The sequence below is a fragment of the Amblyomma maculatum genome, chromosome 4, assembly GCF_055883805.1.
Source record: "Amblyomma maculatum isolate TAMU_Amacu chromosome 4, ASM5588380v1, whole genome shotgun sequence".
In the NCBI taxonomy this organism is placed as follows: domain Eukaryota; kingdom Metazoa; phylum Arthropoda; class Arachnida; order Ixodida; family Ixodidae; genus Amblyomma; species Amblyomma maculatum.
In genome coordinates this window covers 146,360,055-146,432,143 of record NC_139347.1, presented here as the reverse complement: position 1 = coordinate 146,432,143, position 72,089 = coordinate 146,360,055, and positions in this window count along the sequence as shown.

Genomic DNA, 72,089 nt, shown 5'->3' with positions numbered 1-72,089 from the left:
GGAAAACTAGGAGGCACGGCCGATGGAGGTGAGGCCGCCGACGAGTCGATGACGTCCATACCTCTACCCGTGTTCATGCTAAAGAACAAATTGGAAGTGTTTATTGCTGGTGTGAGAACAATGGCTCTTGTGGGCACTGGAGCTACAGTATCTGTTATGAGTTTGAGTTTTAAGAACCGTTTAGGCAGGAAAGTAATGTTTAGTGGTGACCGGGCAGTGTTGTTCCGTGGTGTTGGCGGTGAATCATTGGTGCCTTTGGGTGTGTGCTATGCGAAAGTTGTGATTGGGGGCCAAGCGTTTCGAACCGAATTCACTGTGTTGCCTCGTTCCACGCAGGAAGTAATTCTAGGTATAGACTTTTTGCATCAATGTGGTGCAACGTTACACTGCAGTAGTGGACAGATCTAGCTGAATGCTGCGTTGATGACATTTCTTCGCTTGATTTAGGAGCGTTTTCTGTCTCTGAAGATACAGTTGTATCTGCAATTTCCAGAGAATTCATTCAAGTTATTTCATTCACAAATTTGTGCAAGGATTAGACGCCGTAGTGGAACCTACAACACTTGCCTGTGCAAAGAAGAGTGTTATGGTGCCCGTTGCATAGTTTCAGTTACCAGAGACTACACCTTGCTGTAGACTGTAAACTATTCAGACGAGCCAGCCGTGTTGCCTCATGGCATGAGGCATGCTCATTACAAGGAAGGTGTGTCGAAGTCCGTGGCGGCACTAAGTAACTATGCTTTTGAAGAGAAAATATCTCATTTGGCAGTCTCGAATCCAGGCAGTGATAAACACATCTTTGGGAGCACAGAAACGCCGAATTTTGACTGACCTGCTTTCCAAGCATGTTTCGGTTTTCGACTTCGCCAGAGATCATCAGCCACCGACTCCAAATTCTCGCATCCATAATTCGATTGGTACTGGAATCTCTCGCCCGATCAGATAGAAGCCCTATCGTGTGTCTCTGTCCAAACGTCAGCTTATTGACGAACAAGTTCATGACATGCTCCAAAGCGGCGTTATCCAGGAATCTTCGTCCTTGGGCGGCTCTAGTAATCCTCGGTAAAAAGACAAAACATTGCGTTTTCGTGTGAACTATCGTCGCCTTAACGCCATAACAAAAAAGATGTATATCCGCTTCCACGTATTGACGGTGCAATCGACTGTCTCATTCGACGTCATACTTCTCCTCGAATGACTTGAGATCGGGGTGCAGGCAGATATTGATGAACCCATGCGACAAAGAAAAGACGGCATTTGTGACACCCGGTGGCCTCTATGAGTTCAACGTAATTTCCTTGGATTGCGCATTCCACCTGCCACGTTCGAACGATTCATGGACACAATTCTGATCGGACTCAAGTGGAAAATGCATACCATTTGGACGCCCTTGTGATCTTCAGCAAGACCTTTCAGGAATACAATAGCCGCCTCGCCATCGTTCTTGACTGCATTGAGAGAGCAGGCCTTGTCCTCCTAGAAGTGCCACTTTGGCAACATCAAACAATTGTTCTTGGTCACTTGGTCGATAAGGATAGTGTTCGGCCGGATCCTCAGAAGATTGCGGCTGTAGCCAGCTTTACAGCACCGAAATCAGTGAAGTAGTTTTGAAGCTTTTTAGGACTGTGCTCATGTTCTCGTCGTTTTGTGACCAGATTCGCAGACATTGCATACCAGCTCACGTGCCGTTTGCACAAAGGGGCACAGTTCAATTGGACTGCTGACTGCGATTCTGCCTTCCGCCACCTTGAATTCCTTCTGACATCAGGACCTATCCTACGTCACTTCTGTCCTTCTGCCCCCATCGAAGTTCACACCGACGCTAGTGGCGTGGGAGTTGGCGCTGTGCTTATGCAGCGTCATGGCACCGACCAGCACGTGGTAGCTTATGCTAGTCGTTCGTTGAGCAAGGCGGAAGATAACTACACCGTGACTGAACAAGAGTGCCTGGCAGTTGTTTTTGCAGTGCTACAATTTTGTTCCTACATATATGGCAATGTTTTTACCATCGTCACCGACCACAATTCGCTCTGCTGGCTTGTAAATCTTCGTGACCCTTCTGGCCGGCTCGCTCGATGGGCATTGCGGTTGCAAGAGTTTAACTTCACTGTGGCATACAAAAGCGGCCGTCAACATGCCGATGCTGACTTTGTCACCCTTGCCGCTTTCTTCAACTGGTAGTGATGATGACAACTTGATGACTACCTGGCGCCTATCTCGGAAACTGTTCCTGACCCTCAACTGTTGCAAACAGAAAAACGCAACGATCAGACTTTGCCACGCTCTTCTCTGCCGCTCATGATTCAACAGATGCGCGTTTCTGCGTTCGTGCCGGCATGATTAACAAGAAGGATTTCAATTCAGGAGGTGCACGCTTTCTTCTTGTCGTGCCGGAAAACTTCCATATTCCCGTTCTTGAAATGATGCACGGCGATGCTTTGCCGGGCCACTTGGGTGTCGCACGAACCCTTTATCGCATACAGGAACGCTTTTACTGGCCGAAAATACGTCAAGCTGTTCAGCGCTCTGTGGCTAGTTGTGTCAAATGCCAGCAGCACAAGCTCTTTAATTCCCGTCCACCGGGGGGACCACTGCACCCTACTGCGCCACCGACCGCACCCTTTGAGCAGGTGGGCATCGACCTCTTGGGTCCTTTTCCGTGATCTTCGAACGGTAACCGGTGGATAGTGGTATATGTTCACCACCTCACTCGACATTCAGAAACAGCCACATTACGCTCAGCCACTGCTTATGAAGAATTCCAATTTCTTCTGCGATTTCTCGTCCAGCGCCATGGCCCTCCTCGAATTCTGGTCAGTGACCGTGGGCGCCAATTTTCAGCTGAAGTTATCGAAGAACTCCTTCGTCTATGCGCCCGCGATTACCGTCATTCAACACCGTATCACCCGCAATCAAATGCACTCGTTGAACGGACCAACCGCACTCTGACCAGAATGTTAGTCATGTACGTGGACTTTAATCACAAGAACTGGGATGGCATCCTCCCTTTCATTACATACGCGTATAACCCTGCACAGCATGAGACGACTGGCTACAGTCCGTATTACCTCCTTTATGCTCGAATCCCCCGCAATTGCTTTGATACCATCCTTACTTTCGCCTTCCACAACGAGCCTTCTATCGTGGCCACTTTATGTCGAAGAAGCTCGCCGCTTTACCCGCCTCCGCATCCTGGACTCACAGGAACGTTCGAAGGAGCGTTATGACAACCGACGGCCACATGTCTCTTATGTGCCCGGTGATTTACTGTTGCTGTGGACGCCGCTGTGCAAGCGTGGTGTAGCCCCGAAGCTGCTGTTTCGCTACAGCGGCCCTTTTGTCATTGTGGAGCGCCTGAGTGACGTGAACTGTGTAATTGCCCGCCGCACCGAAAGTGGCCGATGCTCACGCCGGACCCAGGTGGTGCAGGCTAAAAAGGTTCCATCCCCGCCAACTTTATTAAGCTGCTTGCCCTGGGGGCTTCGCTTGCGAGGGGGAAGTGTCACGTGCTTCGGAGCGTCAAGGGAAGGAAGAGGCCGGAGAAGAAGAATGAGGGTTAGAAGGACTTTGTAGTCTTGGTCCTGCTTCTATTGATTCCAGTGGAAACGCGCCCTCCCCCCCCCCCTGTGCGTACTAAGTACGTAACAATATTGTCACGTAGTGGCTAGAAGGCCGTACACGCCAAAAGAAGACACAGGCGTGATGATACTGAAATAACAGATTATTGGGGCTGACTTGCGCCCGCAAAAGGAACTAAGCAACTCGGCGGCGGCGGCGATTGCAACAAACGTGCTCGTCGGTCGTCGGAAAAAGAATGCGCGTCACACTCGTCAACGCTCAATTTAAAGGCTGCTCAGAACAACCTGTATGACGTCGCAAACAGCTACCAGCACAGGCTGGAACATTATGGAACAACACACGAGTGGCCGGAATCTTCGAGATAGATCTCGGTGCATCTTGTACTACAACAAAACTGATAAAGATACGCGATCCAGAATCAGAGTGATAAGCTTTTATGCAGGCGGCTGTTAAAAAACAAGAAATACAGTTTTGAAGGCTTCGCGGCATTACTCACCCCTTGAAAAAACATCCCCTCGATGTTTCAAAACAAAGCAACTTAAACATAAACAGTGCAAAGTTTAAACACCGCACATTCTTTAACGCGCGTAATACGGCTTCAGTCGTACAACATGTACAATTTCTGGGCGTGCGCGTCGCCGTTGTGATGCTGACAAATGTCTTCATAGTCCAGTGGCCCGACGCGGCGAATGATTTTTTACGGCCCAAAGTATCGACGCAACAACTTTTCACTTAATCCGCGACGGCGAACTGGTGTCAAAACCCACGCTTGCTCTGGGTTGTACTCTGCGTGAAGTAGTCGTAAATTGTATCGTCGGCTGTCGGTGCGCTGTTGGTCCTTAATACGCAGCCGTGCGAGTCGTCGAGCTTCCTCTGCACGCTGCAGGTAGCGGCGACGTCAAGGTTGTCCTCGTTGGTTACGTGCAGCAGCATTGCATCGAGAGTCGTCGTGGGCTCCCTGCAGTACACAAGTTTAAACGGGGTCGCTCTGGTCGTCTCCTGGACTGCCGTGTTATAAGCGAAGATCACGTACGGCAAGATGGCGTCCCAAGTCTTGTGTTCAGCGTCGACGTACATGGCGATCATGTCCGCGATTGTTTTGTTCAGGCGCCCCGTAAGGCCATTGGTCTGGGGATGGTACGCAGTTGTATGTCGATGGCTTGTATGACTTTATTCCAGGATGGCCTGCCTCAACTCTGCCAAAAACGCCGTTCCCCTGTCCGTGATGAGCACTTCTGGGGCGCCGTGTCGCAAGAGAATTTGTTCGACAAAAAATATGGCGGCTTCTGCTGCGGTACCATTTGGTAGGGCTTTTGCTTCGGCGTAACGGGTAAGGTAGTCAATGGCCACGATGATCCACTTGTTACGCATAGACGAAGCTGGGGAGGGGCCGAGGAGACACATCCCAATTTGTTGAAAGGGTAGGTCTGGGGGAGGAATCGGATTTAGTAGTCCTGCTGGTCTGATAGGTGGCGTCTTGCGTCTTTGGCACTCACGACATGTCTTTACGTAGTGGGCAACTTCGGCAGGCAGTGGCGGCCAGTAGTACTTCTCCTGGAATTCGACGCAACGTGCGTGCAAATCCGAGATTGCCTGCTGTGGACTATTCATGCAACGCCTGCAGAATTTACTGCCGGAGATTTTTAGACACTACAAGAAGTTGCGCAGTCCTGTTGGGTGCGAAGTTCTTCACGAGGAGGCCATTGCTTAACGAGAAGGATGATAAATGTCGCCTGAACACACCAGGAGGGGAAGGGGTCTTTCCTTCTAAGTAATCGGCTAGCGCTTTCAGCTCAGGGTCTGATCGCTGTTGTTCTGCGAAACTGCTGGCGCTTACCGGTCCCAATAAGGCGTCATCGTCATCGTCCTTCGGTGGAGCATCGACGGGAGCGCGGGATAAGCAGTCCGCGTCGGAATGCTTCCGGCCGACCTATAGACTACAGTCATGTCAAATTCTTGAAGTTGTAGGCTTCATCTGGCAAGGCGGCCGGAAGGATCTTTCAAATTAGCCAGCCAGCAGAGCGCGTGGTGGTTGTTTACCACTTTGAATGGTCGGCCGTATAGGTATGGACGAAAATTAGAAGTGGCCCAGATGATTGCAAGGCACTCCTCGGTCGTCGAGTAATTGACTTCGACTTTTGTGAGGGACCTGCTAGCGTAGGCGATTACTTTCTCCTGTCCGGCACTCTTCTGGCCCAGAGCAGCTCCTAGGCCCACAGTGCTCGCATCGGTGTGAACTTCGGTCTCGGCGTTTTCATCAAAGTGGCTAAGTACAGGGGGGCATTGCAGGCGGCGCTAAAGTTCGTCGAAGGCTTCTCCTTGCGGCGCTTATAATTTAAAAGTTACGTCAGCCTTTGTAAGCTGCGTCAACGGTTCGGCGATCCGCGAAAAGTTTCTGACAAATCGTCGATAATAAGCGCACAGCCCAAGGAATCGGCGCACAGCTTTCTTGTCGGCAGGCGGTGGGAATTGTGCGATTTCAGCTGTTTTCTTCGGGTCTGGGCGAATACCGTCCTTGCTAATGATGTGACCTAGGACCCGGAATTCTTCGTAGGTGAGGTGACACTTCTCTGCTTTTAGCGTTAGTCCCGATGACTTGATGGCTCCGAGCACTGTCGGTAATCGTTTTAGGTGGCCTTCAAAGTTTGACGAGAAGACAACAACGTTGTCCAAATATGCCAAACAAATTTGTCACTTAAAGCCTGCCAGGACTGTGTCCATTACTCGTTGAAATGTGGCTGGTGCGGAGCAAGGCCAAATGGCATAACCTTGAACTCAAAAAAAAACCGTCCGGTTGGAGGAATGCGGTCTTCTCGAGATCTCTTTTGTCGACCTCAATTTGCCAATATCCGCTCTTCAGGTCTATCGATGAGAAGTACCGGGCATTGCAGAGCCGACCGAAAGTGTCGTTGATGCGGGGAATCGGGTAGACATCCTTCTCCGTTATACTATTCAAGCGGCGGTAGTCGACGCAGAAACGAAGTGTGCAGTCTTTCTTCACCAAAACGACTGGTGCCGCCCGGGGGCTGTTCGATGGCTGGATTACGTCATCACGCAGCATTTCCTCAACTTGATCGCGAATGGCCTGGCGTTCTCGCGGCGATACACGATAAGGGCTTTGGCGCAGAGATTGGGCGTGTTCGTCCGTTATAATGCGGTGATTGGCCAGTTGTGTTTGACGTACCATGGATGATGATGAGAAGCACTCCCCGTAGCTTCGAAGAAGACTGAAAATCTGGTCTTTCCTGCTGTGGGTAAATACTGGGTTGATGTCAAATTTGGGCTGACGGAATTGGTCCGGTGCGTCTTCCAGCGTTTGGTCGGTTAGGGCGAATACATCTTTAAGGTCGGCTAATTCGTCGAGAAAAGCGATCGTCGTGCCCTTGTTGAGATGCCGGTATTCTTCTGTGAAGTTTGCTACCAGCACCTGAGCTTGACCTCCGGAATTTTGCGATGCCTCTAGCTATGCCGACGTCTCGTTCTAAGAGCAATTGGCTATTTCCTTCGACGATGCCTTCAGCGGTTTCGATGTTTGCGCTACCTACGCAGACTCTGATGCTTGATCGGGGCGGGACGGTCAATTCGTCATCGAGGACGTTTAGAGCGATGTGTTGCATCGACGTCGTCGTAGCAAGAATGGCTTTGTCTGCAGAAAGCTTGATGAGCTTGGATCGCAGATCGATGATAGCCCTATGTTCATTTAGGAAGTCCATGCCTAAAATCACGTCGCGGAAGCACTGCTGCAAGACCACAAAGCTGATGGGATAAGTACGTCCATTTACGGTTATTCTTGCAGTGCATCGTCCCGATGGAGTAATCAGGTTGCCACCTGCGGTGCGGATCAGCGGGCCATCCCAAGCGGTGGTAACTTTCCTGAGCTGAGAGGCCAACAGTCCACTAATGACTGAATAGTCAGCTCCGGTGTCTACTAAGGCAGTGACTCCACGACCGTCGATATCAACTTTAAGGTCATTTGTTCGCGTCCTCGCATTGCACGTATGCCTTGGTGTCCGATCTCGGCTCCGTCGTTTCTTCAGGTCTTGGCCGGGGCATACCGTTATTACTTCGCTGGGCGGCGGTGTCGGCTTGCACTGTGGTAGTGTTGTCATCGATGTTGTCGTGTGGAGCGGCGGTGAAATGGCTGCGTCGTCATTACTGGTCGTCGGCGGCTGAGGATGTTCGTCGTTTCGCCGTTGAGCAACCTCACCTCCAAAGGTTGCTCTATTTAGTTTCCCCTGCTCGGGCTTGGAGACCTTCCGCGCACACTTTCATCGTAGTTACGGTCTGGCGACGCAAAGCGGGCCCTGTACGGCAATGGAGACCTGAACAGACGGCCTGGTGGCGCAATCTCACCGCTACGCAGATAGTTGTCGATTTCTTGTGGTCGTTCACCTGGGCGTGGTCGTGGAACGTCGACTGCAAATCCGCGGAGACTGATTCGTCGGTACGGGAAGTGGCGCAGAATGTGGCCGGCCTCACCGCAGTGGAAGCATAATGGCCGGTTGTTTGTTGTCCTCCAGGCGTCGCACTTCCTGGGGCTTGGCGGTAGTTGGTAGGCTTGGTGGGCGGGGGCCAAGGGGCGCTTTTCAGGAACAGGACGGTAGACGCGAGGGCTCGGAAAGTCATCACGTCGGGGCGCAGGGCGACGTAATGCACCAGCGTAGTTCATCGCAGTTGCCTCTTGTGCTGGAACAATCTCAGCCGTCGCTTGAGGAACGCCGAGCGCCTGCTGGAGTTCTTCATGGACGACGTCCGCAAACGTCGTCATCTGCGGTTGTTGTGATTATGGCATCAATCGGCCGAGATCCTCTCGCACGATCTCCCGGATGAGGTCCTGAGGGTTCTCTCCGCTTGCAGTTGCGCAGGGGTAGTGGGTTGAGCAATCCAGCTGAAGTGGACGCTCGTAGTGGCGCATCCGGGTGGCCAACTTCTTTTCGATAGTAGACGCCTCCGTTTCAAATTCCGCCACGGTTTTTAGCGGATTTCGGGCAAGACTTGCAAAAAGCGATTCTTTAACGCCTCGCATTAAAAATTTGACCCTCTCACCTTCGGTCATGTTAGGGTCGGTGCGGCGAAAGAGGCGCTTCATTTTCTCAACGTACGCCAGGACAGGCTCGTTAGGAAGTTGAAGTCTTGACTGAAATAGGGCCTGGGCTCTTTCCTTTTGGACGACGCTTGAAAAGGCAGTCAGAAACGCTTCCTTGAAAATCTCGCAATCCTTTATAGCTGCCTCAGAGATTTTCGAACCAAACTCGGGCATGTCCTTGAAGAACAAAGTAGACCAGCCTGAGTTTTGCAGCTTCGTTCCAGCCGTTGAATTCTGCCACACGGTCAAAAAGGTCCATCCAGTCTCCAGCATCTTCGTCTGGTCGTCCATGGAAGCAGGGGAACTCACGGGGTTGGACGAAAACATCCGGTGCTGCATGCTGGGCCAGTGTCAGCATCGATGCCTTTCGAGATGGAATGTGGTCAGGCAGCAGACCGTGTTCGGGTTGTAGGCCTTGAAGTCAGCGGCTGGCTCGGTGACCTGTAGGCTGGTCTTCCAGGGCGGCAGGAACACGGCTTGGGTCTTCGCTTGAAGGATCAAAGGCAGCACCTCCACCAGATGTCACGTGGTGGTGACCAGGGTCGATGATACAAATGAAGACAGGCTTGATGGTACGGAAATTTACTAAGCAACTCGGCGGCGGCGATAGCAGCAAATGTGTTGGTCAATCGTCGAACAAAGAATGCTCGTCACACTCGTCAAAGCTCAATTTAAAGGCTGCACAGAACAATCTAGATAACGTCGCAAACAACCACCAGCACGGGCTGGAACATTGTGGAAAGACACACGAGTGGCCGGAATCTTCGAGATAGATCTCGGTGCATCTAGAACTACAACGAAACTGATAAAGATGTGACTAGGGACATCGAGCAGTAACAAACAAAGATTACGGAACTGATATGCGATCCAGAATCAGAGTGATAAGCCTTTATGCCGGCGGCTCATAAAAAACAACAAATATAGTTTTGAAGGTTTCGCGGCATTATATACAAGCAAGAAATGTAAAAATTTTCCGCAGCAGTTGTGAGTTATTGAGAAGTAGAGGTTAAGGAGGGGTGTCAATTGATAGAGGGTGATTTATTGTGTGCGAAAAATAATTAAGCCAATAGATGCAAAAACATGAAAAAGTAAAGGCGAAAATAGTCTCATTAGCAGATGGCTTTCTGCCAGATTTGAATATATCCAATACTGAAAAAGTTAATTAAATCAGTCAATTAAGGTGACGTCAAAATGTACCGTCAGGCAACCTGAAGTCGGGCCAAAAAAGGGGCATAAGAAGGGATTGGCGCGCAATTTGAAAGTACCAAAGACTAAAGTAGTCTGTTTTCACACAACGAGCAACTTCGGCAGATCACCGTGGTCAATACTACTATGTTTGGCTCATCGTAAAAAGCCTACAGAATCTATGTTCTGCGCTCGTTAGGCACAGAAAGGAGATATTTGGCCCTGTCTGATGCGATGTTGTTCCCCAGGACGTTGATGTGCTGCGCGATGGACAATGCTCAGAACACATCAGAAGGCAAGCGATACTGCCTTCTAGGTAATCATCTACGCCTTTCAACTAATGGTGCGGCCGATCCCGCTATGCAAAGGTGCTGGAACGTGCCAGCCCAGGAAGGCGTACACGTCAACTTCTTTCAGCTGCGCGTCCACGGGGCTTCATGATAACAGCCGGTTTCGAATTCCTCACGAAACACTTGTAGAAAACTGTGATGCCGAATTCTTCAAGATGTGGATTCTATGAGCAAGGTGACCTGAAGCGTCTGAAGTTGGAGAGTTTCCGTAGTGCACGATCGTCTCACACAAGTCTGAATGATCAGCCATACAATCAGTGGTGAAATTGCGATGCGGCTTAGATAAAGGCTGCGCTGTCCCCGCGCACAAAAAGTTTTCTTGAGCTTTCGTTGAGCGCAATAACGTTTTTCTGTCCATATATTTTCTGAATGAAAATGGCGTCTATACCAACGCTGCTTACATCGGTATGCATTTGTTTTCACAGTCTCGTCTCAGTGCCCTAGTAAAAAGGAGACTGCAAGCATCCCTTATATGTCTTGTAAGCAATCTCTTGCTACGCCTAAAATATTGAAGGTACGTTACAGCCTTTTTTTGTAAAAATGGTTCGGCGATGGACGAAACGTCCTGTAATGCAGCCAATAATAGTGCACTAATGCCGCCAAGATTGGTGCACAACCTAAAGAATGTGCGCACTGCTTTCTTTATGGCAGGCAATATAAATTTTGGGATCGCTGATCTTTTCTCCGATTCTTCCATCCTTTTGACAGATGTCATCTACGAACAGTAGTTTCTTCTACTCAAAGTGACCTTTCTAGTGAGTCGGCTGCTTCGAGCACTGCCCGAAGTCTTTTCACGCGGTCTTTAAAGTATCATTTAATTATACCAGTCCAACCTGCCACTTCAAACCCGCCACTAGTGTTCAGTACTTGTAGAAATTGCGGTTGACCGAAACCGAGTCCGGGTGGCCACGCCTAGAACTCAAATAGACCATCCGGAGCAATGAATGCGTTTTTTGCTAAATCTCTGCGTTGACCTCAATTTGCCTATAGCCGCTCTTCAGGTCAATCGATGTGCACTATATAGGATTGCATAACCAGCCCTGTGTGTTGTCGATGCTGGGAGGGGTATGTCTTTCTTCGGGACGCCATTCAAGCGCAGGTAATTGACGCAGAATCAAAGAGGGGTGCAGTTTTTCTTTTCACCGGAACGACTGGCGCCTTCCAGGAACTCTTTATGATGTAGACACGAAGTATTCCTTCTACTTGATCGCAAATGGCCAGTAGCCAGGCGACCTCTCGGCGATACAGGATGGACGCTCCGGAGCAAAGATGGTGCATTTGCGTCCTTGAAGATTCCGTGCTTTGCCAATGGTGTGTGGAAATTGATAATATGAAGAAAAGCACTCATTTTAGTTTTGCAGAACACCCCTATCTGGGCTTGCCCGCTTCGGGGCCGTACTGGTTTTATATGAAACATACGATCATTGCTTTGGTCAGGCTGGTCTTTTGGAGGTTTTTTTGAGGAGGAGGACATCTGTTAATTCATCATGAAGGATACCGTCGTTCTCTCATTGAACTGCTAGCATTCTTCAGTGAAGTTCTTTACTGGTGCCTCAGCTTGTCTTTTCTTGAAATGGGCAATACCTCCAGCGATGTCTAGCACTCTATTCAGTAAAAACTAGGTTTTGCCCTTGAAGATGCCTTCAGCGACTTCAATTTTTCTTGCGCCCACACCGATGACGAGGTTGGTGAAGAGCGGCAGGGTAAACTCTCCGTCCATGATGTTGAGAGCGACTGGATGCATGGAAGTTGTAGCAAGTATGAATTTTTCCGTCTAGAGCATTACGAGATCTGATCGGAGAACGATATAATTCATACATCATCATCATCATCATCATCATCATCATCAGCCTGACTATACCCACTGCAGGGCAAAGGCCTCTCCCATATTTCTCCACTTAACACGGTTCTGTGCTAGCTGCATCCACTTGCCCCTGCGAACTTCTTAATCTCATCCGCCCACCTAACTTTCTGCCACCCCCTGCTACGCTTTCCTTCCCTTGGAATCCAGTTTGTTACTCTAAGCGACCATCGGTTATCCTCTCTTCGCAGTACATGTCCTGCCCATGTCCATTTCTTTATCTCAATTTCCACTAGAATGTCGGTAACTTGAGTTATTTCTCTAACCCACTGTGCACGCTTCCTATCTCCTAATGTTACCTCCACCATTTTTCGTTCCATAGCCCTCTGGGTTGTCCTCAACGTAAGTAGAACTCTCTTGGGTAGCCTCCACGTTTCAGCGCCGTAGGTGAGTACAGGTAATATGCAACTGTTATATACTTTCCTCTTTAGCGATACCGGTAAGCTGCTAGACATAATCTGCGAGTGCTTGCCAAATGCGCTCCATCCCAATTTTATTCTTCTTGTTATTTCCTTTTCATGGCCCAGATATACGGTTACTACCTGTCCTAAGTAGACATATTCGCCTACTATTTCCAGTACTTCGCTACCTAATGTAAACTGCTCTTCCTTCCCGAGGCTGTTGAACATTACCTTAGTCTTCTGCATATTGATTTTCAAGCCTACCTTTCTACGTTTCCTGTCTAGGTCATCAATCATTATTTGTAGTTCATCTCCCGAGTTGCTTAGCAAGGCAATGTATCAGCAAAATGCAGATTACTGAGGTATTCTCCATCTACCCTTATCCCTAACTGCTCCCATTCCAAGTCTCTGAATACTTCCTCTATCAATCTGTGAATAGTACTGGGGAGATTGTGTCTCCTTGCCTAAAACCTGTCTTTATGGGAATTTTGTTACTTTCTTTATGCAGAACTATGGTTGCTGTGCAGCTACTATATATATATCTTCCAGAGGTGAGGTTGCTGCATTCTAAACCAATGAAGATCCTCAACCGGCGACCACCAGTGACGAAGCTGCAAAATTTACACCGCCGCAGCACAGGACACCGTTGACCAAGGGACTATTGACAAAGGGAAATAATACTCCTCGTCCTCGAAACCCTGCAAAACACCGACCTGACCAAACAAATAATCGCATGTTGATATCAATCCAGCAGCATCAGGAAGACGTCTACCCCTCCCCCACATCGCCGAAGCATGGACTGGTTTTGCGGCGCTATAAACATCCCATCGATGGACCTTAAGAGTGGATATAGGCAAACTGATGTAAAGAAAAAGATGGTAGGGGTAACATTAAGCGATAGAAAGCGTGCAGAGTGGGTCAGAGAATTAACTCAAGTCACCGGCATTGTAGTAGAAATTAAGAAGAAGAAATGGACATGGGCAGGACATGTAGTGCGAAGAGAGGATAACCGATGGTCGCTAAGGGTAACAAACTGGATTCCAAGAGAAGGAAAGCGTAGCAGGGGGCGGCCGAAAGTTAGGTGGGCGGATGAGATTAAGGAGTTCGCAGGGGTCAAGTGGATGCAGCTAGCACAGAACCGTGTTAAGTGGAGAAATATGGGAGAGGCCTTCGCCCTGCAGTGAGTATAGTCAGGCTGATAATGAGGAGGATGATGAACCTCACCTCTAAACGTTGGGCTCGTTAGGTTCGTCTGCGAGGGTAGGGGACTATTCTCACACGTAGCTTCGGTCTTGCGCCAAAAGTCAGTCAGTTAGTCAGTTCAGTCGTTCAGTCGTGTCCGACTCTTCGTGACCCTATTGACCATGTCACGCCACGCTTTCCGGTCTCTCACTATCTTCCTAACATCACATAACTTCATCTGCAGTGCCTCGAGGATGCCATCTAACCATCGCGTTCGCTGCCTACCCCTTCTCCGGCGACCCTCAACCTTTCCTAACATCAAATCTTTCTCCAGCGACTCCTCTCTTCTCATCAGATGAGCAAAGTAGCTGAGCTTTAACTTTAGAATTTGACCCTCCAATGAGCAGTCAGGGTTTATGGTCGACAATATTGACTGATTTGATCTTCTGGCAGTCCAAGGAACTCTCAAGAGTCTTCGCCAGCACCACAATTCAAACGCGTCAATTCTTCGGCGGTCAGCCTTTTTCACAGTCCAACTCTCGCATCCATACATCACAACTGGAAAGACCAGAGCACGAGTTATACGGATCTTGGTTGGCAGACTAATGTCTCTGCTCTTTACTAGGCGGTCAAGGCTAACCATTGCTCTCTTTCCCAGAAGCAGGCGTCTTCTAATTTCATGGCTGCAGTCTTCTTCCGAGGTAATCCTGGAGCCCAAGAAGAGAAAATCTGTCACAGCTTCCACTTCTTGTCCCTTGATGCTCCTGGACTTGATAGGGCAAGACGCCATGATCTTTGTCTTTTTAATGTTCAGTTTAAGCCCAAACTTCTCACTCTCTTCTTGTACGCGCGTCAGAAGTCTCTTGAGTTCCGCTTCACTTTCTGCCATTAAAGTTGTATCATCCGCATATCTAAGGTTTTTGATACATTTTCCAGCAATCTTCACTCCAGCTGAAGACTCGTCCAGACCGGCTTTCCTCATGACGCCCTCTGCATATAGGTTAAATAGGCAGTGCGACAGTATGCAGCCTTGCCTCACTCCTTTCTCAATCGGAAACCAATCAGTAAGACCATGCCCAGTTCTGACTGTGGCCTCTTGCCCTTCATACAGGTTCCTGAGGAGACAGATGAGGTGAATTGGAACTCCCATCTCTTGGAGATCTTGCCACAATCTGCTGTGATCTGCGCAGTCAAACGCTCTCGCATAATCAATAAAGCAGAAGTAGATGGGTTTCTGGAACTCTCTTGCTTTTTCCATGATCCAGCGAAGGTTGGCAACTTGGTATCTAGTTCCTCTGCCCTTGCGAAACCCAGCTTGCACGTCCGGAAGCTCCCGATCCACATACTGCTGCAGCCTACCTTGGAGGCTTTTCAACATCGCCTTGCTAGCATGCGAAATAAGCGCGATCGTGCGGTAGTTGGAACAATCTTTGGCACTGCCTTTCTTTGGATTGGGGATGTAAACTGACCTCCTCCAATCCTGTGGCCACTGCAGGGTTGTCCAAATCCTCTTTCATAATGTATGCAGAATGTTAACAGCGTCATGGTTGAGGTTTTGAAGCAACTCAGTTGGAATGCCATCAATTCCGCTAGCTTTGTTCTTACAAAGGCTGGATAAGGCCCATTCAACTTCACTCTTCATGATGCCCGGCTCGAGATCAGGAACCACAACCGTCTTATGTTGGGTTTGCACATTTGGGTCCTTCTTGTACAGTTCCTCTGTGTATTCCTGCCACCTCTTCTTTATCTCTCCGGTTTCAGTGAGGTCCTTGCCTCGTTTGTCCTTTATCATGCCCAGCTTAGCACAGAAGCTTCCTTTGATATCTTTGACTGTCTTATACAGAGCTCTTGTGTTCCTTAATTGGCTGTTGTCCTCAACTGCTTGGCACTGTATGTTCAGGAAGGCATTCTTATCTCTCCTTGCTATTTCCTGAAAATCCGTATTGAGAACCTTGTATCTTTCTCTTTCCCCCATAACTTTTGCCATCCTCCTTTCCTCAGCTATTTGCAAAGCCTCTTCCGATAACCAGATTGCTTTCTTGCACTTCTTTTGCTTTGGAACTACCTTAGTAGCAACTTCTTATATTATATCACGAACATCAGTCCACATCTCTTCGGGCTCTTTGTCTTCTAGATCTAATTCTTGAAATCGATTCCTCACTTCCACAGCATATTCTAATGGAACTTGATCCAGATTATTCCTGAAAGGCCTTCTAGTTTTCTGCGTTTTCCTCAATCGAAGCTTAATCTTGGCAACAAGAAGCTGATGATCGGTGCCACAATCGGCCCCAGGCCTTGTTTTTACCGCTTGTATAGCGCTTCTCCATCTCTGCCGGCAAATAATATAATCAATCTGATTCCTGTACAGACCGTCCGGTGAAGTCAATGTCTACATGCGCCTCTTGTGCTGTTGAAAATGAGTATTCGCTATGGTCAGGTTGTTTTCTTGACAAAACTCTACTAACCTCTGCCCAGCTTCATTTGGCTCGCCCAGACCGAACTTGCCTATAATTCCTGATATTTCTTCACTCCCTACCTTAGCATTCCAGTCTCCTATGAGAAAAACGACGTCTGATGATGGGGTGCGGTCTAAAAGGCATTGTAGGTACGCATAAAATCTCTCAACGTCAGCTTCTTCAGCAGTAGTGGTCGGTGCATAGACTTGGATAACGGTTATGTTGAAAGGGTGACCTTCGATCCGAAGTGAAATCATTCGGTCGTTTTTGGGGTTGTATCCTAGCACTGCTTCGCCCATTCTTCTGTTTACTATGAGAGCGACCCCATTCCTTCTCTTGGATTCGTGCCCACAATAAAAGACATAATGGTCGCCGGAGTTAAATTCTCCCATTCCGGTCCACTTGAGCTCGCTGATACCCTAGATATCAATGTTCAATCTGTCCAATCTCTCTTGACGATATCCAGTTTACCTTGCGTCATAGGTCTTACATTCCATGTTCCTATGTGATACATCTCCTTGCAACATCGGACTTTCCGGTCGCTTCCCGACACATCCACAACTGAGCGTCCTTTTGGCTTTATCCCAGCCGCTTCATTCGTCCTGGAGCTACTAGGAATCGCCCTTTGTTCATCCCCAGTAACATGTGGGACGCCTTCCAACCTGGGGGGCTCATCTTCCGGCGCCATATCATTAATGGTATTGTGACTGGCCATAGGGTTTTCTTGGCAGGAAATACTGGAGTGGGTTGCCATTACCTTCTCCATTGAATCACATTTTGTCAGAACTCTCTGCCGTGACCTGTCTATCTTGGGTGGCCCTACACAGCAGAGCTCACGACTTCATCGAGTTTCGCAAGCCCCTCCGCCACGACAGGGCAGACAAAAACCGGGACCCAAATGGCGATCGGAATAGGGACAACCGGTATGACGATTCGTGCTGTTTCCTGCAAAGTCATGTTTATAGTGAGGGGGGGCATCTCCAGAACATGGCCGTGCAGCATCGATGGCGGAAACCCGCTGACCAATCCGTCTCTTTAGGCGGTAAAAAAACAATGTGATCAGGCTCACCACAGTGGAAGAAGCAAGGTATGTTCGAACTCAAAGCGTCTCGTTTCTGGAGCCTGAATCGCGCCTAAGCCAGGCAGGCGCGGACAATGATGGAGGCTTGGGAAGCGATGTGGGCATGGCAGCTCACATCGCGGAGGCGACCTACGTATTGCGGCGCATAGCTCAGGCCTCGTGGTTCTTGGAAAGCAGCAATAAAAGTCTGGATACCAACTAGCAGCTTCCGGCGTAGTTCTTTACCGAACACCTCTGGAAGAAGCTCCCACAAACTGTCTTCTCTGAAAAATGAATCATTGTTGGGTTTGCATACACTGGTTTGAAGAGCTTTAGTGTTCTTGCCCATGGGGGCTTCCATAGACCTCTCGAGGGTGGACGCTTTCCTTTCAAATTCGGCCACTGTTCTCGTTGGACTTCTGATTATGCCAGCAAAAAGCGACTCTTTCATTCCTCGAATTAATGCTACTTTCTTCACCGAGGTGATTTGGTTGGCATGGGGGATGAAGCGCTTAAATTCTAAAATTATGTAGGTGGGGACGAAATTGTTGGAGAGGTGGGCTTTTGACCAAATAAACACTTCAAAGCTATATTTTCTATTTCGAGGGCTCATTCCTGAATTCCCTAAACATCTTTATCAATGACTCGTGGTTTTCATACCCCGTTCTAACTGTTCATCAAGAGCAAATAACTTGTAGAACTTCATGCCATAGTTCCAATTGTTAAATGCGACAACGCGTTCAAACTGGTCTGCCCAGTCCTGGGGATGTTGTCCTCGGGTTCTGTTGAAAATGGAGGCTTCGGGGTTGCTGGATGCCAACCGGAACTCTAGATTAAGCCAATCACAATGTTCAGGTATGCTTCTCAGGTGGAAGAAGTCTGCCAGTAGACCGTGCTCGGTTTGAAGCCATTGACGTTGACGGCTAGTTCGGTAGCTTGCAGGTCGGTCTCCCAAAGCGACAGGAATAGGCCTATTGTTTTCGCTTGAAGGAGCAGACCGAAACACGACGGACAGCACCTCCATCAGATGTTACGTGGCAGTGACAAGGACATCGGCGTTAGTTGAGTATTTCATTAGCAATCTCTTTATTGGGCTGATTTGCGCTCGCAAAACAACTGAGATATTCGCCATCGGCAATGACAGGAAGCATGATCGTATTTTGTGTAAGTACGATTGCGTGTTGCTCTCCACAACGCTGAACTTGAAATATGCTAAAAATTATAGACAATGACTCAAACTATGACAGGGCAACCTGGAACATTGCGGTAACAGACGCGAGTACCTAGAAACATTTTAGAACATATCCGCGCATCTTGCATGGCACAGAAAATGATAAAGCCTTATGTCGCCATAACGAGCATTAACAAACGAAGCACTAAATCGGTCCTTGAGCTACGATCGCAATGATGAGACCACATGCTGAGAGCTGTTAAAAAACAAACGTTTTGAATGGTTCGCGTCAATCTATTATAGCGACACTTTTACATTCTTACTAGAAACCGTAGCGTATAGTATGCCAAATGAGCACGATATCCTAAATTCTCAACATCAAATGCCGCTCCCGGCTGATGCCTATAGCATATCAGTGCGATCTCCCCAATACACCTCAATCCTCGTCTTTGAATGTATAGTTTATGAAGGTTTGTTTATGTGCTGTTATTTCTTGCTTTCTTTGAAGTCGAATATGAACATGTTAACCCTCCGACTAGAAATGTCTTCTGAAGAATTGAAATTGTTACCCAAGAAAGTTCAGTAGCTCTCGAAAGGGCTCACTGTTTCTGCTGCCCTAATAAAGCGAGGGATGATTTCAGTGTCGTTTTCTTACGTTCCATGCACTATTAGTGTTTTGCGAGGTAATTTGAGAATCCTCGCTGACTGTTACCACATTATGCATTACGCCCAGAGTACTTCTACCAGTCTCTGCTTCTACATCTCTGCTTTGTTTTACAAACAAATGGATGACTGGACCAAGGTAAAGGGCACAACTGTCATTACGATACCTACAAGACAACGTGGCAGACGCATTTTCCTTATGCGTATTTTACACAAGGCTATTTGTTGCTAGTCGTGCCTTTCTAATGACCAAATACGAAAACTTCTTTGCTATTTTCAAGCCCTCGTAGCAGACCATGCGAGTTACGTGAAAACACTTTGCCCAAGAACGCCATTTTAAAAGAGTGCGTTGCGGGTAGCAAAGTTTGGCAGCTAGATAAGATGTGAAATATATCGAAATGCATTCTCGAAAAAGAGCTTTAGAAACTTTGCCCACTATTATTTGACCGTCTTCGTGACTGGGAGATTTGTCTGCATTTGTCACCTTTGCATATAACTCTTCGCGTCATGACACAGCTGGGTACTCTCCATTCTATCTTCTCTTTGGAAGAGACCCCTTACTGCCCTTTGACATGACACTTTGCTTCCCGCCGATGGCCCCATCACAACCCATGTCTGCGATACCGTTGCCCGAGCTGACGCTGCTCGTCGAATTGCTCTTCACAATCTCACCATCTCTCAAGACGCTCAAAAACGCCGCTACGACGCTCACCACCGCAATATTCACTGACCTCCCGGATCTCTGGTGTTGCTCTGGCTTCCGTGCCGTCATGTGGGGTTGCGTGAAAAACTTCTGTCCCACTACACAGATCCTTACGTACCATGCACTACGCACAGTTACCGATGTGACCTATGAGATTGCACCGCTCCGCCCAAAGTCACCGACTGCTACGCCCACTTTCGAAATCGTACATGTCGCCCGCCTCAAGCCATATTACTCCCCCTCCACACCGCATGCCTAATACGCACCGGGACGTTGCCTTTTGCCGAGGGGGATAGTGTTACCAGGAAACGCGTGACCAAAGTTATGTGCTCACAGGCAACAGCAAAGACGACGAACAGGGAACGCGTGCTCGACGGAGCGTTTAGTGAGACGGCGACGCCGGCAGAGTGAATGCTGCACGACTACTAGTCTTTTCGGCGAGTTCAGCCCATCGTATTCAGCCCAGTTCCCAGTTCAGCCCTGTTACATTACGTGCACCCCGTAACAATATTTTTAGGTAGTGCTGGCCGCTAAAAACAACCGTAAAAAGGTAATTAGTCAAAATTATTTACTATTTCGCCATTGAGCTCTACTATGTACCTACTGCGCGCTAGGCTGCAAAATCCACTTACACAGGCCGCACTTACCTACATCTAGAGGGGTTTAAAATAACGATAAATAAACAGTTAAAAACACCCTGTGTATTGAAACCGGTCACTTGGTTTACGATATTATTTGGTATCACTAGGAAAAAAACCTTGAGAGGCAACAGGACGCGTCAACAGAGCCTATTTTCCGGCCCGTCTTGTTGATCATGAATACGGTTCTCAGACTGCGCGCATATGTTTTGCACAGGTCTTCTCTTATATCCTTCTATTACAGGGCGCAGCCAGGACGGCGTCGAAGGGACCGGCATAATCAGTGTGGCAACCTGGTGAGCGCATATATATTGCCTCAAGATGTTTTCTGTCTGCCTCAATTCGAAAAGCAAATTATAGAGGTTTATCTGAATTTGTTTTCATGCATTTGTAACGCAGTCAAATGATATCGATGCAAAGTTTGGTTTTCGGCATCTGTTTTACAACAGTTTTCTTACGATTTGCTTTTTTTGTCTGCTTTAAACTTGCTTTGATAACTGATATGTTATAACAGCGAAACAGAGAAGATCGAGAGTGATTGCCTAATATTGTAAAAGTCTTGAAAGGAATCGGGCAATCACATGGTACATGAAAATGGGCCGCGATGAACGGGGCTGTTACTCATTGTGCAATATTTATCATTCTTTTTGCACCTAATCCTACTGTGCGCGTGAAAGAAACCCGTCTAATTTAAACTCGGTAAAAATTTCTTCTCCCTCGCACTCATTGTTTTTCGTCTAATTCCTTATCTAAAATCATAGTGATTGCAATAATATTTCACATTGACCAGAACCTGAAAAAGTAAATTCAATATGCTTTCCTTGGCGGAAGAGGCTGCTGTCTTTTTATATTTCTCAGAATGAGCGACTCCATTTCCATACATTTATTTGCAGATTAGCTCAACGCAAACTCGAAGCGGCCACCTCGGTGTCATAAGCGGCCTAACAGGGTTGTCCCACATCTATCCTTACTGACGCCGTCGGAAACAAGAAATTGTCGCTATCACATGTCTGCCACTATGGAACTAGTGGCGTTGGCGAACACTCAATGACAGGTTTCAGGCAAATAATTGCATACGAAAAAGTTGTGTGAGCAGCCGTCACCGCATTTTAGCTTGTTGAGCGCAGGACGCTAAACTGGGCGGTCGTGAATTCGCACTGGTGGTCGTCCAAATTTGAATCGATTCCCTATATGAGTACAACAAATGTAAATCTCATACGATTCCGCTCTCGTCAGTGGCTGTTGCCTGCTCTTGAATCCTACTATTTGTAGGTTTGCGATGCCTAGACGCACATTGTGTTTTCTTCCCAGACTGTCGAACGTCATTGATTTTGATAATAATGCTTAGCACGAGCACACTGTGATGCTTCTTCACATATTGAAATATACTTACTAATTTCCATCCACCTTATTAACAAAGTTCGAAATGGTATGGCTCGCGCGCTTTTAGGGGAAACTCTATGTTCTTACAGTGCCGAAGTGAATGGCAATGCCACTTTCAACTCCTACACTTCCCTTGCGAAACTGGCGATTAGTGTAAAGGAGAATTGTATATTTTGTTTTGTTTCTTTCTATTCAGCACCATATTATATTGTAGATGCCGGCAACATTGCTGTCGTAATTCTGAGCAGTGCCCCCTTGGAACGAGGCGAACAAATATTTACCATCACTCGTTTTTAGGCATTTAATGTGCTCGTGGGTAGTAAAGTCAGCTTTAGAATTCCAGTCAACAGCGAAAAATCGGCTTCCTGACGAAACAAAATCTATACATTTGCGGTCTTCATATGGCGCAGCGAGGCAACAGGGTCGCAAACGTATTACAGGCCCCTGATGTTTTCCTTTTATATGGCCGTTGAGAAACGGTCATATAAAAGAAAAACCTAAATAGGGGGAAGAAATTTCACTCACTATAAAAAACAGACAATTTAGAATGTTTAGGACTGCTTAGAAGGGATAATTCGAAAGCATAAACACGACCGCAAAGACGACAAGTGCCTCTTCACATTGAAGCGTGGAGCACCTGTAGTGTAGCCACTCCCATGAATATGCATGCACTCACCTTGTGGAATCCACTTCCAAAGCTCGATCGCCGGCGCGTAACGCTCGGGTCACGTAATAAGAGGCGCATTGAGAAAGACTTTATCTATTGGCTTAGGTTTGCCACCGGAATTAGAATTTAGAATAAAAGCACACGTTTTTTTTTCAACCCAGCAAGCACATGTAGATCGCTGCAACAATCCGGCTCTAGAGGAAAAGCCAAGGCTTGTTGAGAACCTCCGAAAGGTGCCCGCCAGCTGGCCAGTTCGATGTGGATGGTTCGCTCGAAATGTGTGCACTGATGCCAATTTGACGGGGGCACAAGCACGCGCGAAAATGGTGTACTAGGCACGTGATTCGGTCGATAACCTTACACTCTCTCCACAATTACATCTCTCCCTGTTCGAATGCGCCCGCTTTCTTCGGGCTGCTGTCGACAAACAGCTGCATATTGGTGCCATGAAACTGGCAACCTCGCCGACGGTTCTTTCGAACCATGGGGCTTGTAGACGTTTCGCTATATATGTTCGCAAAGCATTTAAAAATGCATACCCTAACATATGGCTTTCAAACTGAGAATAAAACTCGCCGTGGCTTATGCTGTTGAGATAGAGTCATTCCGGGAAGATGACATGTCGCTGGACTATTCGTTTATCTCAAAATAAATTGATACATCACAAGAAGGAAATGTTTAGTTGCTGCATGCCATGCATTCTTCATTATAACACGAATGAAGCAGAGCGTATATAATAAAGGATTGAAACAACTTTCAAAGCAGTTTTACACTGCTGCTCCCGTAAAAGCCCCAATCCTGTGCTCTAGGTTTGCAGCCCGTGTGAAAGACGAGCAATTGATGTCATTTCTTCAGTTATATTCACATCGTCCATTCGTCGTCGTCGTTGTCCTGGGTACACAAGAGCGCCGCATGCTCGTGGTCGCGCCAGAAAAGGCTGAAGTGTCTGGCAAGCGCTCCGCTTTTGGCCTGCTACCGACCTCCAATGTGGGACGTAGCCAACTGTACGGTACGTAGTGAGCAAGGCGGTACAATATAACGCACAAATAACCGAGGCTGCTATGCGCGAAAGGCATCAAGTGCTTTTGCATTCGTACCGCCCGAAGTACTTCGAGGGCAAAGGAGACGCGTTTTCTTCTCACAACTATGAGCCCAGAATTCTTAATGAGTATTTAGCTTTTCGAATGCAACCGCGCACCGGCATGAGGCCGGAGTGCAAGAAGGTACTAGACACAGCGTTGACTAAAAATAAATGTTTATTCAGTAATTCCTTATAAAGGTGCCAGTAACACTAAAAAAAACTAAAAATGCAAAGAATCGTGGCAGATAGCTCTACTACCAAGCACATTTTTAATACCATAAGATTACCTAGGCATGAAATTATTCATGTTCTTTCTGTAAGATAGCTACAGATCGGATGCTTACGTATACCTGACCCAACTTCATGACCTCAGATGCTTCGATAAGTTCTCTAGTCAGGCGACCTTTGTGTTTATCTAAAGTTCTTGTTTAGTTTTGTAACAATGGTTGGCAACAAGAATCACGGCAAGGAACTTCGATTGTGTATGTGGCATTTTTGACATCGTTTTTGAGCTCCCTCAGCCTGTTTCTGAGGGAGTACAAAAAGTTGTCTTTTTTTCAATTTTTGCTGGCGCCTTTATAAACAAAGGCTTCCTGAATTAACCTTTCTTGTTAGTCAGCACTGTATCTAGTACCTTCTTGTCCTCTGGCTTCGTGCTTTTGCGCTGTTGTACTCGAAAACTCTATATATATACTGCTCACCAACGTGCCCATCAGTTATGTTTCTGTACAGTCTTTAGCACCAACTCGCCCAATTTAGCATTCTTGTTTAGCACTGCCACCTTTCATTGTATCCTCACATGCACAAACATTCCTCTACATGTATTCCCTGAATTCAGCTTGCGGGCTGTTATGATTCAACCAGTACGTGGCAAGGTTTCCGAATAATATTACGCCGTACAAATCTAATCCAATTAACCAGAAACCTGAAAGAAACGATGACATATAGGTGGAGCTGCGTTTCGGTTGCCGTTTAGCAACAGCCATAGTTGTTATGTCAACCGAGTGCAGCCAAGACCTGGCCGGACCCTCTACTTCGGCTGAACCGCCGCCTCCGACTGTGCCCACATGACAATGCGACCCGCCGCTGTTCGCTGGTCGTCGCGACGAAGACGTCGATGACTGGCTTGACACCTATGAACGCTGCAGTACTAACAACCGGTGAGATAATGCTTAAATTCCATCAACTTTTCTTTCTATCTTACTGAGGTCGCCAGGAACTGGTTCATTAACCACGAGCCCCACCCGACTAGCTGGCCCATCTTCAAAGAGCGGTTCCGACAGTACTTCGCCGACCCGGCTGTTCGAACTGAGATCACCAATGACAAGCTCGCTTCCCGCCTTCAAGGTCCAGATAAGTTATATGCGTCTTACAAAGAGGCCGTATTTGCACTTTGCTAGCGTATCAGCCCTGCCATGTCGTCAAAGGAATCAATTCTGTGGCTTCCCAGTCGAAAAAAACTACAGAACTGTGTCAGAAATACGACAAAATATCCTGTAGTTCTGTCGTAAACGTCAGATTTTTCTGTAGTTCTGTAGTACTTTTCTGTAGTTCTGTAGTTTTTCTGTAGTATATTTCTGTTGTCTGTAGTTCTGTAGTACTTTTCTGTTGAAACTACAGAAATTTCTGATGTTACTACAGAATGTTCTGTTGTCACAACAGGTTTCCTGTCAAAAACCGCACAGAAATTCTGTCGTAACATCAGAAAAGTTTCTGTAGTTTTTTCCGACTGGGTTTTAACACCCTAGCTGCCCAGAATCCTTCAAGTGTTGATTTCATTATTAAGAACTGTCAACGCCTCGATCAGTTGCAGTCCTCCCGATGGCAGCCTGGTTTCGCTACTGGCCCTACCTCTGCTGAGCTCGATCTGCGAGAACTGATTCGAGCGATAATCCGCCAGGAATTGCAAGCCCCCAAGCCTTTCTGTTGACACGGGTGCCATCATTTTTCACCGCCTTCTAGTGACGCCGGCTTCCGTAACATCATCAAAGAAGGGTTGGCAACTATAAGCCACTCTCGCACCTTACCCTCCTGAACCTCACCCAGCACCGACTTATGCTCACGTCGCTGCGTTCCCTCCTCGTTTCATTCCCTCACCCGACAAGCACTGCCCTACAACCACATCGACGCCATGGCAACGGCTCAACCAACTCCACTCTATTACGCACCTTACTGCCCCTCCCGACCAATGTGCTACTGTTGTGGAGTTTGAGTTCATATAGCCCGCTTTTGTCGTCGACGCCTTTAGAACGAGCGGCGTGGTTATGACGCCTTCAAAAGTGCATTCCTTCATATTAAAAGCGACGACTTATTTCAAGCCCACCTCGCCGATCCTCTCCACAACCGGTATCCTCGTCTGAACCAATGGAGCCCATGTATCGTGACGCCGGTCCCCATCCCCATACCGCAGCTCTGTTTCATAACTTCTGCAAGCAACAACTCTCCCTGTCCGTCATTCGGAAAACTAAGCGATGGATTTTCCGCAGGGTGAAACTGCACTTTGTGGATTTACCAAAAGTCCTCCTCATCGCCCGTATAATATGATTTCTGTTTTAGCTGAAGGGTTACCGGTCGAGTCTTTGATTGACACAGGGGCTGCAATTTCTGTTATTCACGCTGATGTAGGCCATCGTTTGCGGAAAGTAATGAAACCATATGATGTGCCTGATCTTCGTGGAGCAAATGACGTCCCTCAGCACCCTTCAGCAAAGTGTACAGTTTAAGTTGTTAGAGACGGCGTCCGCCATCATGTGCAGTTTCCTGTGCATTTACCTTGTCCGCATTTGATGATTTTTGAATGGAATTTTTTGTCGATCGCTTCAGCGTCAATTTCTTGTGGCGACTGTGACATCATATGACAGAGGGTGATTTTATGCGAAGCATACTAGCCTAGGTACCGAGCTCTTCCTTGCTGCGCCGCGCGTGTTCGCGTTGCTACCACTTGACCTACATCGGCGCACCACGTGATATGACGTCACAACAGCTGTGAAAGCTGGGGCTCAGCTCGTGCGCTCGCTTGCGGACGCGCAGCCTTCGCCGGCGGCCTAACTCCCGCTCCTACAGCTAGGAGATACTGACGTCATGCGATTGTATAAAAGGCGACGCACTCGCTGAGTCAGTTGAGCAGCGAGATGTTGGCCAGGGAGAGGGCGGCTCACCAGACCGCTAAGCGCAAGTTACATCCTCGGAAACAGAAAAAAAACGAGAAGTACGGCTTGCCAAGCGACGTGCACAGTATGCAGCTAGACGGCAGCGTTCGACAGCCAACGCCGAGGTGAAGGATGAAGCTTCGAGTACTTCTACTAGGTTCGAGCGGCGAAATGCTACCAAACGGAAAATGCGTGCTGAAGACTGATCATCATAGTGTATTTATTGGTTTGAGAAAAATAAAGGAAGAAGCAGAGTAACACATGAGTTGTTCTTGTCTATGAAATGGCTAACCAAGTATAGCCAGGTAATGTCTTGTCTATGAATGGCTAACCCGGTATAGCTAGGTAATGTTTAACTTTTTTAGGCTAGTGTGCTTCGCATCCTAGGCTTAACCATAAGCTAAACCAGACCAATTTTTCAGCTGGCTTTCATGGACATCATTCCCTCATGACCGCAGCTAACACTGTATTGCCGGGGAAGTACTCATCGCCCCATTTCATCGTCATCTTGTGCGATTCCGCAGTGGCTCAGCGATAGTAGCTGCCATGAACGCTTCCCGTGAATCCCTCGTGCTGACTAAACAACTTCCCTGTCATGCATTGTGGATGCTTACCCTATGTCCATGATGGTGCTCACCGCACCGCTGCCTCAGCAACGTGATTCATGGCACGTCTCTCTTTCCATGCTGTCGAAGACAATCAATCCGAAGCTCATGCCGCACCAACGTCAAGAATTGCTGGAATTGGGTAAAAACCAAGCAAGCCATTTTTGATGCCACTTCCACACTCGGACGAACTTGTGTTGCACACCATCGCATCATTACTGAAGGTAACTCAGTCGTACGCCGACGGTCTTATCAGGTTTCTCTCTCGGAACGAAAAGTAATTGAAGAAAATGTCAATGACATGCTCTGTCGCGATAATATTCATGCATCAACAAGCCCGTTGTCCGCCGAGTAGCATTATATAAAAAAAGGACGGATTGGTACGATTTTGTGTGGATTATCGCGCACTCACCAAAATTACCCGCAAAGATGTCTACCCGATGCCGCGAATAGATGACGTCCTTGACTTGCTCCAAGGCACCGAATATTTCTCGACTTTTGACTTAGGGTCAAGTGATTGGCAAAAGCCCTTTGTACGAGTATGACAAAGAAAAAACCGCTTTCGCACTCCCGATGGACTTTACGAGTTAAATGGTATGCCCTTTGGCCTTTGTAATACACCAGCGACATTTGAAAGAATGATTTATACTGTACTTCGTGGCCTAAAATGGAGAACCTGCTTATGTTACTTGCACAATATTGTTACCTTTTCGTCAACTTTTAACGACCATCTCACGCGCCTGAATGAAGTCCTCACGTGTCTTGCTTCGGCGGGTTGTTAGCTTAACACAAATAAGTGCCACTTTGCACAGAAGGAAATTAAAATATTGGGACGTCTGGTTGGCTATGACGGCATTCGTTCAGACCTGGAAAAGATTATCGTGGTTTTGAACATATCTCGCTCGCAACAGACAGCAGATTTGCGCATTTTTCTCATCCTGGCGTCCTGTTTACGGCGTTTTATAAGGAATTTTGAAACTATTGCTGCTTCATTTCATGAAGTATTTAAAACACGCAGTCCTTTCGTGCGGGCTGAACAGGGCGACACTGTTTTTAGCGAACTCACATCAGGTCCCGTGCTTGACCCCTTCAGCGACAGCGCTCCTACTATCCTGCACACTGATGCCAGTGGCCATGGTCTTGGCGCAGTCCTTTTGCAGCGCAGCGCGATGCAACTTCTCGTGAAAAAGTGATTGCTTTCGCCAATCGGACCATGACTCCAGCTGCGAAAAACTATACCATTACCGAGCAGGAATATCTTGCCGTCGTCTGGGCTGCTCAAACATGTCGCCCTTACCTTTGTGGTCGGCACTTCACAAATGTGACCGAGTACCATGCTATTTGCTGGTTGTCGCTGAAACATTTGGTAGGCGTACTTGGCCGTTGGATTCTACGCCTGCAGGTATACCATTTTGATGTCATTTATAAATCGGGGCGCCAGCATCAAGATGATGACGCTCTTTCTAGCCGCTGATTTTCGGAATCAGCCTGTTGTTTTACATCGAAATGAATTTCAACCTCTGACCACGGCCGACCATCTCTACCCCCAACTCATATCGCAACAGTTTCTTTTGACGGCTCTGAGAACAAAACGCTCTCCGCTCGCAGTAATTAGTGGATGCCTAATGCCGTCCCATCATTGACCGCCTTGTCGGTGCTTCGCCGACAGCTTCAATTTCAAGCTCGAAGATGGCATACTATGTTGCTACGTATATCGCCCTGATGGACTCGCTGGCTTTCTGTCGTGCCGCGTGTGCTACGCGCACGTGTACTGGTGGCTTTCTACGCTGGCACTACGGCCGGTCACCTTGGTTTTCACAAAACGTACGACCGTGGGAAGGGACGATTCATTTGGCCTAGCACATCTTCCAGCGTAGCTAAATACGTCGCTTCTTAGCACCTTTACCGACAGGTTCCGCTCAAGAGGTAGCTAATTCCTTTTTGCGATCAATTATCCTACGTCATGGTGCTCCTCGGGTGCTTCTAAGTGACCACGGAACGGCTTTCTTATCGACAGTCACTGCCGAAGTTCTTCATGCGTCATCCATCACCCATAAGACAACCTCAAACTACCACCCCTTACTAACGGTCTGACTGAGCAATTCGATCGCATCCTATCGGATATGATATCCATGTACATCACACCGGATCATTGAAATTGGGTCACTATTCTACCATTCATCACATTCACCTATAATACAGCAATACAGCGGGCTACCGGTTACTCTCTATTTTTTCTCGTTTTGGCCGTCCTTCCACTACAATCATCGACACTTCCTTCCTCCCTACGCCCGAATACTCCTAATCAGTACCTGCCCAGTTCTTGTCCCGTGTGGCCATGTGCCGTCATCTTGCCCGCCTCAACACAGAATCGTGCCAGGAAGACCGCAAGAATCGCTACGATTCTACGCATCGCGTGGTTTCTTTTCGTCCTGGTGACGAAGTACTGCATGATACACCACTGCACACCCCTGGTCTTAGTGACAAATTTCATCGCCGCTATCTTGGTTCCTCTAAGGTTATCAACCAAACTTCCCCAGTGAACTACCTAGTCACACCTGCTGATCCCCCAACCGATCGAAGCCACCGTGGAACTGAAATTGATCATGTCTCTCGCTTGATGCTGTCTGTGCTCCGCGGTGCATCAGTTGGTTAGGAGTTGCCAGGCTAGCTGCTTCCGACCGCCAGGGCAGATTGTGTGAGCCCTCCATGGATCTTCTTTCATTTGTACATACCAATATCTTCTTCTTTCATTTGTACAAATCATCGTCATCGTCCCGTGGCGCCAGCTCCGGCACGCGCCTGGGTTAACCATGAGATTAAACCCTTGACACGGCATGCCTTGCCTTGCCGTCACGACCTTGCCGTCTCGACCTGGCCTTCTTTCAAAATAATAATTCATCTTTCGAATCATTCCTGATAGTCTACCTTCTAGCCTTAATCTACAGCATTTTCTCAAAACCGCAATATCGGTTTACGGTAGCTTTCCTTGGAAAGCTAACAGAAAGCAAATTAGTTAGGAAAATATTAAAGCCTGTTCGGGGCACGAGCGGATGCTTAGACATCCATGTTTATTTATGCGCTTCTTTCAGAGGTTTCCTAGACTTAAAACGACAACAGAAAATAGCATCTGTTGATGTCATCACTAGCTGAAGCCCCAGTGTCTCTTATTACCTTTGTACGAATCATTATCCCAATTAGCACACGCATTACGTGGCCCACCTGGGGCCCGTATGGGCAAGTGGGGCTTGGGTAACCACAATTATACCCCTGGGGGCTTTTTTAATTAGCCCCGGTTTTTTACATCTGAGCATCATATAGGCGTGGAAAGGGCTTACTGATTACATATTCCCACATCTGGCTCTCAAGGGTCCCACTCGGGAAATTTAAGGGCCGATACAAATAAAATTTGGGCTTTGTGTAGGAAAAGCCTGGGCTAATCTAATTGGGACTGCCCACTCAAAAGCCGAATAGCTCCCTCATGGGCAGCGGCGGGGTTAATACGGGTATGCCCGCACATTGCCTACATGGGACCTTTGAGGGGTACTTGAGGGAATGTCAGACGAAAATGTGGAATTTGTGCAGAAAATTCCTGGGTTACCCCAAATAGGGCTGCCCACCAAAAACCTAGATAATTCCCGCATGGTCGATAGCGGGGCAGGCAAGTACTCCTTCCCGTTTCTGCCCGCATCGGTCTCTTGCGGGGTAATTTAGGGCAGACGCGATTCAAATGTGGGCCTAAAGCAAATAGAAGACGGGCTAGTCCGATTGGGGCTGCCCACGCAAAAGCCGAATAGATCCCGCATGGCTTGCGGCCGGGCTGAAAAGCGAGCACACCCCCACACTGGCCACACGGGTATTTCTTGGGGTACTTGCGGGAAAATGCAACATATATCCGTAGTTCATGCGGTAAAAATAAGGTCAGCCTAATTGGGGGGGCCCATGAAAGGCCGCAGTGGGCCCCAAATTGGCCGTAGGCGGGCTTACCGCTCTGAAACGTCTCCACTCTGTCTTTAAGGTACCCTTTTATTTATGTAAATCATGTTAGACCGGCCACTAAATGCCTCTTTTGGAGATTTTACGTAACTGTCCGAAGCATATCTATGCCATGAATAAAGGCTATCTATGTTTACTCTAAAAACTACGTTAATTATGCAGTATCGACAGAAAATATGCACCAGTAACTGTTCCGCTTTACGAGTATGTACTGAACGACCTCCAAATGTTGCCTGTGGCATTACTATCCTGCACGTAGCACCGAAATAAATATTCAGACCAACATGTTGGGGGTGCTGTGGGCAAGCCCACATTATTGTAATGTTGAGAATAAAGTTCTTTCATGTTACTGAGTGTCGCATACAAGCAAACAAATAGTGCTTAATGTTTCACACTTGATTATTGGAACTTGGGCAGCCCCGAAAATGCCAGATTCAACCCACGAGAGCAGCACGTGGGTCAGCCCGAAACGGACTGGCTTTCGCAAACCCCGCGCCTGTACAATTCAGGTATTGGAGGGATTAATCAATTTAAAAATTAAAACCTTGATCAATGGGATGGCACTGCCTGCATAAACGTGGGGCCCATTAATGATTCTTGTGTGCTGCCCACATTCGTCTACCTGGGCTGAATGCGGGCAGCCCTATTTGGGCTGCCCACACGGATACGGATTGGGGCTGATCGCGGCAAAATTGGGCAGCCCACGCGGGGCTCCTCTGGGTGCGTGTTGCAAATCCCGCATGGGGCCCGTATGGGCTGCCCTGACGGGCCCAACGCGGGCCCCCAAGTTATAGCCCACTTAGTGCTACTTGGGATCTTTTATCTCCTTATCACTGTTTTTATTGTTTATTTTTATAATGCGATCTCAGAATTCGTGCATGATATCCGCACAGTTTATTTTTTTGAATTGCAACCTTTAATCCAGATATTCTTGAATATACACAAAATGCTGTCATAATCATTTCACTTCAAATCACAGTTCCGTTTAGAACTGCGTTTTGTCTCTGCTATCTTTCTCCCATCAAAACTTCACGTAATTCTTTAGAAATCACAAATATCCTCAATGCGACTACATTCTCTAGTTTATAGAAAGTGGTAATAACCGAAATAGTTACTATAAACTGCTGTGTTATATAAAATCTAAAACAAAGTTAGTGTGAACATCACGACTACAGTTTTAACGAATGGCTTCTGAAAATTTTACATCTTAAGAAACGAACAAATCGATAGATTTAAATTAACCTGTAGCGCCTAAATATTTCAACAATAAATTTTGTGTTCCTCTGGGAAAGCTATTTTGAAAACTATTTCTCTCTTCTAGGAGGTGCCTTTGAAATACAGCGATATATAAAGGCTGGGAAGAATCAGCGTTTTTTTTTCTTCGGGTTGGCTTTATTATAAAACGCATGCCTGATTTCACTGCCATAGGATCAGTTCAGTTCAGGCGTTCAGTCGTGTCCGACTCTTCGTGACCCTATGGACCATGTCACGCCACGCTTTCCGGTCTCTCACTATCTTCTTAACATTACATAGCTTCATCTGCAATGCCTCGAGAATGCCATCTAACCATCGCGTTCGCTGCCTACCCCTTCCCCGGCGACCCTCAACCTTTCCCAACATCAAATCTTTCTCCAGCGACTCCTCTCTTCTCATCAGATGACCAAAGTAGCTGAGCTTTAACTTTAGAATTTGACCCTCCAATGAGCAGTCAGGGTTTATGGTCGACAATATCGACTGATTTGATCTTCTGGCAGTCCAAGGAACTCTTAAGAGTCTTCGCCAGCACCACAATTCAAACGCGTCAATTCTTCGGCGGTCAGCCTTTTTCACAGTCCACAGCCGTGGCCTAGTGGTTAGAGCGCCCGTCTCGGCTGCGGGAGGTGGTCAGTTCGAAACCCACCGCCGGACACCCACCGGTAAAAATGGGTGCAAGCGTCCCCCGGCCTGGTGCTCGGCTTTTACAGGGGTGTGCGTTTGGGAGAAGCTCCGTAAACCCCGCTGCGCCCCCCTCCTCCGCAGTGGGCCCAAACCCAGTTTCGAACCTCGCAGCCTGCAAAGGTGGTTTTGTTTGTCTTGCAAAGGTACTTCCTTTGACCCTCACCTGAAGTGCTCCCTTAGAGCCTCAGCTGCAGGTACGGGGTTCGATCCCCAGTGCCGCCGGGTACCCACCGGTTTCCAATGGGTACAAGATTTCCCCCGGCCTGGTGCTCGGCTCTTTGGGGGTGAAATGCTTGGGAAAAGGGGCCATGAACCAAAATGTTGGTTCAAGAACAAGAAAAAAGGGCCACATAATGGGCTGTTGCCGCGCAAGACGGACTTATTGTTGTCCGATGGCGGAACGAATCACTGCCACATCGGCGCAACTATTTGGGCCGTGACCCCTTTTCCCAAGCATTTCACCCCAGAAGAGCCGAGCACCAGGCCGGGGGAAAGCTTGTACCCATTTAAAAACCGGTGGGTAACCGGCGGCACCAGGGATCGAACCCAGTGCCTCCCGAATGCGAGGCGGATGCTCTACCACAAGGAAAAAAAGGGCCACATAATGGGCTGTTGCCGCGCAAGGCGGACTTATTGTTGTCCGATGGCGGAACGAATCACTGCCACATCGGCGCAACTATTTGGGCCGTGACCCCTTTTCCCAAGCATTTCACCCCAGAAGAGCCGAGCACCAGGCCGGGGGATAGCTTGTACCCATTTTAAAACCGGTGGGTACCCGGCGGCACTGGGGATCGAACCCGGTACCTCCCGAATGCGAGGCGGATGCTCTACCACAAGGCCACCGCTTCGGTTTATATGCCATAGGATATGGCAAATTTAATGAGAACGGTATCTGATTGCACTGCCAAGAGCTGAATGAGGTGGCCGCTGGAGAATGGTTATTACGTGCACGGTGTAAAAATGACCCGCATAGATAAATAAGTTAAATATAGAGAGTAAGAAGCCGTGGAAATATTTCCTGAGAATAGTGGCTCAGATCCCGCTCTCGGTGCGATTTTGCCCTGGTTAGCCAGGTGTTCTAGGTAAGATTGTAAAACAGAGTGTGCATGGCTACTAATCAATGAGTAGACAGTGCCCTCACTAAAGATAGAGGCCCAGAAAGAATCCATGATTAAACTCGTAACTAAATTATATTCACTATGACTTTAACAATTCTAAGTTAATCGTATGCGTGGAAATGCATTTGTGTACCCAGGTCCTTAGAACTTTAACATTGTTAAGGAAGCATACGTCCATTCGGGGACTGATCACTCTTAAAAATTTATTTTTGAAAATGATGACATGGTCTTGACATCAAAGCAGCGTAGGGAATACTGTCGTCTTAGATAAACTGTAGGCAAATTTACACACTACATGTAAAGATTATTTTTGAGTTTTTGAGTGGCTGGCAGCATAGGCAAAGGAATACCCATTCGCCATGCATAATTATTTTAAGTATTTGAAACTATTAGGATTTCTTATTTCATATTTATAGAGATATAAAGTATTTCAGTTGCAAGGTAAAAGCTTCTGCTGACCGGTTAGAATCTGCAACACCGAAAACAAGAGCAACATATTTTTTAAATATCGAGTTAGTAAACACCTAAATACCCGGACAGCACATATCAATGGGGCTTTAACAAAGTGTAGCAGAGATCTTTGTAATATATGGATTTGTAGTGCAGTGTGTTGTGAGGCCAGGGATAAGGATGCCCTTGTAAGGAACACGTAAATTCGCGACAGTGTAACACCATAACACGCACAACTGCGTACAGTTGTCGTTCTTGCGCTGAAAAAGCAAGAGAACACGAGCAAAAGTAAATAACAAGTAATCGAAATGTTATGTTCACCTACTTTTATTGTTTTCTTGTGCTTTTCACGCACCATTGCGTATTTCGACTGTGAAGTTTGGAGAAAAATTATTTGGAGCTTCGCGTTGCAGTATCTTCGTGCATGCTCATCACTATCATCTCATCCCAAGAGAAACATGAAAAAGCAAGCTGTCCTCTACATTATAACAACCCTGAACGACAAGACATACCGAAATTGACATGTTCTATAGAAGAAATGTATGCGCGACTATAAACCAAAGGGAATAGAACATGCGCAGAACGTCTGCCAACTTACAATCATCTCATATAAGTCTAAGATTGCAGTGGAGTTTTGCAGGTTTGAAAGGCAGAAAATATGAGGCCAGAACTATAGATGACAGCATCTAAATGTTGCCTAATTCAATAGCAATATTATGTATTCCATCTCTACCACAATACTGTAATCATATTCCAAAAGAATAGCTAAATTGTAAATAATGCGTTGTGTCCGACTATTTTAACGGCCAGAGATAAAAGAAAAAGGGTGATTGAACTCACAGCATTCGTTGATGGTTACATATACAGCAGAAAATTTCGAATTTCGTGTAAAGATATACAAACTCCAATCCTGCAGATGAAATTGCAACAAGGTATTTTATTGAACCAACTACTACTGCTGAAGAAGCTGACGTTGAGAGATTTTATGCTGACCTGCAATGCATTTTAGACCGCACTCCCTCATCAGATGTCCTTTTTCTCATTGGAGACTGGAATGCTAAGGTGGGGAGTGAAGAAATATCCGGAATTACCGGCAAGTTCAGTCTCGGTTAGGCAAATGAAGCTGGGCAGAAGCTAGTAGAGTTTTGTCAAGAAAATAGCCTGACCATAGCGAATACTCATTTTCAACAGCACAAGAGGCGCCTGTACACATGGACTTCACCGGGCGGTCTGTACAGGAATCAGATTGATTATATTATTTGCCGGCAGAGATGGAGAAGCGCTATACAAGCAGCAAAAACAAGGCCTGAGGCCGATTGTGGCACCGATCATGAGCTTCTTGTTGCCAAATTTAAGCTTCGATTGAGGAAAACGCAGTAAACTAGACTGCCTTTCAGGTATGATCTAGATCAAATTCCATCAGAATATGTTGTAGAAGTGAGGAATCGATTTCAAGAATTAGATCTAGAAGACAGAAAACCTGAAGAGCTGTGAACTGATGTGCGTGATAAAATACAAGAAGTTGCTACTAAGTTAGTTGCAAAGCAAAAGAAATGCAAGAAAGCAGACTGGCTATCTGAAGAGGCTTTGCAAATAGCTGAGGAAAGGAAAATCGCAAAATGTATGGGGGAAAGAGAAAGATACAAGGCTCTCAATGCGGATTTTAAGAAAATAGCAAGAAGAGATAAGAATGCCTTCCTGAACATACAGTGCCAAGCAGTTGAGGACAACAGCCAATTGAGGAACACAAGAGCTCTGTATAAGACAATCAAAGATATCAAAAGAAGCTTCTGTGCTAAGCTGCGCGTGATAAAGGACAAACGAGGCAGGGACCTCACGGAAGCCTCAGAGGTAAAGAAGAGGTGGCAGGAATACACAGAAGAACTGTACAAGAAGGACCCGGATGTGCAAACCTAACATAAGACGGTTGTGATTACTGATCTCGAGCCGGGCATCCTGACGAGAGAAGTTGAATGGGCCTTAGCCAGCCTTGCTAACAACAAATCTAGCGGAATTGATGGAATTCCAGCTGAATTGCTTCAAAACATCAATCATGACGATGCGGTTAACGTTCTGTATACATTATGTCAGCAAATTGGGACAACCCTGCAGTGGCCACAGGATTGGAGGAGGTCAGTTTACATCCCTATTCCAAAGAAAGGCAGTGCCAAAGATTGTTTCGACTACCGCAGGATCGCGCTTATTTCGCATGGTAGCAAGGTGATTTTGAAAATCCTCCTAGGTAGGCTGCAGCAGTATGTGGATCGGGAGCTTACGGACGTGCAAGCTGGGTTTCGCAAGGGCAGAGGAACTAGAGACCAGATTGCCAACCTTCGCTGGATCATGGAAAAAGCAGAGTTCCAGAAACCCATCTACTTCTGCTTTATTGATTATGCGAAAGCGTTTGACTGCGTAGATCACAGCAGATTGTGGCAAGCTCCCCAAGAGATAGGAGTTCCAAATCACCTCATCTGTCTCCTCAGGAACCTGTATGAAGGGCAAGAGGCCACAGTCACAACTCGGCATGGTCGTACTGATTCGTTCCCGATTGAGAGAGGTGTGAGGCAAGGCTGCATACTGTCAGCCTGCCTATTTAACCTATTTGCTGAGTGCATCATGAGGAACGCCGTTCTGGACGAGTCTTCAGCTGGAGTGAGGATATCTGGGAAACGTATCAACAACCTTAGATACGCGGATGATACCACTTTAATGGCAGAAAGTGAAGTGGAACTCAAGATTCTTCTGATGCGCGTACAAGAAGAGAGTGAGAAGTTTGGGCTTAAACTGAACATTAAAAAACAAAGATCATGTCGTCTTGCCCCATCAAGTCCTGGAGCGTCAAGGGACAAGAAGTGGAAGCTGTGACAGATTTTCTCTTCTTGGGCTCCAAGATAACCCCGGAAGAAGACTGCAGCCATGAAATTACGAGACGTTTACTTCTGGGAAAGAGAGCCATGGCTAGCCTAGACCGCCTAGTAAAGAGCAGAGACAATAGTCTGCCAGCCAAGATCCGTATAACTCGTGCTATGGTCTTTAGAAAGGTAGGCTTGAAAATCAATTTGCAGAAGACTAAGGTAATGTTCAACAGCCTCGGGAAGGAACAGGAGTTTACATTAGGTAGCGAAATACTGGAAGTAGTAGGCGAATATATCTACTTAGGACAGGTAGTAACCGCAGATCCGGATCATGAAAAAGAAATAACAAGAAGAATAAGATTGGGATGGAGCGCGTTTGGCAAGCACTCGCAGATTATGACTAGCAGCTTACCGGTATCGCTCAAGAGGAAAGTATACAACAGTTGCATCTTGCCTGTACTCACCTATGGGGCTGAAACGTGGAGGCTAACCAAGAGACTTCTACTTAAGTTGAGGACAACCCAGAGGGCTATGGAACGGAAATGGTAGGGGTAACATTAAGAGATAGAAAGCGTGCAGAGTGGGTCAGAGAAATAACTCAAGTTAACGACATTCTAGTGGAAATTAAGAAGAAGAAATGGACATGGGCAGGACATGTAGTGCGAAGAGAGGATAACCGATGGTCGCTGAGGGTAACAAACTGGATTCCAAGGGAAGGAAAGCGTAGCAGGGGCGGCAGAAAGTTAGGGGGGCGGATGAGATTAAGAAGTTCGCAGGGGTCAAGTGGATGCAGCTAGCACAGAACCGGGTTAAGTGGAGAGATATGGGAGAGGCCTTCGCCCTGCAGTGGGTATAATCAGGCTGATGGTGATGATGATGATGATGATGGTCTTTCCAGTTGTGATGTATGGATGCAAGAGTTGGACTGTGAAGAAGGCTGACCGGCGAAGAATAGACGCGTTTGAATTGTGGTGCTGGCGGAGACTCTTGAGAGTTCCTTGGACTGCCTGAAGATCAAATCAGTCGATACTGTCGACCATAAACCCTGACTGCTCATTGGAGGTTCAAATTCTAATGTTAAAGCTCAGCTACTTTGGTCATCTGATGAGAAGAGAGGAGTCGCTGGAGAAAGATGTGATGTTGGGAAAGAATGAGGGTCACCGGAGAAGGGGTTGGCAGCGAACGCGATGGTTAGATGGCATCCTCGAGGCGCTGCAAATAACATTATGTGATGTTAGGAAGATAGAGACCGAGAAGCGTGGCGTGATATGGTCCATAGGGTCACGAAGAGTCGGACACGACTGAACGACTGAACTGAACTAATTTTATTGTTAGAATAAAGAGTGGCCTGCAGTTTTGCAATATGAAATACAGTCTAAAAACGTCAGTATTGCAGCTAAAAGATCAGCTACCAGAGTCACAACATGCTGTTCCAGTTCGGAATCTTGAAGCAGTTAGAAACGCACTAACCAGCATTTTATGTCAATGATATGCATTGGCCCTTGTCTTTCTGGAATTTTGCTCCGGTGCTTTTTTGCTCAACCCCTGTACACTAACTATTTCGCTTAGAAAGAGCAACAAATTACTTTATTCTGCCTGTGAGATCTGAACTTTAACTTAGTTTTCTTTCCCTTTCTTTAATTAGTGCAACACTAACGGAAATGGACATTGCCACACTGCGTGTGAGTGCTACCCAATGGCTGACAGACCGCTAGTTGGAGTATGCTATCTTCGTGGCTCATTACCTCTACAAGGGTTCCTTACACCGCCTTCTACGTCCAGATATTCTAAAAGAAGACCAGGTTCCCCATTGTGAGCCTAAATGACAAGTTTGGTACAAAATATATCGGCCGTCCAGTGAATGTTCGACGTTTATATAAGCACATCACACTGGCTTCCTTAACACTTAATTTCTGTACCTCAGAATCCAAGTCTGAACACTGAGCAAGACGTTTAAAAATTGTATGCCATTCAAGATATTCTATTCAAGATGCATAATGGGATTTAATTGGGATTCTGCATTAGCAAAGTTTTTTATGTAAAATCAACGAGATCTCAGCTGCCTTCAATAAGTAATCTCGAATTGCGTATTCGACTATGATATGTAAATCGCAAAACGTTCACCTCGGTTATCGATAGGTAAATGTAAAGACCGGAGTATAGTACACTCCGACGTGATATTTTTAACTAATGAGCATGTAACGAAGCCTTTATTTAGTCCGTGGAACTGGCAGCCATTTTTGTGTTCTCAAGGCCCACCAGAGCCTACTTCTTCCATTCTTCGCCGTCTTCATCCACAACCCCCCCTACCCCGCAAAACATTCCCTTTCGCAGTGTACCCGTGACGAGTTCAACAGACTGTCGAGGATGAAATATTTTGACCCCAGTGACATGCACCTCTAGCAGTCACTTAAGTTGCCTACGCATGCCGTTAAAGTGGTCTCAGAAAACAAAAGGGTCGCTATACTGGAACAACAGCTTTTAGCATACACCCCGCTTGCGCAGCGCAATCAAAGGGAACACTAAATCAAAAGGTGCATATACAAGACACATGGGCATCGGTTATTGTAAATTTTTAGCTCGCACCTTTGAGTCCAGAATGCGTAGGCAGGCAGGGTGACTGGGCCTTCAGCGTGATTGAGTAGCGGATAGAGAAAGCTTGTCGCTGAGCGTGATAGAATGGCATCAAAACAGCGACGAGACACGTGAACGTAAAGGAGGCAGAATCGCTGCAGCTGGTGATGTTTTGTCGCTGTATTGTATGCATACGAAACGGAGTAAAGGCTGCAACACATCTCACTTGCATTCGCTGGCAGATATTTATTTGTGAACGATAATTTTTTTCCTGTATTACTGTGAGTTTTTTAATCTCCTCCTTCTCAGTGTATTTAGGCAGGTCTTGGAAACTGTTTGTGCGCTATGAAACGTCTATGCTGTCGAAGAGAGTGAAGCGGCATTTTACCTACTATACCGCTCTAAATAAATTCCAGAAAGTTGAACTTACACCGAACTTTTTTATGTACACATGTTCAGAGGTAACAGTTGTTATTAAATATTTTTGTGCTGTTTCTCTTGGATCTTGTTTGATTTAGTTTCTTTTCATGCTTTTGCGAACATCTATGCAATGCAGTAGTGCAGCGATTTGTGGGAGACAAAACTGTAGCGCACATTTGCTTCATCGGTCGACAAGTAAGCACAAGCTGCACTTGCTTTCGGACCTATTTCAATTTTTGGAACACTTTTGCCGCACTTCTCAGCTTTGTCTTCACATCTAAAGGAGCGTCAGTGTCGAGTATATTGATAGTCTAGTCAAGGAAACTGTGTGTTGGTTTTTATACCTAATTAGCGGTTATTCACGGATGTGAGTGGTGCATGGCGCAGAGGGACTGCCAGCCTGGTTTAATTCAGGAGCACTATCCTAACACTATCATTAAATTCAATAATGTTGAAATCTACATGCACAGTCAGCAAATTGTGACACTACAGTTGGTATGTTTAAAGAGCCCATTAGTTTGTGGAAGCTAGGAGGTTTGTTAACGGAAATTGCAGCCAGAATAGCAGCTTTGGCTTGTTGGTTATGCATCTTGGGGTAACATCGCAAGACGTGGACGACGGGAGCACAAGATTAGAAGACGACACAACAAGCGCCAACTTTCAACGTTTATTTTGAAAAAGCAGACAACTTCTTATACCCTTACGCCACACATACCACGTAAAAGCGACATGCACATCTTAGGACAGTCATAATCGAAATACCCGTGCCGCATTAATGTCTCTTGCACACAGCGTGGTACACTCACTTCTGATGACTGACGGAAATAATTGCAGATTTAACAGCTCAACTTCCTTTTGTGTTAACAGTAGGGATGGTTTGCTTACACATTGTTCGCACAGTTTGGCTATCTCAGCGGCTTCAAATATTTCATGAACCAGGTGCTCATTATGTTTTGCTAACATTTTACATTGTGTGAATTGCACGGAGCATGTTTTCTACGCGCAGTCTGAGACATGGATCCCCAAATCCCTGCTTGCTTGTTCGACGTTGTTTTTGTGCATCTTCAAGTCTGTCCTACGTATTTCTTTCCACACTACAAGAATATGGAATAAACAATGGCTTCCGCGCACTCCACAAATCGACTGTAGTTGTTTTTCGCGCCCCCTTCTCCATTTGCGACCCATCTGCGTTTACACGTCTGAAGAGGCTTTTCAGTTTTGCAGGACCAGTAAGTACGACATTAACGCCTGCTCTGCGCCCGATCTTTTCTAAGTGATGGGAAATGCAATGCACATATATTATGGGTACAATTCGGCACTTGTATGTTGTCTCTCTATTCTCATGACCTAGTTAGGCACCAACACACTCGAGTCAGCTTATTCAAATGTTCCGCAACAAAAACAAGCAAATGTCATTGGTACCTAGCTCCCATAAGGTGGTCACCGTGGCGACGTAAACTGGCCTCCGTGGTGCATATACATTAATTCCCGCCTTACGGGAGCTGGGTACCCATCACATTTGCTTGTTTCTGTTGCGGAACGTTTGAATAAGAAGGTATCAAGCGTGTCGATGCCAGACTAGGTCACGAGATTAGGGAGACAACATAAAAGCGCAGGATTGCGGGTTGCACAAAAGGGTTGCACAAAAAACCACTACAGTCGATTTGAGGAGTGCGCTGAAGGCGTTGTTTATTCCATACTCTTGAAGTGCGGGAAGGAATACGTAGGACAGACTGGCAGATGCACAAATGACAGGCTGAAAGAACACAAAAAGAACGTCGAACAGGCAAGCAGGCATTTGGGGATCGATGTGAGAGACTGCGCGTGTGCAACAGACATATATTCAGCACGTGCACTTCGATTATGACTACGCTGAGATGTGCAAGTCGCTTGTACGTGATATGCGTGGCGTAAAGGTATAAGAACTTGTCTGCTTTTTCAAAATAAACGATGCTGAAAGGCAGCGCTCGCTGTGTCGTCTTCTATTACTGTGCGCCCATCCCGGTTTTGCTCTGTTACCTCAAGCGGAAATTGCTGGTAAAGAGACGAATAAGCTCTCAACAACATTAGCAATAAACTGTCGTACATGATCACTCATCAGAACTAAAGGAGTATGATGTCACACAACATGAAAACATAGAAGAAATTGGAACAAGTTGGAAGCTATGGCTACTTGTAATGCAGCTGTCTCAGGAGATGGGGTTAGGTGGTCAACAAACACGAATATCTGTCGATTGCTATCAGAATACCATGGGAAAGGTCCCATGAGGTCGATGCCACTTGCCCCAAGCGTGTGGTAGCAATTGCGATAAGTTGCAGAGACCCCGTCGAACGTAGCGTCGGAAACTTGTAAAGATGCCCAAACGAAAAAAGGGTGTATGATGGTTTTACAATCTCACGCAAACACGTTCGTACGAGGCATTTACATCATACACGTATCACCATCAACTGCATGAAATTAGGTAACCGTGATCTGTATTATCGATATGATCTTTAAAAATCTACATGCTCCATGTGATGCCACGATTTTTGTGAGAAATTATTGCTATCACACTCTTATACAGAAGGTCCCAAAAATTACATTATTCCTTATGATAAATCATGTAGATATGTGACTTTGTCACGCACAGCTGGCCCTAGCTACGCTTCATAAGACACTACAATATGTACCACTGTGACTGCCCTGACCAAATATGCAAGACGGATGGACAATATGTGTGCTGATCTATCACTCGTGCTTCCAGTAAAATTATGCCAAAATATTTATTTTAACTCTAACCACAGGGGGCAAAGAGTAGAATATACTTGTATATAGTAGCACTTAAGGCAGTCGATGTCCGGCAAATCTGGGTCTTATTTAAGACGCAATTACTACTCTATGAAACTACAAGAAATTATATAAATAAAGCCACGTGAGAAATATTACATTTTCAAAATCTATACATTTTCTGAGAACCGAGGAAAACTGGCTCTTATGATTCTTGCATGAACTTTAGTAGCACGTACATGACCTAGTCAAAAAAAATCCTCGCCAAAAAATTTCAGAGCAGCAATTACTTCCAACCGTTATTTTATATAAGAGACAAATGCAACGAAAATCATGCACACTAGACTGCTAATTCCTCAGCTACAGCTATACGATATTCGTGTTGCAAGATATAAGTTTGAAGTAATTATTCTTTAATCCAAGCCGCGTATTGCAACAACTGCAAATAAGACCTGATTGTTTTGTTTGGTTTGTGCGGTTTAACGTCCCAAAGCGACTCAGGCTATGAGAGACGCCGCAGTGGAGGACTCCGGAAATTTCGACCACCTCGGGACCTTCGTGCACTGACATCGCACATTACATGGGCGCCTTGCTTTTCGCCTCAACAGAAAAGCGGCCGCCGAGGCCGGGATGCGATCCCGCATTCTTGGGAACAGTAGTCGAGTGCCGTAACCACTGCGCCACCCCGGCGGGTACGACATCTAACTATCTAATCCATCCATCCATCCATCCATCCATCCATCCATCCATCCATCCATCCATCCATCCATCCATCCATCCATCCATCCATCCATCCATCCATCCATCCATCCATCCATCCATCCATCCATCCATCCATCCATCCATCCATCCATCCATCCATCCATCCATCCATCCATCCATCCATCCATCCATCCATCCATCCATCCATCCATCCATCCATCCATCCATCATCCATCCATCCATCCATCCATCCATCCATCCATCCATCCATCCATCCATCCATCCATCCATCCATCCATCCATCCATCCATCCATCCATCCATCCATCCATCCATCCATCCATCCATCTATCTATCTATCTATCTATCTATCTATCTATCTATCTATCTATCTATCTATCTATCTATCTATCTATCTATCTATCTATCTATCTATCTATCTATCTATCTATCTATCTATCTATCTATCTATCTATCTATCTATCTATCTATCTATCTATCTATCTATCTATCTATCTATCTATCTATCTATCTATCTATCTATCTATCTATCTATCTATCGATATATTGTAACGGGTATTGCGCCAAACGTCCAGGCAACGCCCTGAGCCTAGAAGACTGCCGAAGTCCGAGAAGCGGTCTGAGCGCGGTTGCAGGCAAACAACTTCGTCGTCTACGTCAACTAGCAACCACTTCATCGTCTACGTCAACTAGCCACTGATCATCTCCGCTTCGTCGTCGACTATAGTTTGTATCACTGGCCCCCTCCTCTTTAGCATCGACTAGATGCGACGCGGTGCTACTAGGAAGCGAAAGGGTGCACGTGTCACAAGGACCCAGCGGCGTTGACGAAAAGTTCAGTCATGCACGATCATAATAGGGCTTCAGCCGAACCACGTGCACGATTTCAGGACGCCGTGGCCTTCGGTATGGAGCTGAAGCTACGGGAGCAACGGCGTAGGGAACTTCACTGATACGGCGAACAATCTCGTAAGGGCCGAAGTATCGGCGTAGTAACTTTTCAGATAGGCCGCGATGACGAACAGGTGTCCACACCCAGACGAGGTCGCCCGGCTCGTAATTAACGATTCTTTGGCTGAGGTTATACCGAGCAGCGTCATTCTCCTATTGTCGGTGGATTCTGAGGCGTGCTAGTTGCCGCGCTTCCTCAGCACGCTGAACAAAGATGTCGGCGTCAAGTTCGGCGTCAGAGCCGTAAGAAGGACTAACTGGCATCATGGCATCCAACGACGTGCACACTTGGCGACCGAATACAAGTTGGAACCAGGTCAGTCGCGTCGTCCCTTGAGTGGCGGTATTGTACGCGAAAGTTATAAAGGACAAACTCGCATCCCAGGTGCGATGTTCTGTGTCCACATACATAGAAATCATGTCGGTGAGGGTGCGATTGAGCCGCTTTACCAGCCCGTTGGTCTGAGGCTGATACGCCGTCGCACGTCGATGGCTAGTGTTAGTCAGAGTCATGACCAACCGGATTAGGCGAGCCGTAAAAGCTGTTCCATGGTCAGTGATTACCACGGCGGGGGCGCCATGACGTAGGACAATGTTATGAACGAAAAATTGAGCACATACGGCTGCAGTACGTACCTTTAACAAGGGACGCGCTCTTTGCGTACCGTGTTAGGTAGTCTGACGCGATGACTACCCAACGGTTGAAAGACGAGGACTTCGGTAAAGGACCGAGAAGATCCATGCCCACTGGGTGGAAAGGAGTCTTCGGCGGAGCAATAGGCTGAAGAAATCCAGCGGGTTTCAATGGCGGAGACTTCCAACGTTGGCAGTCATGACATGAGCGTACAGAGGCACGCACTGATGGGAGTAACCTGGTGGTGGTGGTAGTGGTTGATTTATTTTTTTTTTAAATAATCAAAAACAAGGAAAAGAGTATTGCCGGCCACGGCAACTGCCATCTAAAAATTGAAGCCCTTTAGCTGCGGCCGGCGGGAAGGAAAAGGGGATAGGGAGAGGATAGCGAGGGGAGGTAGAGAGGGGAGCGATAGGAAGAAAGGACAGGGGGAGCTTTGTACAATAAAGAGTAACCTGGGCCAATAATATTTTTAACGCATTCGTGCAAGTGTACGGCTCACCCCCAGGTGGCCGGCGGTGGGTTCATCATGACAGGCACTCAATATATCTCGGCGCAACTCGGAGGGCACAACAAGGGGAAATGTCTATTCACTGTTAGCGAAATTTCGCTTGTAGAGCACGTTACCACGCAGAGTGAACGTTTGAAGCCCACGATGAAAAACACGGGAAATACGGGCGTCGAAGCTCTGCAGATAGTCGACGAGTGACGGTAACTCTGGGTCCATTCTCTGCAGCTGCGCCATTTGGGTTGTACCAAATAGCCCCCAGAAAGGGAAAATCATCGGCCATTTCTTTTGGACATATGGCGATGGGCGAGCGCGACAGAGAGTCAGCATCCTGATGCTTCCGTCCTGGTTTGTATACGACTGTTACGTCATACTCTTGTAATCTAAGGCTCCATCTAGCCAATCGTCCTGAGGGGTCTCTGAGGCTCGCGAGCCAGCATAATGAATGGTGGTCGCTTATAACGCGGAAAGATCGGCCGTAGAGGTGAGGTCGGAACTTCGTGAGGGCCCATATTACCGCCAGACATTCTTTCTCAGTTGTTGAATAGTTGGTTTCGGAGCGGGTACGTGTTCGGCTCACGCAAGTGATGACCCGTTCTGCACCGTCTTGCCACTTAAATAGTACTGCACCAACCACAACGTTGCTGGCATCAGTGTGAAGGTCAGCTGCGGCGTTTTCATCAAAATGGCCTAGTATCAGAGGGTTCTGTAGGCGGATGCGAAGCTCAAGAAAAGCGGCCTCTTGTTCACTTCCCCACAGGAACGGTGTGTCATCTCGAGTCAGTGTGGTTAGCGGTTCCGCTATGTGCGAAAAGTCTCGTACAAAGCGTCTGTAATAGGAGCACAAACCTGAGAACCGTCGAACACCTTTCTTTTCAGTAGGGTTCGGAAAACTAGAAACGGCAGCTGTCTTTTCAGCGACAGGATCGTAAGCAGCTGCTTGACGAACAACGAATGTGTGCGTGGGCATTTCATCGACGCGCTGCAGTACGTTGGTGACCGGGAATTCATGAGCAGCCTATCGTACTTCATCTCTGACGACTTCGGTCAGTGATGTCACTGGCGCACTCTGAGGCAGACCGAAACGTTGAAGTTCCTCTCGAACAACCGACCGAATGAGGTCACGTAAGGCGTCCGCACCGCCTCCAAGGCACGACGAAAAAACATCTGGGGCAAGGCTGCTGACATCTCAGTTGTACTGCCGGGCCCGTTGTTGGAGCGTCGTTTTCATGGCCGTTGCTTCCGCGAGGAATTCAGCAACGGTACGCGGTGGCCTGCGAACGAGGCCCGCAAACAGCTCCTGCTTAACTCCACGCATGAGGTGGCGAAGCTTCGTCTCCTCTTTCATATATGGGTCTGCGCGCTGGAAAAGACGGGTCATGTCTTCACAGAACGTGCGTACACTTTCATTTGGCCGCTGGTTTCTGGGTTGAAGTGCAGCTTCAGCTTTATCGCGGCGGTCGGCGTTGGGGAAGAGAGTCAGAAGTTCAAGGCAAAATGCTTGCCAGGTGGTAAGGGCGCCCTCGTGGTTTTCGAACCACGTACGCGCAGACTCTTCTAGGGCGAAGTAAACATTATTGAGCTTTCGCTCGTCACTCCAGCCGTTGTACCGAGCCACTCCCTCGAAGGTAGCCACCTAATCCTCAGCGTCTTCGAAGACGTCGCCGTGAAAAGATGGTGGTGTTCGCGGCGGGTGGCAAAGGATCGGAGCTGAGAGCCTGGGATCAGTGGCCATGTCGAGGTGGCTCGAGAGTTGCGGCTGCGTGATCCTCGTAGGGGAGGAAAGGGGCCCAACCTCAGGCGACTGTCCGCGGAGGCGGCGACTAAGTCGCTGGTGGACCGGAGTCAAATCAGTCGTGAAGCGTGTAAACGTAGGAAAGCGCACCCAGCACCTCCACCAGACTGTAACGGGTATTGCGCCAAACGTCCAGGCAACGCCCTGAGCCTAGAAGACTGCCGAAGTCCGAGAGCGGTCCAAGAAGCGGTCTGAGCGCGGTTCCAGGCAACCAACTTCGTCGCCTACGTCAACTAGCAACCACTTCATCGTCTAGGTCAACTAGCCACTTATTGTCTCCGCTTCGTCGTCGACTATAGTGTGTATCAATATATATATATATATATATATATATATATATATATATATATATATATATATATATATATATATATAGGAAGGGGGTTGAAGCTCGAATTGATCCGGTAGCGCATAAACCTATACGAGGTGACACATGGTGGAAAAAACAACACTTTAATCCGACGGTTCGTCCGCGTTCCGGCCTTTGTCAAAGAAGGCCGGTCCCCGGCCGAAACGTAGGATTAAAGTGTTGTTTTTTCCACCGTGTGTCACCTCCTATAAGTTTATATATATATATATATATATATATATATATATATATATATATATATATATATATATATATATATATATATATATATATATATATATATATATATATATATATATATATATATATATATATATATATATATATTGTCACGTGGTGGTGACCAGGGTCGATGACACAAATGAAGACAGAGGCTTGATGGTACGGAAATTAACTGTTTATTGGGCTGACTTGCGCCTGCAAAAGAACTAAGCAACTCGGCGGCGGTGATAGCAGCAAACGTGTTGGTCGATCGTCGAACAAAGAATGCTCGTCACACTCGTCAACGCTCAATTTAAAGTCTGCACAGAACAATCTAGATAACGTCGCAAACAGCTACCAGCACGGGCTGGAACATTGTGGAAAGACACCCGAGTGGCCGGAACCTTCGAGACAGATCTCGGTGCATCTTTCGCTACAACAAAACTGATAAAGGTGTGACTCGCGACATCGAGCATTAACAAACAAAGATTGCGAAACTGATACGAGGTCCGAAATCAGAGTGATAAGCCTGTATGCCGGCGGCTGTTACAAAACAACAAATACTGTTTTGAAGGTTTCGCGGCAATATATATATAGGATGCGAGAACATTTAACGTACTTGGCAGCTTAAAAATTATAGAGCGAAGTGTACGCTTCATTTAAAGAAACATTTTATTGAACTCGACGTTTCGACCAGAAGCTGGCCTTTATCAGGAGTGCGAATGCCAGCGATGCGGGTAGGTTCTATATGCGAAGAGTGGAAAAAGAACCAGGTGGCGCATAGGCGTACGATGGAATTGTAGTGGTGGGTGGGGTAAAAAGCAGGTGCAGGCGGGGAGTGAAAAAAGTGCAGGTGGGGAGTGCGAGAAAAAAAAAGACGGCACATGGAAGGAAGCAAAGCAAAGCAAAGAAGGAAGCAAAGCAAGGCAGGTATGACCATAGGCGACGAAAGCAGGAATTGTGTGACCTTCATTGTGTGTATGGTGAGGAGGCTGACATTCCTTGGGTCTACTGGCAGTAAGCTTGACATGGCAGTTTGGGTGAGTTTGTGGCAGGAATTCAGGGAGAAACTGAACTTTGAAGTGGAGAAAGAATACCAGGGCTTTCATTTATACCGGCCTGCAGGGCATTAAATTTAAATATAAAGTACGATTATTGTTGTTCCCGTTCGCGGTTGCTATAGAAGCCGCTCTGTAGTAGGAAAACTTTAAGTTTGTTGAATTTGTGACTTTTTTGTGGCAGGCGTTTGGTCAGGGGAAGTGGGGGAGAGATTTGGTGTGCGCGCGATGATTGTTGAAACGAATTCGGAACGGGTTGTCGGTCTTCCCTATGTTTGCATTTGACACTCGCCCCACTCGAGCATATATACCACGTTCCTGGAGTCACAATTCACATTTTCGCGGATGGAGTGTTTAAAATCAGAGTGTGTGCTCTTTGCCGTGGCCGTTGTATGCATGTGTTTGCAAACTTGGCATCTATTCTTTCCGCACGGCATACAACCCACAAAATCTGCTTTATCGACAGTAGAGTGTACTACATAATTTTGTAAATTTTTTGGTCGTCTATGTAACCCGCGGAACCACACAAAACATTTTGGAGAGGCGATCACTTGGTTCGATGATGTTAAAGTGTTATTTTTGTATTGTGTTGATGTTCGGAAGGTTGTTTGCGAAAGTTAAGATCTGATTTGAGCGGTGTTCATTTTGTGCTGCCGGCCGGCCTTCCCCAAATGTTTCATTGCAATCAATTATTCCCGCTTTTCGGATGGCACCATCAACAATAGTTGGAGGATAGTGCCTATGTTTCAGAAGCTCCCGCATTCGGTTGGAATTTTCCTCAAAATCTTCTGAGCGCGAGCAGATTCGTTTGAATCTTATTGCCTGAGAGAATGGAATTGGTGTTTTGCAGTGGCGCGGGTGGCAGATTTTAAAATGAAGGTATTGTTGTCTGTCCAAGGGTTTCCTGTAGACAGTGATTAGTGCCCCGTCTTCAAATTGAATTAATACGTCCAGGAAGTTAATATGAGTGGAGGAGTAGGTATTTGTGAATGAGATGTTGGGATGTATTATGTTAAATGAGGTAATGAATTGTATAAGTTCATGCTCGTTTTCTGTCCATATTATAAATATATCATCTAGAAAGCATCTAAAAAAAGCTGTTTTTTGGGGTACGAGCGTAGGAAGTCAGATTCAATGGGATCCATGAATATGCTAGCATTGTTTGGCGCCATTTTCGTTCCCATGTCTGTACCACTAGTTTGTAGGTAATACGAGTTGTTGAATTCGGTGGAATTGAGTTTTAGAACCAGATTAGCGAGTGACGCGATGGTGGTTGGGCTAGGGGAGTTTGGGGCTTTGTGTTTTTCATATGATGTGATCAGAGCGTGGATGCCGTCCTCGTACGGAATGTTCGTGTAAAGGGACACCAATTCAAGGTTCAATAAAAGGGCACTTTTGGGGACAGTATTTTAGATAACTCTTTCAGGAAGGGATTAGTGTCGCGTATGTAAGATATATGTTTGGGAGGAATATGTTTCTGATGAGGGAATCGATGTAGTTAGATATTGGTTCTGTGAGCGTGCCGATGCCGGATACGACTGGTCGACTAGGATGGTTTTCTTTGTGCACTTTTGGGAGCATGTAGAAACGCCCTGGAGACGGATTCATTGCCTCTAGTGCCTTACTTACTCGCGGTAGTATTTCCCCTTTCTCGGTGAATTGCTGTAGAGCTTGTGTTATAATTTCCTGGTGTTCGGAAGTGGGATCTGATGGGAGTAATTTATAAAAATTTGAGTTCAACAACTCGACAACTCAACAGTTGGCGATATCCTCGTTAATGTAATCGTCTTTGTTTAAAATTAGTATACCACCTCCTTTATCGGCAGGTCTGATGACGATTTGCGTTCGCTGGCTAAGTGGTGTTAAGGCGTAACGTTCTTTTTTCGAAATGTTAGAGGGTCCGGGCTTGTAGGTCTCGAAAGCGCGAAGGATGTTCCGCTGTACAGCTTTTATGTACAAGTCCAGATGTTTTTCCCTCCCAGATCTAGGGATCCACTGCTCCTGAGACCGGGGAAGTGAGGCAGAATTGCTGATAGGTTTTTCGAAAAAATAATCCTTTTGTCTTAGGGTTCGTGAAAAATGGTCTAAATCCTTAAGTAACTTGTATTCGTCTTATCAGTTCAGTTCAGTTCAGTCGTTCAGTCGTGTCCGACTCTTCGTGACCCTATGGACCATTTCACGCCACGCTTTCCGGTCTCTCACTATCTTCCTAACATCACAAAACTTCATCTGCAGTGCATCGAGGATGCTATCTAACCATCGCGTTCGCTGCCTACCCCTTCTCCGGCGACCGTCAACCTTTCCCAACATCAAATATTTCTCCAGCGACTCCTCTCTTCTCATCATATGACCAAAATAGCTGAGTTTTAACTTTAGAATTTGACCCTCCAATGAGCAGTCAGGGTTTATGGTCGACAATATCGACTGATTTGATCTTCTGGCAGTCCAAGGAACTCTGAAGAGTCTTCGCCAGCACCACAATTCAAACGCGTCAATTCTTCGGCGGTCAGCCTTTTTCACAGTCCAACTCTCGCATCCATACATCACAACTGGAAAGAACATTGCACAAGTTATACGGATCTTGGTTGGCAGACTAATGTCTCTGCTCTTTACTAGGCGGTCAAGGCTAACCATTGCTCTCTTTCCCAGAAGCAGGCGTCTCCTAATTTCATGGCTGCAGTCTCCTTCCGAGGTAATCTTGGAGCCCAAGAAGAGAAAATCTGTCACAGCTTCCACTTCTTGTTCCTTGATGCTCCAGGACTTGATAGGGCAAGACGCCATGATCTTTGTCTTTTTGATGTTCAGTTTAAGCCCAAAATTCTCACTCTCTTCTTGTACGCGCATCAGAAGTCTCCTGAGTTCCACTTCACTTTCTGCCATTAAAGTGGTATCATCCGCATATCTAAGGTTGTTGATACGTTTTCCAGCAATCTTCACTCCATATGAAGACTCGTCCAGACCGGCCTTCCTCATGATGCACTCTGCATATAGGTTAAATAGGCAGGGCGACAGTATGCAGCCTTGCCTCACTCCTTTGTCAATCGGAAACCAATCGGTAAGACCATGCCCAGTTCTGACTGCGGCCTATTGTCCTTCATACAGGTCCCTGAGGAGACAGATGAGGTGAATTGTAACTCCCATCTCTTGGAGAGCTTGCCACAATCTGCTGTGATATATATATATATATATATATATATATATATATATATATATATATATATATATATATATATATATATATATATATATATATATATATATATATATATGTATATATATATATATATATATATATATATATAGAGAGAGAGAGAGAGAGAGTCAACGTCCTCAATGCGACTCAGGCTGACAATCCTGCCTATACATTGTAGGTGGGCGCATTCTTGTTTCGCCTTTACTGAATGCGGCTGCCCCATCAGAGCTGCTATGTCGCTTATAGAAGGGACCTAATTTTAGATTTGCGTTTCCTGCTGGTAACAATACATTGAACATCCGAATATGTATTAAGTACATGAAATTCATCAGTGCCGCTACTGAATTTGCTGGTAGTATTTTCATCGCCTGCTTTTTTGGTTTGAACAAGTCAACAATAGATTTCATAGCAATCATGCTTAGGTCACTAGAGGTACAAAGAAACTCAACAAAACAGCTCATATATATGGTTGTGTTCAGATAACGGTAATTGAGGTGCCATAAAAAAGGGTGAAATCAGTTGGAGAGGATCAGATAACTACAGATTTGCTGAAGGACGGGGGGGATATCGTGCTAGAAAAACTGGCTACCCTGTATACGCAGTACCTGGTGTCATCGACGGTACCGGAACCATGGAAGAACGCAAACATTATCCTCATTTACAAGAAAGGGGACTCTAAGGACCTTAAAAATTACAGACCAATCAGCTTGCTGTCTGTTACGTATAAGGTATTTACTAAGATAATCACTAATAGAATCAGGACAACCTTAGACTGCAATCAAGCAAAGGATCAAGCAGGGCTTCGGAAACGGTACTCTACTATCGATTATATCCATACCATCAATCAGGTGATAGAAAAATGCTCGGAATATAACCAGCCCTTATACATAGCATTCATTGATTACGAAAAAGCATTTGACTCAGTTGAAACCTCGGCGGTGATGCAGGCATTGCGAAATCAGGGGGTAGACGAGCCGTACGTGAAAGTGCTGGAAGATATATATAGTGTCTGCACAGCAACCATAGTTCTGCATAAAGAAAGTAACAAAATTCCCATAAAGAAAGGTGTTAGGCAAGGAGACACAATCTCCCCAGTACTATTCACAGCTTGTTTAGAGGAAGTATTTAGAGACTTGGAATGCGAGCAGTTAGGGATAAGGGTAGATGGACAATACCTCAGTAATCTGCGATTTGCTGATGAGATTGCCTTGCTAAGCAACTCGGGGGATGAACTGCAAATAATGATTGATGACCTAGATAGAAAAAGTAGAAAGGTAGGCTTGAAAATCAATATGCAGAAGACTAAGGTAATGTTCAACAGCCTCGGGAAGGAACAGCAGTTTACATTAGGTAGCGAAATACTGGATGTAGTACGCGAATATGTCTACTTAGGACAGGTAGTAACCGCAGATCCGGACCATGAAAAGTAAATAACAAGAAGAATAAGATTTGGATAGAGCGCATTTGGCAAGCACTCGCAGATTATGACTAGCAGCTTACCGGTATCGCTCAAGAGGAAAGTATACAACAGTTGCATCTTGCCTGTACTCACCTATGGGGCTGAAACGTGGAGGCTAACCAAGAGAGTTCTACTTAAGTTGAGGACAACCCAGATGGCTATGGAACGAAAAATGGTAGGGGTAACATTAAGAGATAGAAAGCGTGCAGAGTGGGAAGTTACCGAGATTCTAGTGGAAATTAAGAAGAAGAAATGGACATGGGCAGGACATGTAGTGCGAAGAGAGGGTAACCGATGGTCGCTGAGGGTAACAAACTGTATTCCAAGGGAAGGAAAACGTAGCAGGGGGCGGCAGAAAGTTAGGTGGGCGGATGAGATTAAGAAGTTCGCAGGGGTCAAGTGGATGCAGCTAGCACAGAACCGGGTTAAGCTGAGAAATATGGGAGAGGCCTTCGCCCTGCAGTGGGTATAATCAGGCTGATGATGATGAAAAAATTTTTTGTTTTCAATAATTAATTCTATATGTGGAGAAAAAAATTCCTCAACACGATGAATGACACTTAGATTTACAAGATTCGGTGTAGTTTCCTTGGAAAAAATCGCGTATCACTACAAAAGGAAAACGCCATTTTTTCCATTTCAAAAAAAGGCTGGCTTGAAACCTGCTCCTTGTGTAATTTTTCTCATCCTTTCTTGTTTGCTCACTAAACCTACATAACATTTCCTTTATAGAAACTGTTGGAAACCTATTTTGTTGTTGCAGGTAATTTAGTAAATATTACAAACATCGTTTCGGGGCCAACGCGCTGCAATAATATCAATTTTTGTCCTTAGATACTGACATGATGCTTTACGTTGCTAGCACTAAACTTTTTTTCTTTCTTACGCACGTTATATGCTTAATTTCATGAAATATTTGGAGTCTATACTACTTGGTGTATTCTCCACAAAGCATCAGAAGCACACCTAATTCGAGAACTGCAATAAAGGGCAACTTTGATTTCTATTTTAAAAATATCACCTTCGATATTCCTTCAAATCTCTCTCTAGAATCCTCAGCATCTCAAGCATATCAGGGACAAAATAATTGTTCCAATATATTGTTTGAAATGTACCAGTATAAACTGAGCGCTTGTCCAGATTATTACGTAATGCACCCTTGCATTCTGGCACCATTCAATACTATGTTGGCACTGTGACCATTTCTCTAGATTATCCAGGTTCCGATTATCAAAGGCCTTTGTGAGATCTAGGGCGAGAATTGCTCGGGTGCGCTTTGCGTGGCGGGGGTGAAGGACATCTTCTGACAGTTGCAGCATAACATCCTGCGTGGAGAGATGTGGCCGGAAGCCGACCATTGTGTCAGGGAAGAGGTTGTGGTCATCTATGTGGTTCTGGAGGCGTGCCAGCACAACATGTTCAAAGAGTTTGCCAAGACAGGAAGTTAGAGATATGGGTCGGAGATTCTTGATGTCGAGTGGTTTGCCGGGTTTAGGGATAAATGTGATACGGGCGTGTGTCCACTGGGCCGGAAGGGTTCCCGTGCGCCAGCATTGGTTGAAGAGGTCCGTGGCTTCCAGCCAGAGACCGTTTACGTAGACGCTGCCTCATACCCCTCCCGCCCAGCGTTCGCCCTCAGCGCTGTTTCCAACTCTTTGCAACTGGTCGCGGCAGGTACAACTTTTGCCTCCACTTCCCTGGAAGCGGAGGAGGCGGCGGTTGCCCTCGCCATAGCTACCACCCGAGCCACAACCATCTTCAGCGATTCTAAATCCGCCGTACGGAACTTCGCCCGCGGTCGGATCTCTACCCCAGCCTTCCGGTTCCTCGCCTCCCTCTCCCCACCCGAACACCCTATTCAACTAATATGGGTGCCCGCTCACACGGGTCACCCAGGCAACGAAGCAGCTCACTCTTTTGCTCCAGGATACGTCAGCCGAGCAGGGACTGCCACTGCCTGGGGAGATGCTCGCGAGCGCATGGTATCCTATCACGAAATCTCTCTCCATTACCGTGATCAACGAACCATCTACCCTCCTCCTCATAAATCTATGACTAAGCTACAACAGGTGACGTGGCGCCAGCTTCAGTCCCGTACATTCCCATCCCCCGCTTTCTTATCTTTGATCCATCCAGGACTGTTCTCGCCGCAGTGCACCCTGTGTGGGGCACCTAAAGCTGATTTTGAGCACATTATGATCAAATGCTCGGAATTCCACCCTCCAGCCACTTGGCAACTCTCCGACCTCGAGCGATGGGAGGCTGCGGTGTCCAGCTCTGACCCGGCCGTTCAAAAGCGGCTGACAGACTGGGCTTTGGGTGTCGCTGTGAAGCACCAGCTTTCGGCCACAACACGCAGCCAAGAGACGACCCGTCATTAGAATGTAATCCCTTAAGGCTCCCAAATATAGTTTTTCACCACCACCACTTTGATTCTGGAAAAACTTGATGCTCTTCTCTTGTCTGTTCTTTCGCACATTATTGTGTGAATCGGCCAAAAATTAAAAAAAAATGCGAAAGATGCAAAACGAATTCAAATTTAAGAAACTACCGCAACATCGATTTTTATCGAAATGTCTGGAAACAACGCTAAGTACTTTCTTAATATGTCACTAAATATATTGAGATCTGGAAATAAAAATATAAATAATAATGCATGTTTTTATTGTATACCTCTGCCTATAGACTTCCCCTTATGGAGCAGGTTGGTTGGTTTGGGGGGTTTACCGTCCCAAAGCGATTGAGGCTATATGAGACGCCGTAGTAGAGGAATCCGGAAATTTCGACCACCTGGGATTCTTAAACGTGCACTGACATCGCACAGAACACGGACGCCTTGCTTTTCGCCTTCATCGAAAAGCGGCCGCCGAGGCCGGGATTCGTTACCGCATCCTTGGGAACAGTAGTCGAGCGCGTAACCAACCGCCGTCCCGGCGGGGTCCTTATGAAGTAGGCATAAAACTTCAATCTAGAATTTGTTGAATTTAGTTACATTTTTTTTAATGTAATATCAAATGCGTTCTCAGTGCTTTTAAGTTCGTTAGAAAGGGTTGAATATAGTTCAAACGATATTAATTCGTTATTTCTGGCAATTTCGAGGCAGAACACAAGTGAAGGCTGAATTTTCTCTCTATCTTGCATTGTTCTTTACTGCGAGGTGCAGGGTTATTCAAACCGGTTGCTTAAATTATATTATTCCATTTCTCGGATGCAACAACAACTATAATGCAATATCTTTAAAGACAATGTTTTACTGTACACTTAACTACAAACATGAGAAAATCGCTTTGCAGCATAATAGTGTTGGTGGCTTTGTTTTGAACGCACATAGCAGCTCAGAGCTCCAAATACTGCCCTAAATTAACAATATAGCCTGCGTAATAAGCAGAAAATGTTTTAGTGCAGCAACCCCATACAAAAATTTCCTATGGTCAGCTATTGAAAATTCTTTTGTAAGGTCGGCTATAGAAATTTGGCCAAAATATCTATAGCCGCTTCTATGGCTGTCTTTAGGTTTTTCTATAATCTGTTATATAGAAGTCTTGTGGCTCCCTATTTAATGCAGTCTTTAGCATTTTTTATTGTCAGGTATAAACTTTTATGGTCATCTATAGAAAATCCTTTGTATGGCCGGCTACAGATATTTGACCCAAAAAGCTATAGCCATTCCTGTGGTATTCAGGTTTTTCTATAATCTATTCTATAGAAGTCTTTAACCTATTCTATCGACTTATGGCTCCCTATGTACTGCAGTCTTTAGCATTTTCTATGGTCGCATACAAACGTTTATAGCCAGCTTAGAAAATGCCGTGTATCATCTGCTATAGATATTTGGCCCAAAAAGCTATAGCCTGCTGTAGAACTCTATAAGCTATGGACTAATTCTGGTGTCCTAATGTGTATCTTTGCAGTCTCTAGCATTTTCTACGGTCAGCCATAGAATATTCGCGCGCGCGCGTGTGTGTATGTGCGTGCGCGTATTTGTGCATGCGCAAGTCTGTATGTGCACGTGTGTCATGCTCTATATATTCGGACGTTAATTTTTAATTCGATGAATAAATAGCTGAAAATTGGCCTGCAGTACCTCCGCATAAAATCATTATGGGTTGGAGGAACTCACTGCAGGCGTACTTCCATGGTGCGACAGTGCTCCCACCAGTTATACCAAGATTGTGACGCAATATATATTTGCCGTACAGCGTTGTAGATGATGATATGCGATTTCTCGTCGCATACACAGCACAAAACTCTTAATCAAGCTAGATTACAAGTCGCACAAGATATTCGAACCGACGATATATGTACTTTCATATAAGGATGTACGTCTACTGGTCTATAGCTTTTGGTATAAACAATATTCTATAGCCAGCTAAAATAGGTTAAATGACTTGTAGTCTGTAGCTTTAGACGCATTGACATTTCTATAGACAGCTAAATATAACTGTATGACTACTAGTCTATAGCTTCAGTAGCATACAGTTTTCTATAGCCAGCTAAAGCAGCTTATATGGCTATCAGTCTGTAGCTTTAGCGCCATTTAAAATTTCTATAGACAGCTAAAGATAACTGTACGACTAATAGTAGATAGCTTTAGGAGCATACACTGTTCCATAGCCAGCTAAGCAGCTTATATGGCTTGCAGTCTGTAGCTTTAAAGTCATTCTAATTTCTATAGACAGCTAAATATAACTGTATGACTAATAGTCTATAGCTTCATAGACATATGGTTTTCTATAGTTAGCTAAAGAGAATCTATATAGTCCAGAAGCTATAGACAAAGTGGTATAGAATTTTCTATAGCTGCCTATAAATATTTCAATGGCACTTTAAATCCGACTATAGAAGTCCATAGATAGACATAGCTAACCATAAACTTTTCCATTGAAGTACACAGACCATTTTGGTATGGGACAGAATGCACCATGCCGGTATATTAGGTTGAAAATGAGAATTTCTGTAACGCGTTGCTCCAGAAGCAAAGCTGAGTTCATTTACTAAATTAAGTGCATCAACAAAGCAAACTTTTGTCAGTTCTCATAAAAATAAAAGTTGCGTAGAGATCGGAGTAGAAAACAGTGGATGACAATATTTTAGTGCGCAAGCAGCAGGCCTGCAAACTTACAACTTTTTGAAATAACGAAAACGGCGTTTTCCACCTTTAGTGATATACACGTTTTTTGAAAAAAAAACTACGCCTCATCTTTTCAACCTAGGGGTAATTTCTTTGTGCGGGATATCAACCCACCACATACAAAAAATTATTTAAGGAAATGGCCTTGGGAGATTGATTACGGTTCCTGTTTGTACACATCCATATTTATTTTCATTTCGTCCCTACATTCAGACTGGTTTAGGCTATGCGGTGAACAAAAACGTTATCGCATATATTAAGGTTTTTTTCGCGCATTATATTATACCTAAAGCCACCTATAATGTCGCAACCATCATCCGTTTTTTGTAGCTGAAACAACATCAGAAAAGGAATTCGATTGCAAATTGTTCACCACCTAAATTGACGTACGAGATAGCAGGGGTATACTATAGTAGAATAAACTTTGAAGAAGAGAAGTTACTAATCATAGGCAACATAAAGCTACGATAAGGAGCGTGAGTGTTACGTCGCTTTAGAGTAAACAACATGATGTTTAACATAATATATTTAAGAAATTATTCCATGTTACCATAGGATCACAATCACCGAATTCATACACACATCTAATGTCTATGGGCATAAGATCTGTGGATGACTTTTTTTTATTCCAATTCAATTTATTTTCAACTCGAGGTTGAAGGCCCCCAGGCGAAAAAGCTGTTCTAGAAGAGCTTGAAGAGTGCCTCAGGGCCCATGCATGGCAGCAGTTGTCCCATAGTAAATTACAGTGTACACTCACATCAATTTAACATCAGTTCAAAAAAAAAAAAATCTAACAAACATTCAGAAGTACAGTAATTAACAAAACACAAGTTATTCACGGAAATTATAAGATTTTGCGTTATGCCTCAATTCACAATCAAACTTATAAAGCACTACAGAATTCTAACATGCCAGTACAACTCTAATCACAAAGTGAGCATGGTTATTGAAACATAACTAGTTCATTTGGTTACAAAACAATGTCGCAATCTTTTTTTATTGAAAGTCTCGAAATATATTGCCCTCTTTTCATAGTCCTTGAGAAGAAGTGGAAGTTGGTATTGTAAGGATTGACAGAGATATTCGGTACGCCGATGCCGTACAAACCACTCGTCACAGCTGCGGGTGCGGTCGTCGCTTTTTTGTTTGCTTAAACTTGCGGAGCTCTTTATAAACGTTAGAAGGTCATTGTTTGCAAAAAAGTATATATTAAGCGATATTGTAGGTAATATAGTGCTTTTATTATAAGATACTTGAGAAACAGTGCATCGGTCGGATGGTAATACGATACATTACCAATATTACGAAGAGCTCTTCTCTGTAAAAGAAAAATTGCGTTAATGTTGTCGATCGTTGTTGTTTCCCAAACAAGCGAACAATAGTTTAAGTGTGATGTAAATGATGCGTGGTAAATGGGAACTTTTATTTTTTCAGGCAGAAAATAACGACATCTGGCAGGTGCTCCCACAGCTGATGACAGTGATTTGCTCAAACAATCAATGTAGTGCGACCATGCCAGGTCAGCCGAAACTGTCCCTCCTAAATTCCTATGTTGATTAACAACTTCAATAGTAGCTGAACCGTGCGTTAAAAGACGATCTATTGCAGTCTGTTTGTTTCTTGGTTTAAAAATTATCGCTTAAGACTTATTTGCGTTGATCTTAAGACCATTGGCGTTGGAGCAATTGATTATCTTAGACAAGTCAGTTTCCGCTTTTGCAACTACTTCTTGTATATCATGACCAGGAACAAACATATTGGTATCATCGGCATAAAAACATAACAGGCATCAGAATTCGGTTGAACAGTATCGTTTATATATCCATTGAAAAGCAGTGGCCCCAATAGACTGCCTTGTGGCACACAAGAAGAAATACTCTTAAAAGATAAGGTTCAGTTCACATCAGTTGAGTCGAGTCCGACTCTTCGTGACCCTATGGACCATATCGCGCCACGCTTTCCGGTCTCTCACTATCTTCCTAATATGACATAACTTCATCTGCAGCGCCTCAAGGATGCCATCTAACCATCCCGTTCGCTGCCTACCCCTTCTCCGGTGACCCTCAACCTTTCCCAACATCAAATCTTTCTCCAACGACTCCTCTCTTCTCATCAGATGACCAAAGTAGCTGAGCTTTAACTTTAACTTTTGACCCTCCAATGAGCAGTCAGGGTTTATGGTCGACAATATCGACTGATTTGATCTTTTGGCAGTCCAAGGAACTCTCAAGAGTCTCCGCCAGCACCACTATTCAAACGCGTCAGTTCTTCGGTGGCCAGCCTTTTTCACAGTCCAACTCTCGTATCCATATCTCACAACTGGAAAGACCATAGCACCAGTTATACGGATCTTGGTTGGCAGACTAATGTCTCTGCTCTTTACTAGGCGGTCAAGGCTAGTCATGGCTCTTTCCCAGAGCAGGCGTCTCCTAATTTCATGGCTGCAGTCTCCTTCCGAGGTAATCTTGGAGCCCAAGAAGAGAAAATCTGTCACAGCTTCCACTTCTTGTCCATGGAGGCTCCAGGACCTGATAGGGCAAGACGCCATGATCTTTGTCTTTTTAACATTCAGTTTAAGCCCGAACTTCTCACTCTCTTCTTGTACGCGCATCAGAAGTCTCTTGAGTTCCACTTCACTTTCTGCCATTAACGTGGTATCATCCGCATATCTAAGGTTATTGATACGTTTTCCAGCAATATTCACTCCAGCTGAAGACTTGTCTAGACCGGCCTTCCTCATGATGCACTCAGTATATAGGTTAAATAAGCAGGGCGGCAGTGTACAGCCTTGTCGCACTCTTTTCTCAATCGGAAACCAGTCAGTAAGACCATGCCCCGTTTTTAACTGTGGGCTCTTGTCCTGAGGAGACAGATGAGGTGAATTGGAACTCCCATCTCTTGGAGAGCTTGCCACAATCCACTGTGATCTACGCAGTCAAACGCTTTCGCATAATCACTAAAGCAGAAGTAAATTGGACCCACTGCTTCCGATCACTCAACTACGATTCCAACAACACATGCGATACACCGCGGATACCGTAGGCACTCAGCTTTTTCAACAGAAGCTTGTGATTCAGGAAATCAAAGGTCTTGCTAAAATACACAAAAATACCCAAAGTAAGCACTTTGCACTCAATGTTTTTGATGATAAGTTCTTTCATCGTTAACAGGGCTGTTCCAGTTGATTTTCCTCGACGGAAACCATGCTAATGCTCTCGTAGTATATATTATGATTAGTGAAGAATTTTTCTATGCGTACCAACAAGGTTTTTTCTAAGCCCTTTGAAAATACTGGCAGTATAGACAATGGCCTGTAGTTCGTAACGTCATTTTCTTTGACGCCTTTAAAGATGACCGATACTTTTGCTTCTTTCATGCGACTTGGGAAGCAGCCAGTTGTGAGGACCAGGTTGAAAATATATACTAGGTGAGGCGACATAACGTCAATTACGAACTTGACAGGCTTGATGTGAATATCGTCGACATCAGTTGAGCTGGTATTTTTCAGGTTAAGGAAAGTGCTACAAATTTCCGTTTCGTCCATTGGCTCGAGGAATACGGCTAGAATTTGTTTGTAGCTAGACGTTGACCCTGTTTCGTTGCAGGTTGGTCTCATCATGTTTACAAAATGGGAATTGAAATGCTCGGCTAAATTGACACCCGAAATACATTTGCCATCTTTTGACATTTCAAGATGGCTGCACTTGCGATGTTGTCTTTGAAGAATTTCTTTAATGACCTTCAACACTTTCTGAGGACCATTTCCTGACGCATCGGATAAGATGTTATTATAGTAAGCAAACTTTGCTTTTCTCAACTCTGCAGTCAATTTATTTCGATACTTCTTGAAGTTTGTTAGTGCTGTCGTTTCTGTGGTACGCAAGAAGTCTTGGAACAGTTTTTGTTTCTCCCTAATCATCTTCAAATTATCAGGTGTTATCCACGGCTTTCTTATTTTATTCTTTAGTTTTACTTTCCTATATGAAAAACATTTATTATAACGGCCACAGAGCTAGACTAGGAATTTGTTGTAAGCTTCAGAGGCATTATTCTCATTGTAAATAGGAGAGCAGTTGTTGTGTAGTAGGCGTACCCGCAAAGATTCCAGATTGCTTTTCGATATGCGCCTATACATGGGTTCGTCCTTGCTCGTTTTTTTTTTGTGACCTAAAGCTGGAATACACAATAAATATGGGACAGTGGTCACTTAAGTCATAGCATATGGTTCCAGCGGAGTGTACAATGGTGTCTTGGTTGACAATGAAAAGGTCAAGGACGGGTTCGCCTGTCTCGGTTACTCGCGTTGGTGTGTTGATGACAGAATGAAAGCCAGACGCCAACAGTTTGGTACTGAAATCAAGACAATGACAGTCATTTCCTACTAAGTTAATATTAAAGTCACCTCCTAATAGCAGACGGTATTCATGAAAGGAAGCATACTCCAACAGTTCTTCGATGAAGGTAAAAAAATGATTTTTGTTTCCAGAAGGAGGGCGATATACCACTGCGAATATATCTTTCCCGCTAGAAACACACAACGGCTCCAGGTCAGTATTACTACGCGTGAAATAGGGCTTCACCTCACAACACGTCATCTCCGATAAGCATGGCGACGCCGCCACGTGCCTCAGTTCGGTTTTGGCAATAGTGTTTATAACCTGCTAATGTTAACATCTGGCTTTTTTAATGATACCATGTTTTCGTTATCATGACGACGTGAATCCTGAACTGAAATTCGTCAAGAAACGTAGTAAATTGTTCTTGTTTTGATGCCAGTGAACGCGCGTTGATGTGTACAGCTGACGTTACTGCCTGGGTTGGTGCCTGCAGTGTGATATCAGAAGGTGAGCAGAACTCTCGATAAAACATAATGAGACCGTCACTCAAAAAGAAATGAATGAGGAAAATTTCGGTGTCTACACAATTGTCAGCGAGAATGGCGCGAAATTACACTGAGGTCCTCCATCCACAGTCAAATCACCTAGCAAGTGCAACTAGATGCCTGAGAAGAAATGAAGCACTCACCCTTATTTCCATTCCTATTTTGCGCCGTCTTTGCGGGTTCTTAAGGCAGACTTGTCCAGTGATTATCCTCTTATTTTTGCCCCTTCCAGCCAACCGGACACAATCTTTTTGCGGTGCCAAAATGTCGGCTCTCGTACCAGTGATTGAACACAGTCGATCCATCTATATGTAGAAAATGCTCCCGATGCGCATCTAAAAGACTAAAGCATGTATATGTAGGCGAAATCTTTCTCGCACGATAAAAAATGATTTGGACAATAAAATCAAATGATCTCACTCGGAGGAACAAGAAAGTGGTGGACATGCAGGAATCGAAGCATTGAAAGGCGATAATTGAACAAAACCAATAGCAAGAGGCCTAGCATCTATATGAATAGGCAGTAAATTTAAGACTTATTATAAGGTGCTTGAAGAAGTTAGTCATGTAGTGTAACTATTTTTCACTGCTTTGGTCGCTCTAAATATTACGGCAATTGCTCGGCATCTAAGGCAAGCCCGTTGACAACTCCATCTAAGAAAGCGAGCAGCAGTGGCATATTATTTCCACCTGTTAATGGAAAGGTAGGTTGTCCTCTAACTACATGCACATTCCGTCTTTTTTGTACTTTGACTTAAAGTGACTGAAATATGGGTGTTGTAAGAGGTGCAGCGTCCCCAGGAATAGGAAACAAAATTAGGTTTTGCTTGGAAAAAATAGAGGTACAAAATGTGAAAATATGTCTGCATTAATAGCATGATGGCCTACCTGTTTATCAAAAGCAGTAAACAACCCGTCAGTGCCAGTTGGTTCTTTGGATAGGGTGGCCAATGCTAAAGCTTAAAACTAAAAGCAATATGAGTAATTTTTATTGCAGCCACAGGTTTAAAGGATTCTAACACTACACTTCATTACTGTAACTATTCAACCGTCTATTTTTACACCTTAGTAATTAAAGAAACATGCACATCTGATTTCACTTGTGTTTTTGTACCCCAAATGATTTCTTAGAATTAGAATACGTGGATCGCTGCTTGGTATTCATCTAGGACGCTAAATAACATGGAACAGCATTTTATTTCTTCGTACACGCCACTTAGGTTTCAATATTTCTATAACGGCTATGACGTGTACGACATGGATACGGTACTTCAAGCACAAAAAGCTATAATTGCCGATAGGCGGAGCTGACATCCTGTCCCATTTCGCCAAAACGTTCGCACCGTAATTGATCCCTTCGTGAGCGATATATCTTCGACGATATGGTCGCCTCACACCGGCCGTCTATTTCTGTGCAATGTGTCCCGCATGCCTTTGTTTAATTTACAGTGACATGGACGCAGTGCACACGTGGCTTGTGCGACTTTTTTCTTCTTTTGTTATTTTCATCCGCCTTCAAAGCGCGGCTGCCCGCTATGGTAAAACCGGTCCGGGCTGGCTCGTGCCCACCGCGCCACTTCCTGACAGCGCCCTCTCCTGAAGATGCGTGGTCGGGGAAAGGGGGTCTATAAAAAATCTTAAAATGGAGCTCCCTAGCGGCGCTCATGGCTAGCAATTCGTCAGGATGATATTATTCAATAAAAATGGGAGTTCAATGTGACTAAATTAGAGAACATAACGTCCACCCTATTGTGAAATCCGCTGTCACATAGCGCACGGATAGTTTTAAAAACAACGTTTGTGCACGTGAAAGCAAAATAATGCCCTGTATATATATATATATATATCGCACTTTGTTTTCTTGGAAGCACAGACAGCGCTCTAGACAGCCGTGCTGACGCCTCTACAACGCTAAGCGATACGTATCTTGTTACTAATTGATTGCGGCGCGCCGGGCACTCAAGACAATTTGCGCGAATGGATGTTGGCAGCGTTCAGTGGTGCATTGGTGGCACACACACATTTTTCACGCATGCTCAATTTTCGGCACAAATGCTGTTGTCCATATTGCAGGTAGCAAATAAGTCCACGCACTCGCTTGTGTGTAACCCTCACCAAAATTAGCTTAGTTCATGAAGTCATGGTTGCCGGAGCTATTTTGAGCACGATAACAAAAGAAAACACTTGAAATTGGTAGGATATTATATAGTACCACGTATGTGGCAAAGACATGCTGCAAGGACATGTACTCACGGTCGAAGATAACCATGGTCACGGAGTCCGACAACACCGATAGTTTTCCGACGTGGCTCTACCCCGTACAGAGGCGAAATTTCACAGCTCAGCTATTCACAAATATGCAGCAAGAACAAACGGCAGCACATGTGACATGTATAGGCGGAAGAGAACGAAACACACACAAGACAATGCGACCGATAATTAACGAAGGAAGAAATTAAAGAAAAGCATAAGAAGCGGTACAACTTTTATAGGGTCTTCAACAAGTTCGGAAGTGAAAGCTCACTGAGAAGGCAGCGCAGCCGTAATCCGTGAAGCTGGGGATGCTTTCTAAAAATAATATAGATCCTCTCCATCGAGCCTTAAATGTTATCCCCCAATATTAACTTCCCCTTCTCCGACTTGGGCATCGCGGATCGAAGGTCCTCTCTTTTTGCATTTACCCCGGTCCCCTGCGGTAAGTGTTGTTTTCCGAGAAAACCAAGGCGACGCCATAGAGGCAGACTGAGAGCTACAAAGAGACAGGAGAGAGGGAGGGAGCTGGCGAACCTCGGCTGCATAGCGATGCCCATCACCCTTCAGTGCGCAGCGCGCACTGTACGCGGCAATCCTGACTCTCTCGCCCCTCATTCAATGAATTGGTGTTGTCGGCCGCGCTGATAACAAAAGGCATGTACATATCTGTGAGTATTAGAACTCCTGCAGCAGCTTGAAAGGATAAAATTTTCAGTCTTGTAATCGTCAGAAGATTTTGCCCTGTCCTGAATCACGTTTTAGTTTCTGCCAACCCAACAAACGCGTGAACCCATATAGTTGGGGCATCGACAAAAGGCGCGCGCCCCATTTCCCCCTGTCTCGCTTTCCGTTATTACGAAACGCTCCTTCTTACTATTTCTTTATTCCGTTTCCACCGTGCAGCTTGGTTGGAAATACCCAACTCTAATATAAGAGGCAGAACAATCAAGTTTATTGTTTATTGTCTATATATGTGTTGTGCGCCGTATATTTGTGCTGGCGCTTCTCATGCTCGCAGCCTGCGCGAGAAACTAACGTGTTTTTTTTTTCGTTTTTTTCCGCCGTGTCAATGAAAATAACTAAAATGAACCAGGACAGTCTTCCTGCGTTTCATTTTGCAAGGCTTATGTCTTGAAAGTACGCAGAGCGTGCTTGTTTCTTTCCCCAGTTAAGCAGATGACGTGGCGCGAAGTGCCCTATGAATAATGCAAAAGCGCTAAAATGTATCTGTGATCACTGTCCACTTTCCTTTCTTCTCAGCAAATAAAGATTATCTTCTAATTGCTAATTTAACGAAAAACGATTGGGCTATCACCACAAGGGTTCGGCTGCAGTTGGGTCCTTTAATCTCAAAAATCCAAGGTGTGCCACGCAACTATCTCAGCTATCTAAAAAAACGGTCATGGTAGAGGGCATAAATATTAGTAATATCCTGAGTATTCCTGAAGATAAAAATGCATCTTTGAAGCGCGTGTTGAAATATAAAGCTCGGTGTGAATGCAGGGATTATAATTTTTTTAACAATTTCATTGATCAAAATACAGGATTTACAAATTTTCCTACATATTCTCATCTTCTTTCATGGTCAAGCTTAATGCAGAAATGAAAAACGTCGCCTCTAATATTTGTTTATTTCAATACCTCGAAAATGGCGCTATTGTCAAGATGCTGTGATTTAACAAAAACATAAGTTATGCACATTAGCCCTATTGCTGTTTCCAGAATAAAATAGGAAATGTGCAAAAATACAGCAATCTCCAGCAACACTGATTGCAGCTTTCACGCACTGAATCTCCACTTACATATAATAAGTGGAGATTCAGGAAGCGCAGCAGGCTTGCTTCATCACTAAGATACAACGTAATTTCATCCGCGTAAGCAGTCACACGCAGCGTCTGACTGTCCGCGAGAGGGACAGTCAGACGCTGCGTGGTCTGACTGTCCCTCTCGCGGGACAGTCAGACCACGCTTTGGTCTGATACTTTGGTCTGTAATTATAGCCCTCAAACAAGGCTTTAAACTGAGAGCAAACAAAGCAAGAGGGGACAAACTTGCCGGACACCGCGTCACAGGGAAAGGGGCACTTTCCCACCTATCCATCGCCAGAGTGCTTTGAATGCCATCATACATGCTTTTAATTAAAAATGTGATATTTTGCGGAAACTGAAAAGCACGAAGAACGCCGAATATGTAGCGATGTTCTACCCGTTCAAAAGCTTTTTCTTGATCGAAAGAAACAATTATGCCACTAGCTAAGAATCTCTGTGTGTAATCAGTAATGTCTCGAGTAGCATACAACAACCTATGTATTTCTATGCCAGGAACTCAGCACACCTGATGACAACCAATGAGGGAGGCCATCACACCCCTCAAGCGCCAAACCACGATGGCTGCGAGAGCTTTGTAGTCTACGTTTAGAAGGGTGATCGGCCTCCATTTTGCTGGACCAGATGACCCAAGATCACGTTTTGGGATCCAAATTATTCTCCCTTTTAGAAAACTGACCGGAAAACCTAAATGCTCAAAGCACTGTCAAAGGACATTGGTCAGTGCTGGACCGACAATGTCCCAGAAACCCAAATGAAATTCCACAGGAAGCCCATCAGGCTCAGGCGCTGACCAGCGTTTCATTGACTCAAAAGCTGTGTTTACCGCTACTAAAGAGGGAAGTGCATAAAGCACATCATGCATCTCTGGGCTGACCAGGGGCAACCCAGCTAACATTGAGATGCGTCTCTACAGCTCCTACATAAATCGTAGCATCTGAACACGCCATGCCTTTGAAGTGCGTCAAGAAACGTATACAATCCCTAGTTTAATGGGACGCTCCGCTCAACGCTGAGCTATGGATGTGTGTTCTCCGCGCAAATCGAAGCACCTCAGGATGTGCAGATGGACTACGTCTTCCACGCCAGGCCGCCGTCGAATGGGACGGGGCTCCAATAAGGCACATATACCGGCTATGTAACTCCTCGCACCACGCGCGCATCAGAGAGGTATGCCAACCCTATCTGTTTGCGATGCAGATTTTCGCAGCCTTGTCTACTAGCTCCTGACACACTCGACGACGTAGCGCACGACCGCCTAGCGAACTGTGCATGCGACAAATTGATTTGAGCGTGTCCCATTCATTTTCAGTAGTCAGAAAGCGAAACTCGTAAATCTCGCGAAAAGCTTTCACGCGAACGCGAATCGTGTAGTACTCGCACATCAAAACACCATGGACGAAATAAGCCAGCACTAGGAAAGGAAAGGCTGAGCATGATTGGCCAGGGGTCAGAAATATCAATGGGCATCTGAAGCAGTGTCACAACCTCCATAGCCGACACATACGTTGAAAGAGACTGCGACACATATGCGCGGTCTAGCCTGCTCGCTGATGAACCACGACACCATGTCCAGCAGAAACGGGACCCATGCATGAGTTCGTGCGCATCAAGAAGCTTAAAATGCTGAACCAGGGGCTATAGTTCACGTACGTTCCAAGTCGGTCGCCCTCGACCAGGGCCTTGAACATCTATATGTCAGTCTATGACATAATTAAAATCGCCCATTGTTATTACCATGGCGGCCATCTGAAAAGTAAACAACCAACCCTTTACTTTATTTTACTTTACTTACTTTAATTTACTTTACTTATCCAACCATTTCAAGGTATTACTAAGGCTAGAGTCCACCGGAGCATAAATGCACAAGATGGGCAACCTCACAGCCGAAAAAGATGTTGACCGATGCGAGCGGCAGCGTCCTATGAGCTCCGCAATTTTTCTGAACACCTCAACGATCCATCGCCGATGTCTGCTGCCTTTTTGGCACGAAGTGCTTCACAACCGCCCCGACATAACATGTGGGAGTTTCAACCCAGTGAGACAAGTTTGTCCCTACTACCGCCCTTTTACTTGGGATCGTGGCCAACGTCGGGAACTAAGCCTCGTGGCTTCGAGCGCCTAGAGCGCTCTTGACTCCCTACAGCGGCTGTGCCGCACTCATAACCGACATTACTGCGAAGGTGCACTACGCGGTCACCGGTACAGATATCACGGGCGCGGAGCTCGCCAACGGCACATGGACGGCGCTGGAGATGCAGCGTCGATACCGCCGCCCGCAAACGCCGGCCCAGGAACCGGCCACCAACCAAACGCGGAAACACGGACGCCTGCCTCCGCCTACCAAAAAACGACCACTTCCTCGCCTGCCAAGCGAAGACTACAAAATTGTACTTCGTCCGCAAGGCACCATTGACCTCAACACCGTCGGACCTGCCAAGCTGACACTCGCCCTCTACGGCGCTGCCAAAATTGACGCGCACCTTGCAGTTACGGTTGATCAAGTCCGTATCCCTCCAACAAACAACACAGTAATGGTGAGCACACTCTTGACTCTTGATTACTCTTGACTCTGTCGCCACACCGGTGGCCACATATGTTCCCGCACCGGACGACTCTGTCCGAGGCATCATATAAAGAGCGCACAGCCATGAGACTGACGCTGAAATTCTGGCAGAACTTTGAGCACGCAACCCAGACATTCCCATTGTCACCGCTCGTCGCTTGGGATGCACTCGACATTTCGTCGTCACCGTTGGCAACAGCAAGCTGCCTTCCCACCTGGGGTACCTTAGGTTCACCTTTGAGATCTCTCCTTCAAGGAGCGCCCCGAGGCCCGTTTAAACTGTCGCAAGCTCGCTCACAGGGCCGACGTCTACCCCCTCCCACGACGGAACGCTTGCCGTCGCTGTGGAGCCGCTCATGAGCCCCCTCCTGCCAATCATCTACCCGCTTGCGCAGCCACATGCATAGAATGCAAGGCAGCACATCCAACCGGCGGCGGCAGCGGCAGGTATCGGTTCAAGCGTTCTGGCCGATCGAAGAACACCGGATCGACCGTGGATACTAACTCCACCTCAGCAGGACGGGAATGCCAACCCAGCCCCCGTGAACGCAGAAGAGACCAAAAGCCTCCACGAGTTGACTATTTCCCTCCGCTTCGCAGCGACAGTGCTCGCAGTCATAGCTGCTCCTCCTCTGCCTCACGTAGTCCTCGGGCCAACTTCCGGTCCCGGCCTGAGACCAAGCCCATCAAACAAGTCGCCTGGCACACTCCCTCAGGCTCCACGTCGCCACAGCCCGACTGACAGGTAAGGAAACTGGCAAATATGTTCAAAGACCTGCAGCTCAAAGTAGCAAAAGCAAACACCAGAATTCATAGCCTTGAATTTGCAATACAACGTCTAAAGCGCTACCACAGCAGGTGGCTCGCGCTCAATCCCCTGGCCCTGTGAGCGACTCTACTACAGACACTGATCAGCCTAGGCGCAACAAGCGCAAAGCACCTTCTGCCCTTTCGGACGCAGAGGTCAAATTTGACGCTATATTGCTCGAATATACAAGGTTGAAGACGCTTTTCAGCGTTTCACCCCTACCATCGAACGTCTCGCTGAAACCTGCTCTACAATGACGGCTAGCATACAGAGCCTTACAGCCAGGCTAGATACGCTCTCGGGAGCATCAACTTCTTCCTATCAAACGAAATGCTATACCCCCCCTAACTGCTCTCCCCCCAAACACCCATTACTGGTGCCACGTCGGAGA